A 60,648-nucleotide genomic window follows, 5' to 3' on the forward strand; every position below is an offset into this window, starting at 1 on the left:
ATGTTACTCCTGCATGTTCATCTTAGCTGTTGATTTTAAATAAGGATAATTTAGATATGCTTTCCTCCTGAATTACATAATTTTATTGTAAGTGGATGAGCTGAGCTGGGAACACAGGTGCTCAGCTCAGTTAAGTGCAAAGAGCCCACTAAACTCACAAGTGGGACAAAGCAAAGCATGCTGGGGCAAAAACCAGGCTGCCTTTACCCTCTCCAGAAAAGACTCTTCCTGTAAATTGGGGTGTACTTGACTAACTGTGGGCATGTGAGCTGGAAATCAGTGACCACTACTGCCCGGGGAGCAGGGCAGAAATGTCACCGCAGGGTCACGCTCTCACACTTTACCACCTCCTGGGTGAGTAAGGGGTCATTAAAGTACCACCCGCCACAGGGGTGGTGCAGCTGTATCTCTTCCAAGAGGAGCTGGCTTTCCTCCTGCCAGGGCTAAAAGCAAGTGGTCAGTGCTCACTAGGACAACACTGCCTTTGGTTTGGGGGCCTGAGGGACCTCATTCAGCCAGAGCAGACCAGGCTGAGTCTACGTGGTACGTTGCAGGCAGATGGGAGCTTGCCCTGTCCCGACAGGGAGCCCACCCAGTGTAAGCCGGGTGTGGGTAGTGGCTGTGCAGCTCTCGATAGCACAGTGCTGTGAACTGGGTGGACCAGATCAGGAGCAGCACTGCCAGTAAAGCCTGAGTGCACGTTGGCTTTTCTGGCATCTGCTTCTGCAGAAGTCATAGAATCATAGAATGAATCATAGAACGCTTTGGGTTGGAAGGCACCTTTAGAGGTCATCTAGCCCAATGCCCCTGCAGTGAGCAGGGACAGCTTTAACCAGATCAGGCTGCTCAGAGCCCCGTCCAACCTGACCTGGAATGTTTCTAGGGATGGGAAGTCCTCCCTGGCTTAGAGGTGGCCAGGGTGGGATCAGCTCCCAGCCTCAGTGACACTATCTGCCCGCCTGCCTCCCCTGCCTGCAGCTCAGGAGTGGGAAAAGATGGCAAAGGCAAGCTAGAAACACAGTCGCAACACTTGTTCTCTCTGTGTCCTCATGACGGCCAGCCGCCGCCATCTCCCTCAGCTCGTTGGGATCTCTCAGTGCGTCTGCCTTTGCCAGCCTTGCTCCCACAGGCCTGCTGATATGAAGGGGAGCTGATCAGCAATGGCAGCAGGTAGCCCTCTCACCACCACCCTGTTCCCCAGGGCAGCAGAAAGGACTGAACATCTGAGTGGTGAAATACCTTCTCAGCCCTAACGTCTCCCACTTGGGAATAAAGCAGCAGCCACACTTGCAATGCCACCCATTGCTTACCAGGGAGCACCGTTTCCTGAGCCTTTCTTCATCTTTTACAACTTTGATGTGATCTATTTAAAAAAAATATTAAAAAAAAAGAAAAATCACAATTTTTAAATAGGCTGGCCAATAGGCTTTGCACATGTTAATTGTTCTCAGGCAAGTAAGATCAACTGGATTCTCAGTGGCAATTAGAGAAAAAGCTGAGATGCACGCAAGGTATGCAGGCCTGACTATGCCTGCAGAAGAAAGACATGGCATCTCTTACTGAGCAATGAAGGATGAGCCTGGGAATGGGAAGGCAACGGTACTTCCCAGAGGGCCCTAACAGGAGAGCAAATTCTCCGTTTCTCGTTACTGGGCTGTTCGGTACAATTGCACACCTTGCTCAGCGAGATGTATTATGCCAGTGACATCTGCAAGGAGAGCCTGATACCTGTCACTTCTGTCAGCATGATACAAAATGTCAGAATCCAGACCGGACCAGGAGCACTGGGCGCTGCACCAAAGGGGAACTGAGCGGAGGAGAAGACACATCAGGCCAGAGGGAGAGCTAGAAATAGGGCTCTGATGGCTCACGCAGTCCTGCATCCCGCCGCAGGCACACGAGCCTCCTTCCCGCTGCATGTTCCCAGAAGGGGAGGTAGCGGGAGGCCCAGCCACAGACTGGGTCCCCCAACTTCGCCATCTCTGTACCAGCGTGGGGAAAGCCAGGCACCAGGGCAGGGTGGCCCGGGGCAGGCAAGGAGCGAGACAGGGCATTCCCTATGCAGTGCCAGCAAAGCCCCATGGGAGGCCACAGGGCAATGAGTAGAGTGGGAACCTCCTAAGAATTACAGTAGTTGTTATCAATCCATGCATGGGTTTCCCCGATGCTATCTAGATAATGCTGCAGTCTGTTGGGCTTCCCAGCAAGCAGAAAAAAAAGCAGACAGGGTGAAAAAGCCTCTTGCTTTTTGATTTATTCAACACATTTTCAGTGCCTTCCCTAAATAAGCCCATTGCTTATTAACAGGAAGCAAAAATGCAGCAGCAGCTTTTCCATGCTGGTACCTGGCACATCCAAATGGAGCTGCTGTACCAAACTGTTGCCCAAGCTGCTGCATCTGGGCAACAAGCACTTTGCATTTTAAGCCTTTGACCTTGTATGCAGAGGACTCTCTCTACAGCTGCAAAGGTGAGATAGTCAGGAGAACTGTTTTATTTTTATTTCTTTTTACTGTATCCTACCTGTTCTGGGTTACAAAACCAAAACAAAGAGTGGCTGAAACTTCCTCCTGACCGTACCATGCAATGTAGAGAAGGGACAGAGCCTGATTTGACATGACTATTTTTGAACTCGTATATAGCTGGCTTTACACTGAGCAGAGAGGGATCCCTGGGGCCTTTTGTCCTAATTTGGCTGTGATTTTTTTTGTCTGTTTGGTTTTGGGTTTTGGAGAGCTTTTTTGGTTTTTAATGAAGGCAGCGGCAAGAGTGGGAAAAGTCTGAAAACTCAGTCTTATGATGACAAAAGTTCCTATGTCATTGTATTAAAACAAGCAGATGGAAACTACTCCTCTCTCTAAAGAAACTCTCTTAAGACATTTCAGGAAAACTGAGAACTACTGGTTGACTTTTATTGTTCTTTCTAGAAGCTGCCTGACACAAAAGAGTTCTGCCTTTTTTACAAAACAGAACTCCTTGGTAAAGTATTCCAGAAACACAGTACACGCTAATCTGGAGACAGTGACTAATTGTTACAATTATTATTTCTTTGAAGATAAGGAGCCTTCACTTTCTAATGGCTGGTTTATTTGCTGAATACTGCTAGCCTTAGATATGATGATGAATTATTATTTGAGGTAAATCTAAATGGTACATAGATAATATGAATTCTTGTAAGACCAAGAATTAGGAAGAAAATCAGACCAATGTTGTTTTTTATTTAAATAGCTGGTGTGTCTCATCCTACCTTTCTCGAGCTTTGACATATTAGAGAGCAAAGGAAGCACTGCAATGTGAAATACTGCAAATATAAAGGGAAACAGTCAACAGAGAAATCCAAGACACCCAGCATTGCAGAAAACTAACCAGAATTTGCATCGGATGCTGCCATCTTGACAACATGCTGATGAGAAAATATAGTAACACAGTTCTTATTTAAAAGCACAAAACCCTGGTGGGTTACAACACAGGTGTAAAGGTAGTTAATCAAGCTCTGCGCCTAAAAACCCGCACAGATGGAATGCTGAAATGGATGTTTTGTGTTTTTCACAGAGTACTGTGTTTCATAACTGCCTTTCCCCAGTAGCCACTTCAGAAAGGATTAATAGCAACAGCTACTTGCTTACCCCATACTCTTTTCTTTAACACAAGGCACAGAAAACTCAATAGTGCCAGCATATACTGCTCCCTGGCTATCGCGCAGGATTTAGGCTGTCCCCTTCTCCTCCCACCACGAGCGAAAGGGGCAAGGGCCACAAGCTGTTTAATGGGTGTTGTTCTCTTCCCATGTACAAGTGAAGTTTAAGCCAAAGGATGACAGCAAGATACAATACAAGGTGAGGGTCTGCTTACTTTGTGTTAGAAAGCACTTTGGGTCTTCTACTAATGGTTGGGTTTTTTTGGTTTTGGAGTTTATATGTGAGAATATATATATATATATATATGACTAGGTCCGATAGTCCAAAATTAAAATTTCCATTCCAGATGAGACTATTAAATTATTCTTTGTATCCCTATGGACAGCATGCAGAAGTTCTGTATCGTGCTGGCAGATGTAAATCTGATCGATCTCAGACAAGTGAACAAGCGTACAAAGCTCTTCCATCAAGAGCTCGAGCCTTGCTGTTAACAGGAGCTGGGGGGCTCCATGATTGTGTTAATGTCATATTCGCTTCTACCCGTATTTGCTTTGTGCTGACTCTCTGGAATTAATACATCCACCTAGCTATCATGTATTGTTTCAATTAAAAGCTGAGTGAAACAACCAACAGTACCTAATTTCCATATCCAATGAACATCAGTTCCACAGACTTCAATAAACTCTTACTGAAAGTCATTGAGACTCAAGCTCTAAGTACCAATTAGAAAATGGAGGGTAGCAGCTCCCAGATGTTCATTATACCTATTAACAGAAGAGGGATGGGGGGGAAATACAGTATTAAAAGAAATGCATTGCTGGTGCTGTGATCTGTCTTCAACACAAAATATCAGGTCACACAACACATTCTTCATCTGCGTAACAGTTACGCACAGCTGTGGTCCAGCCTCCAAGGCACCCATAGTAGCTCAATTTGGAGATGAGCTCTGATGGATTTTAGCTGCGAATCCCTGCAGGATGCGGTGACCTTACACCGCAGGCTTGCCGAGTGTCACACGCTACACATGAGACTTGTGCAATCACCACTGGGGGCGAGGTGCATTTGCCCACATGCTGGGCATGGTATCCCAGCGTGAAAATGGGAAATAATATGAAATGGGGCTTGCGCTCAAAGGTGCCCAGGAGAACTGCATTGCCACAGCCCCTGCCAGGGCGGGTGACTCACCCTTAAGCGAAGGATGATGCCAGGAAGAAAAGCAAAGACAAAACCAGTCATAGCGCAGAGCAAAAACCCTGAGCGTTCTTGTTTTGAGTGGCAGGGGTGGAGATCAGTGCACTTGCGGGCTGCTGCTGGGCTGCGCTCTGCACCCTGCTCCTCTGCTCAAAACAGCCACGTGCCAGGTCAGTCAGCACCGACCTGCGAGAGCTCGCCGCCTGCACGTGTACACAGGTGTGCCCTCAGCCGCGGCCTTCACGTGCGGGTCCTTGCCTTCTGCAGGGACATTTCATCTCCTTGCAGCCCTTGGTTTATCCTTTAGCTGCTCCTTTGCCTTCCAGAGTCACGTGAGTCCCCAAGAGGTGTTTTTCCACAAGATTCATACTCTGACCTTGACCTGACTGAGGGAAGGGGATGTGCAGAAGGTCACTGGGTAAAGAAGTGCTGATGTAGGGTATCAAGCAATGACCCACTTCAGCGGTGGAAGAGCCTTTACTTCTAGTTCCTGCAGGACTTTCCAGAACCCCGTGTTGAGAGGTTCACAGTAACTTGTGCAAATACATTGGAAAGAGAGATCTGTTGGCCTCTAAAGCCTTTCAGTTCTCTAGCCATTTTTCTTTCCAGCCTCTGCATCTACAACTATGGACAAATCATGCCCAGCCTGTTTCTTCTCATTTGCAAACTCAACTGAATCATCCTGGCCTTGCTCATACCACATCACCAGGACTGATGGCAGCAGGGACAACCCGTAAGAGTTAAGCCCATAGGGCTTTTCCTTTTCAGATCAAAGCACTTCATACAAAATATTTCAGCAAAGAAAGCTGAAGCAGACTTTGGAGTGTATCAAAATTGGCAGCAACTTCTTATTAGCCTGAGGGTAAAGCAACTGTATTGTATCAGGTTTTTTTTTTTCTTTTTTAAGGAAAGGAACATTTTTGTTCACAGACATTTCTCTATAAAAAGTAAGTTTGCTTTCGAAATTTTGTTAAAAATGCAAGGATTGTTTGAAAGCATGCTACTGGGCTGCATTTCATTGGGATTCCTTCCTGCTATGAAAGATAAAGGATTGCTCTGTTCAACAATGTGTTGCTGACGGGGTTTCAGCGAAATCCCAGCAATGGAGGTAGGAAGCATATGTTTCAGTTTAAAATGCTGAGGACAAGAAACTCAGTATTGCTTCAACTTTTTCCCTATCTGCATTTTTAAAGGCTCCTTAGATTGTCAGTGCTCAGAAGAGAAGCAGGGGACTCGCATGATCACCACAAAAAAGTCTAGCACAGTGTGGGGTGAACTTACGTGGCCTACAAATACCCCTCCCAACAGTTTGAGGGTTCCCAGTTCATCTATAAAACTACACCCTAGTTGACCCATCCCCTTTTTGCTAGGCACACATACATGCTTTGGTTAAAGTTCAGAAAATAAACAGAAGCAAGCGACACCAGGTTTAACCACTAGAAATAAATAGTTCAAATACCAAAGAGAGGAGTGTTGTCTCATTCCTTGTAGCAGGGGTATTCACTCCTTTTTAATGATTTGCGTGTGTCTAACCATTTTGCATTCAAGGTGCAGGCACGCGACAGTGGATTTAGACCTTCCAGCAAGTCTCGTTTCTCTGATCACTTTTCACAGACCCCTTCAAAGCAGTCCACAGACACGCACAGCCTCACAACATAAGCTCAAGAACCGTTGCATGCAGAAAAGGAAACATGAAATGGAATAGAAAAGGAAAATTTGCAGGAAAAGGAACAAAAAGGCCCGAATCGTCTGCCAGATATCACATCTCATGTCACTCCCACACGCCGCAATCCATCATGAGTTCAAGCATTGGAAGAAATTCTGGGTTTCTTCCAGGACAGCAGGCAGGGTGAGGATCACAAGAGCACCCTGCAGCCAGTGAAGATCACTGCCGAGGTCTATCCTGCACTGAGAAAACAGCCAGAGAAAAATATCCCTTGGGGATATTAATTGCCAACATGGCAGTCTCTTCCCATTTAGAAGTGTAACTATTGTTGACGCTTGTGCCAAAACCCCATATAGGATCTGCAAGCAACCCAGTGAAAGCAGTTATCAGTGTCGTCCTCAAAAGATTTTCTTCCTCTGTGAGTAAATGGTTTTGTTTATGCACAGGGACTCACAACACTCAACATCAAAGCTGCTAAAGAGAAGGCAGGGTTGGGCAGAAACCTTTGTCATCAGCAGGAGTATCACAGGGAACAGGTGACCTGCCCTGTCAGCCCCTGCAGGAAAGCCCCGCAAGCTCACAAACTCCAGCATCCCTGCAACTCTTCCATGCCCAGATAAGAGCATCAGCACCAATTCTTGGGACCAGCCCTCATTATCTCAGATGACCTGGCTAAAATAATGGCTTGATGACAGGAAAAAAAAAAAACAAAAAACACACCCCACAAAAAAAGCCCCAACTGCCTTTGGCTCATGCCACCACTTCAGAAACAGTATTACCTCGTGACATGCAGAAATGATCCAATACAGACTCCTGCTACAGATTCAAATTCATTAAAAAATTATGCAGTTTGCTACATACATCAGCAGGCTTCATGCTGAGTAGAGAATCTTCTCTTCACCAACAGCTAGCAAAAAGGCTAGCTGGAGCTTTTTCCTCCTGTCCCATCTAGTTCACAAACAGTGTGAGTCCTGGCCTGTTTTTGGTAAGATCATACTGCTGAATCTGTGCAAGACCAATCTCCTCACCTATACAATCACAGAGCTACACCCTGGGGCTGGAATTTCCTTAATTGCTTCCCCAACTGCCTTCCCTAAAGCCTCCTCCTAAATTTGATGGATACAAGAACTACAAAGTTTTAATAGCCACCATCATACAGCAGGTATCTCAGTCTTCAAGTCACCATTCCCAGCCATAATATCAAGCACTTCAGATGGCAATTTCTCATCCTTTCTTGAGGACCAAGAAAAATGTGCATCACTAGTGGTGTACTGATGCATTTCCTGCTCCAGATACAGTCAAATGGTTTCATCTCACACATGCAACTGTCCTTCAGAAGACTGAAATTACAGGGTTTCGTAATCCTAGCTTTTCTTCAACATGGGATGTAGGCAAAATGCCAGGGAAGTTTGCCTACCTGCTGCTGAGCTTCATTACTGACATTCAACATCTTCCACTGGAGAAGGGGAGGCTACAAATTGTCAGCGAACAAAGCAGCTGGGCCTCATGTCGGCATTTGAGCTCTAAGTTTAAGCCTTTTACCACATTCCCAACCTAAATACAGGAAAGCATTTGCTCCATTTATATGACATCACATATGTACACATATACAATGATGCACTGCAGAAATAATTACTTCTAATACGGCACAGCTAAGGATGGACACCACCTTCCCAGAGCAGAGGGCAACAGACGTATGAGAACATGATCCTCACCAGTCAACAACACAAATAAAGAAACTACTCAAGCCAACTCCTAGGACATGGCAAGGACTCCACGTAGCACAAGAGCCTTCAGACACTTGGGGCACCTGGACAGTAACCCCCTCCTAGGGCTGGGCCTCCAAGCTAGGCCAGCTCTTTGCCATGAAAGCCAGCAAGCCACTCCACCAGGCCAGCCTGGTGGTTCAAGTGCTCTTGAAAGACAGAAAAACACATCAGCTCAAAAGTCTGTGCTCCAGATTATGTGAAGTCAGGTCCATTTATCTCACCAGCCTCTCTAATAAAAGGGTTATTGTAAGCGAGGGGGTAAAACTCCTCATTAAACCCAAACATACCACTTTCTCCTTTGTCCAAGACGCAGTGTAATCCAGGAGCACGCGACTGATTTGGCGATACCCAAACAAGATGCTTCAGATCCCTGGTATGTGGATATTGGACAGAGGGGACTGAACTGCTACAGGAGACCGTAATCTTTGTGACGTGACGCTACATTCTTATGTCATGTAACTGTACACGTAGTAGAAACTACTTCACATTTTATTCACACCAAGACAGCTCCTGCCAGAATTAAGGCTTTTAACCAGAACAGACAATACCACTCTTGACACTTCACAATTTTTGTCCAAAGAGACCTTTGCCAAGGCAGAAGGTTCTTTACTTAAAAGGAATCACTGAAAGAAATCAGACCCTGGAGATGAAGGACTGGCTCTGTACTAATGCATGCAATGCTCTATCCTTAAGAAGGCACTTCCAGACAGAAGGAATATGAAAATCCATGTGACACCCTACAGCAGGAGAAAGACTCATGGCCTCTGGGACACACAACAAGGGCAAGACTGCAATTTTGAGCAGACATAAGCAGCAAGTTCTGCTTCACTGCTGAATACCTGATATTCTCAAAACAAGCTACATCTCAGCAACGTCTTACACCTTAGTGTAAAATTTGAGTGCAAAACTTTTAAGTGTCCGATATTCCAAAGAGGACAGCTCTACAGAGAGACCTAGAGAACTATTCATAATTCATAGGCTAATTCTGAATACTTTTAATGGATTGTACAGATTTCTACACCTGGTTTTATGAAATACATTATATTCCATATAGACACGATGCCATCTGGTAGATGAATGCATATCTTCTGCCCTGTGATGAAGCAACAAGTGAACCCATAAGGCTCTTACTGATAAATTTTCAAAAAGATGTATTTCTTGGCTAATTGCAACATGAAAGAGTTCTTGTTGGAACAAGCAGAATGCACTCCCAAGTTTTGCTCATAGGCCTCTCAAATCATTCTCACAGACACACTGGGATCGTATTGCAATAGAAGGATCTTCCAATAACACAAAGTTGACTGACACATTTTACTTTTACTTTCCAGTGTATAAAAATCTATTTTTGCACTTCTTCCTATAGAAATATGCCACAAGTAAGAAGCAATGGATTGGAAGCTAGGCAGAATTCTTCCCGTACAAACTGAAGGTAAAGGGTAAAAACAAGAGATGGTGAAGTCTCAGCTAAAACCTTTCATATACAGCAAGAATTTTGCTACATTCCCTTTCCCATAGCCAGGTACACTAAGTTAGTTACATTAACTAACAGACCTTTTAAAAAGTTAAAAGCAAACCAAAAGAAGCAAACAAACAAGAAAAATCATGACGACTTTAAATGAGTGGACTTCCACCTGAAGAAGAAAGCCTGAACACAGTAGGCAAAAAGAAAATCCTGTTTCAAGGAAAATACTATCTCCGGTATTCATATATCATGCATTAGAGATTACTAGGACTGAACTGCTAACACCTGTGTGCTGCTAGAAGCTTAGGCATATTGTAAATGCATTATCTGCTGCAAGCAGGATATTGTCATATCAGGCTACCTGAAAACCTGAATCTGAATAAAAGTTTAAACCAATCTTCTTCCATAACTCATTTTACATTTAAAAACAGTCCGCAGTCGGATCAGTTCCTTTCAGCAAGGCAAAAGTTACAAGCTAACAACAGGGTCATAGCGATGATTCTTCAGTCTTCATCTTTTTTGCTTGTCCATTTGAACCACGTTGCAGATCCTGCTTTTTTTTTTTCTGCTTCTGTAACCTTTCCTCTTTCCATGGTAGGTAGGTGTCCACATGATCAAATGAAGCCTTGTAAAGACTGCTGTAGTGGCTGTCTGCGCCAACAAAACCTGCAATTGGGCAAAGCAAGAACACAAGTGTTAATTCTCTTAGCGGTCTCACCAATTACTTCCTGTACTGTAATTCTAGATAGTGGCATTTCAACTCTTTTACTGTGGTCCTATCCACTTCATTAAATATCAGCATTTACACTGTGTAAGCCTGATTTGTGTTGGAGTAAGCATCTGTCCTGCATTCACACAGCCAAGCATAGTCTCCATTTTTAGGCTACAAAATTCACACAGAGACAAGCACCTGACGTTGAAGCAAAGAGGGCACACAGCTCTCTTTACACATTGGACACTTGCAGACTTCAAGGCTTCTGTTTTTAAAATGACTGCTGTTGCAACTTATTGTTAGATATCCCACTGGAGCTGTTCCCTAAGACCTGATCACTACAAAGGGTGGATGCTACCTAACTGTGCTTAGCTGACTTGTGTCCTAGAGTATGAACTTAAGAGAAGCCCAAAGAAGTAGACTTCAGTGATGTCCTCCAGCGCATACACATTTCTAAATATTCACCCCGATAGTTGTTACACCTTCTGTGAATTCAGCATAATATTCATCACATCATCTCCAAGACCGTAAGTTTAGACAAGTTTAACGGGGAACTAACTGCTATGCAAAAAACCCCAATCAGATTGTTTCTGTAGAGAATACAGAATGAGACTAACTGGCTAGGTCCATGTTTCTAAAACTTGTTAGAGTGGTACCTGACAAAGCCAGTCACCTCTAGTTCTCTGCATTCCTACCTTTTCCCACTCCCAAAAATTCTTGATCTTAAAAAGGCAAATGCAAGGAAATCCAGTATTTGCTAGGGTTTGGTCCTGAAGCTAGTGTGCTACTCCACAGTAATGTACATACAGCATCCCCTTGTTTCTTGGTAGACAAAGCAACTTTCCCTTGCTGGTACTCAGCAAAGCTCATGCTTTTACTTTCAACTACTACACATTCACATAGTAACCAACTTCTTGGCCTCTGGCCCTGGAAGAAATTGCTTGCTGTCATTTTGAATATCTATGCTACTCTCTACTTGATCAGTCTGCACTAAATCTTGCTCTATCTTTTTCTGGGATCACTTATAACAATGGCAAACTGTTCAACGTGTACTTCAAGATGGACCTACACGTCTTAAATCCTACAGAATCAGCAATCAGGTGAAACAAATTTATAAAAGGACACTATGCAGTATTAAGACTGGGTTTAAACAATATAATGATCACCTTTTTTAAAAGGAGTAACTACCCTTTCAAGTACTAATTATGCACTGGAATAAGTGCTCATCAAGTGAGCCTCCCCTTACTAATTAACAATAATAGACCCTGTCATCTGAGCAGTCCTCCTTTCCCAGCTGCAGATGCAGCCAGCTACTGTGTATCACAGTAATTTGCTACACTGGCTAATTATGCTCAGAACCTCTTCCCCTGCCTGATCTTTTTACTTCTCTGTTACTCATTTTCACTCAGACCTCATACTTCTAATCATCTGCCTGGCTGTAACTATCAAGTCTGCAACACCTACATGCAAACACTCTCCCTTCCAAAGGAGTACCCGACTTCCTCTTAGACTTCAAAGACTGTACCAACTTAATGACTGCTTGACCTGGTTTCAGCTGGGACAGAGTTAATTTTCTTCCTAGTAGCTGGCATAGTGCTGTGTTTTGGATTTAGTTTGAGAATAATGTTGATAACACACTGATGGTTTAGTTGTTGCTAAGTAGCGCTTAGACTAGTCAAAGACTTTTTCAGCTTCCCATGCTCTGCCAGGTGCACAAGAAGCTGGGAGGGGGCACAGCCAGAATAGTTGATCCAAACTGCCCAAAGGGCTATTCCATACCATGTGATGTCATGGTCAGTATAGAAACTGGGGGGAGTTGGCCAGGAGGCTGCGATGGGTATCGGTCGGCGGGTGGTAAGCAATTACACTGTGCATCACTTACTCTGTATATTATTATTATTTTCCCTTCCTTTTCTGTCCTATTAAACTGTCTTCATCTCAACCCATGATTTTTTTTTTCCGATTCTCTTCCCCATCCCACTGGGGAGGGGGAGAGTGAGCAAACAGCTGTGTGGTGTTTAGCTGCCTGCCCGGTTAAACCACAACACAGCTACACCCTAAACCATCCAATAGATATTAAGCAGACTTTACATTAGGCTGCACATTCCTGCAAGACTTCCGTCTTTATGTATGGCTACCAAGAACAGACCAAAAGACCAGTGGGGACTGTAACACCTTTTTTAAGGAGAGTTCCCAGTCTCCCAGCAAAGTACAGGAAAGAATTTCAATTAGTCAACTCTCAGTACATAATGAGACATCCACTAGCACATGCTGCAACCCTTCTCTACCCTGCAGCCACCACTGCCATAATTTCAGCTTCTGAATAAAGTTGGGTGGTTTTTAAATACAAAAACCCCTGGAAACATAGGGTGCTTCTGAACTAGTACACCATGTATTATTTTTCTGCCAGAGACTGGGGGTGGGGCAGAAGTCAAGAACAAAATGAACAGCCCTGATACCAATCAATTTCATCTGTGATACCACCCAGGGTCACATCCTCCAGCCACAGCAAGCTCCACATAATCTGCCTTGCAAAGGTGGACCCGAATGGCCCACCTTTACAGCAAAGCTGATCCTCCCATGGCTATTCCATTCTTACTATCTCCACTGTACTTCTGACAGTGTCATGCCCAGGTAAGAGACAAGATGACAAACAACAGTATTCAGTACCGCAGAGGTAAGACAGACTCCAGCCGCTCTGCCGTAGGGTGTTTAGATACATCCCTGTCATAAGGCATCGGTGTAAAACAGTTAAAATGCTACAATTCTGATCTAAATACCTATGTCATTTTGTGGTAACAGGAACCTGAACACACTTCATGGTCTACACTAACTTCCATACCAGATGGAGTGATGAAACTGAGAAAACTGAAAGATTAAGCAGCTTCAACAGCCAGCTGAACTGACCTGAACTCTAAACTTGCTCCTAAATCCTATGCTTTAGCTGTAAGAATTGCGTGTCCTGGGCCTTTAGGCCAAATTTCTCACCTTCAAACACTGTCCAGTTGTCTTGAAGATATTTTGACATCTTCTGTAATCCTTTGTCATCAGTTACAGCCTGGGAAAAGAAGGAACACTGCATGATATTTTGGGAATAATAAACAATCTCATGTTTCAGAGCACACTGAAAAACACAAGAGCTCTCAGATGAGTACAGTGAAAGGAGAGCAAGTGTAAGCCCTCCATAATCTCTCCCAGGCTGCTTTTTTCCAGGACAGCTATAGAAACCTGGCCTGAAATGACGTGTTGTGCTGGGGAAGCTTTGCAACTTGAAGGAAAAGAAAATGGATTCCCACTTACTAATCTGTGAGGAAAAGGAGTATCACAAGGAGCACATAAGGATCAAAGAACATACTTAGAAGTTTCATTTAAAACCACTTCACAACTATACCATAATTAGCTGGGGACTCACAAGGATAACCAGTGAGTTTCCAGTTGTTTAAAAGACTATTACAGAGAACATGATAGCGCATCCCTCAAATTTGACTCCCTGTTCTCAGTGAAAAAAATCCCCTTAATACTCCCAGAATGCCTTGTCCCCCAAAGTATCCCTCAGAGGCAGGCACAGGGAAGGCTGTGTGGAAAGTACTCCTGAGCAAACCACAAAGGGATTTTATTGTTCTGGGCTTTTTTTTTTTTTCCAATAATCAAGTGTGGCACACAGAAGGCACAGGCAATGGTTTAAAGTACTGAGTGCAACAGCTGACAACCACTCCACTTGATCCTGCTGTGCCAGATGTTAGCTTTGCCGGAGAAGAGACTGGTGTTCATAACAAGCTCTCAGCAGCTTTGCGTTATACATAGGCGAGAAGTAGAATGAGATGTGTATCTATAACTTTTACTCTGTCCCAAGACATAAATAGAGAAGTGTGCCATTTAGCTTTCATTGAATATAGTTCACTCCATTTTTGTTATGGCCTCAAGACAACACGAAACATTCAGGATGTTAGCATAACAAAAGTATCTACCTTCCACTGTCCATCACATGGTCTGTACAATTGAAGAGGAGCTTCATTGTCTTCCTGCAAAATCCATAGATCTCCTGTGTCCTCAAATGCAATGTCCCAACCTTTATGTTTCAAAGAGATTTGCTCTCTGTAAACTAGCTGCTGGGCAATGGCATCAAGCTGAAAGACGTAGACTGCAGGAATACTTTTGAGAGGAAAAACTTAATTACCATTATTACCAAATCCACCTACAGCCATCACTTGTACAGCAAACTACAAACACCCACTCTTAATTCCAAACAGAGCCAAGGCAAAGTCATTAGAAATTGCAAAAAAATGCTCGAGCACTTCAAGTGCAGTTTGCTTACATGATGTGAAGCAGAAGCTGTAAATACCTAACACATCAATGTGGCTTTTCAAGTGTTGTATGAAGGAAAAAGTAGTCGATGCTGCCTTTTCTTTAAAGGAAAAGGTAGTAAAGGGAATTTCATAAGGATTATATAAGGAGTGTTGCATCATATAGCACATTGGCCTACAGGGCTTGACCTGAAGGAATATGTAAGCAAGCACCAGTCAAAATAAAACAGGAAAGGAATTACATGCTGGGGAGGGGAGGAGGGAATGAGAGGCACAGGAAACCTTGACATGGCTGAAGAACAGGACTCTGGCACTGCACTCATCTCCACCTCTCCCATCAGTACTCACTCCTCTAGCAGCCACAGCCTCTACGTGCAGAGCTTCCTAACCTGCCTTGGACAGGTCCCCAGTGTGCCAGGCAGGACACCTCAGCTCCCTCCCGAGTGGCCTACCAGCTCCAGGTGACAGCACTGTTTAGAAACGCTGGGCTGTGGAACTGGAAATAAAAGCCTGACACAGAGCACGGCGCAGCCCCTGGGCTAAGCACCCTGGGCACAGCCCTCAGCTGACATGGCTTCCCCTTCCAGGGCCAGTTTGGATGCCCATACAGAAGGCGTGATGGAAAGCAGCTAAGGCTCCTCACTCTGGTGAAGAGCAAGTCCACTGAGGGGACAGATTGCCAATTTCACTGTACAGGCAGCTCTGGCAATCTCTCCCCTTCCTGTTGGCAAGCTTTTGTCAGAAAGAACAGCTTCCTGGGCAGGCTTAAGGCACTCTGGAAATAGAGGGGAAGAGAGCTTGTCCATCCCTGCAAGACATTTCCCCACCAGCTGGGTTTGTAAGGCTCCTCAGTGCTTAGGTCCTTCAGCTCCCAAGCACCCTCTCCTTATGCAAACATGTACATTTGAACCTCTCTGTGGTTTTAAACTGAAGCAACACTGTGGTTTTAAACAGAATGGCCAAACCCATGTACAGGAGCAGAATACGGTAACAGAATTTTGGCCGCTCCATCACCACAGCACCCTGAACAAAATGGGATCCAAAACACATGGGTCAGGCACAGTGACTTAGGGAGACATCCTGAGCACCGAGCAGGGCTCTCGTGCATCCTAGCCTTGCGTTTCCTCCCATGAGGAAAAGACATCACAAAGCCTGCAAAATTCAACTAAGTCAGGCAACCCTCGCACTCGTCTCTGCACTCAGACCAAGCACAATCAGGACTCAGAGGCTCCCTGTGAGGCCCCAGGCATGCCTGGGACGCTCGGAGATCCACGATACCAAGTATTGCAGGCTAGGGAAAAGTTAGGACAGCCAACAGGGGAAGCTGCTCTTGCCTTTGCAGGAGCTGTGACGATTTTAGCCATTGTTCCATTTATTCTTACCAGTCACACAGAATGGCAACATAACCACCTTGACAGCAGTAGGTTATTCTTGACACAGGGTATTTCTATCAGGAAAAGAAAAAGAAACATCCTTGTAAGTTAAGACTATGGGCAGAAAATTCACATTCCATTTCATGTCTTAGCCTTTAAAATTTAGCAGATGTCTTAATTTACAGCAAGTTAAGCAACATAATTACCTTTAGACTGCAGTCAAGTACATTTTTGTACCAGTGTTTGCTGTTTACAAAGTTTTCCATATTTCTGCCTTCACAGCCATCCAAACAGAGAGCAAATTTAAAGATGTTAGTGAACAACTTTTAATAGACAAACTAACAGATGAAGGAAAAGTACACCACCTGCAAACATTCTCTCCTGTAATGCTAATGGCAAAAACATCAACATTAAGCCTACTCAGCCAGGATATCACACTAGCAGCTTAGAGATTATAAACACAAGCCATTAGCTGCTGTTATGTTTGTTAAAAAAAGAAGACAGCGATGTATAGCTAATATCCTTGCTGCATTGCCTCTGTTTTCAACATGTGTCTGGGTGAAGCCATACCACTTAACAGAAAATGTGTTCTAAAGAACAAGGCAAGTCTGCCTGAGGCCGTTTTACTCATTAAAAAACAAACAAGCAAGCAAAAAATATCTCACACCCAAAACCAGCAAAAAACCCCACATCACACTCCTAATTTAGAAGATACATAGTTTTATCTGAGAGAGAATCAGAGAAATACCCTTGCTGCACAAACCATACTCCTTAAAGGATATAACAACTGATTTGAGACTCCTTGAGTGGGAAGTAAGAACTTGGGAGGAGCAGAAAAACTGCAAGAAGACGCCCTAGGGTGCTTTTTTCAAAATTATCTGTTATATAACATGAAAGACGAAACTGCAAAGGCAAAAGGCTGGTTCTCAAATATATTTTATAAGTAGCAATGACACCAGCACTTCTGATTAATAAGACCTTCCTACTAGAGAAGTAGCGAGTCATTCCCTTTAGGGCAGGGAAAATACATCTTCTTGACACTCTGCTGGCAGAATTCATATGCATCCTCAAGTCCTTTCTCCTTTTACGCCCTTTCCAGCCTTCACCTCTTTCCCTAACATGACACTGGTCACTAAGACAGAACCTCTGTTTCACCAGGTTAAGCTGAATTTGGGAGTAGCCACAGGATTTACTCTTTGAGCTACCAGCTGATGTATAGGCATTGTCAGGGTGCTCATTTTGGAATTTTGCAATCAATGTAGGAAAGCAAAACAAGCTGTATAGCTTCCAAACATTCAAGTCAGTGAGTTTAATACCAGAAGCTAACAAGTTTGTCAACAGTGCATGATGCAACTACTAAAAGATAAACTAACTGCAGGAAAGAAAGTTAATTAACAGTATAAATATAACTGAAAAACAGGGTTACACGGTGCATCTCCAGCACATGCCGGGGACGGGGAGGGGAAAATCCATTGTGTGATACAGTCTCATGGGGGGAAGCAAGGACAACAGCACGCACACATTTTTCACTCACATACTCAATTGCCTGTTTGGACAGAAGAGGAGCACTTTATAAAAACATTATCAAAAGTATGATATGTTTCAGAGCTCTTGGGAACAGATAGGACTAATCTCTTGCTACTCCGAGAAATACTAAGCTGTTAGTCCATATTTAGCATTGGGACCCAGGACCCCTGTTTAACACGGACATAAAAAATGCTTACAGTTCCAAAAACTGTGTAGGATGAGTGGGCTGAATCAGAAAGGTTCTCTCTAGCTAATATGTCTAAATGTAGTTATCGCAGTACGGAGCCATTTACACCACAGCTTTAGAGTAGAACTGACAGCTCCTACTGTAAACCACCAATGGGTTCTTTAGATGTTTAAAGAGATATATATGTGTATTAAAAAACCCAAACCTGTGATATTTATTTCTAATAACAAAGCTCTGCATCTCTGCCTATCTCATGACAAACATGCGGGGCAAGTGCAGTGATGGGAAGTGCCCACCTACACAGCTGAGTGCTTTGTCAGAGCTACAACGGGTTCTGTGAACTTCAAGTATGCAGCGGCTCTCCCCCACCCTCACTGGGGGAGGGAGGGGGAGGCTTTTTTGATTTGAACCAAGTGTTATTAACAGCTGGACAGAGTCAAGAAAATGCATCTTCTTTGCAAGCTCTTTCCTTTCCATGTGCGGGTAAGTTAACAATCAGCAAAGTGAATGCAAGCCCCAGAGTAGTATCTTGTTCAAGGACAAGCCTATGAAATCAGTTAACTTAAAGAAGAGCTACAAGAGCAGTCTGTGATAAACAGATGTTCTCTTGGTACTCTCTGAACTCATTCAGCATTTATATGACACTGTTATCTGCCTGCCAACACCTTAAAATTAACTTTTGATGTCATCTGTGAGAAGAGGTGACCCTATGAAAAATTAATATACTGGAGCACTGGGGTAGAGTTGTGCAATTCATGTTCTGGACTTTAAACAAGCTTCTGCTGTCAAGAGGATCAGATGAGGTGAAAGCTCTGAAGCAGGAAAAATATGTACATAGCACTACGAAATTAGAGAATTACTCCCATTCTAGTGGGAAAATGAACTCAGGATCTGCAACCCATCAGCTGAAACCAATGCTACGCGGCTCAAAAACACTCCTACATTCCCAAAACAGACACACATTCATCATCTGCCAAGCAAAATAAGCCCACGTTTACGTGCTCCGTGGCCCACCATCACTGAGGATTCCATTACCATTGCGCTTCAAGTTGTGTTTCAGGCTTCAGTGCATTCACAGTGGTTATCAACGGTAAAAATGAAATGCAATGCAAAAGAAAACATACTTATATCCCCATCTGATCTTTGGTTGCCAGAGTCAATTGCAGACAGCATGCTAGTTACAACCTACAAAGTGCTGACTCAAGAGACTGCTCCCTTAAATTCAGACTATAAATGTCACACTAGGTTGTGAAGATGATCTTTGATACTTCTGGATGCACAGCATGACTAAATACTACCACCAGACGTCATCTCTGGCATTTCTAGCATTATGATGCCAGCAAAACACAAGTCTCCTTTCCCCTTTGGTCCTACTGGCCATCAAGACAGTAATTGTTCTGAAAGAAGTACATATTGACAGCTGTGTAGCAATACAGCACAAAGGTGGCAATGGACCGCATTAATTTCAGCCTGGATACGAATTCCACAGTGGACTTGCCTCAAGAGCCATGCATGGCTACAGGCTTCCCACTCACCTAACAACCGGGAGACAGCTGTGGTCTTCAGAGAAGAAAGTGTTTTTAGAGATTCACATGAAAAACACACCCAGCAGGATGGATGGCAAGATGAACTACTCTTAAATGACCCAAGAGATTAGCAGCTGGCTTGATATGATGTACACAGCAGGGACAAGAACAAGCGCTGTTTCACTGCTAATAGGTCGTATGCCAATTCACATGACAAGAAAGAACAGAACCAGAGATCAAGTACTACCAGAACCACTGCTTACATCAGATTACCATCCCGAATGCATACATATGACACCACTCATGTACAGGCTGCAAGCTAATGAGAGCTCCTGGGGTATTCGGTTTTCATGTAGGACTCATACATTTTCATTTTGAATGCTGCCCAGCTTCAGAACAACCCAAAGGAACAAGCCCAGTGTTTTGACTCCACAGGGCAGTGCTATTGCAGGTGACTGGTTACAAATGTTACAAAGCTACTTTTTGCTCAGATAAATTGCAACTTTAACACTTGAAATCCTAAGTATTTTAAAAAATGGGTGAATATTTAGGTCTTTCCAGTGCTACAAGGTATTTTCTGGCTAAAAGACTAAGGCACCTGTGTTTTTGGAAAAATTTTCAAGTGGAGGCTTTGTCCAGTGTGCAGAACTTGTGTTTGGGAAGAATTACAAGCAGCTTCTTTTGGTCACTGCTTGGCACTTTTTAGAAATGCACACAAGACACAGGAGTGGATTTCAGGGACCTTCTTCCTTTCCTGAAATCCCAGGCTACTGTAAAAGTTCCTAGGTCTCACATAACTTCCAAACCCACTGACAGAAGGGAGGCACTCCTATCAAAATGCAACAAACATGTTTGGGAGTTACAAGGATCAGGGGGATAACAAAAGCACTAACACACATGGGCGTACCTGGTCGGTTTTCGTTGTCTCAGGCCCACAGATGCTACTTAGATGACAGCAGTACACTTCTTCCCCGCTTTTGTACTCCCAAAGTCTCAGAGTCGAGTCCTGGATAGATGGAAGCAGACACAAGTCTATTACTAACAGAACCTCAGGCAAAGAGAGGTCACTCGTGGCCTTCAGCTAAATCCTATTTCCCTGAAGAGCTTCCCACAGAAGCTGCTAAATAGTCACTTAGTTAAGACCTCAAATTGCAGATAAAGCATTTTAATTAACATAATCTTTCCCCTCCATTCTAAATTATTCAATCATGCTAACTTTAATTCTCCTTTTGAAGTGGAAATGGGTAGCTGGAGGAGTGCATTTCAACTCTGTCTCAAATAGCACAGTAATACATGTGCTCAGCGTTTTAATGGTAATTCTTTCAGGTTGCCCTTCTCTGCCCCTAGTCTTGTTATCACCCAAATTCCCATTTGATTCAGTCACCTCCTGGAGAGAAGCTAAACACCTCTCTTGAAAAACAGAGTCATCAAAGAGCATTTGCAAAGAATGAAATACAGCCTCACACACCACTAATGCTAGAGTTGCTTAAAGAATTAGAGGAACAAGAGACAAGAGCCTTAGGGAAGCAAGAGCAGCAGCTGAAACCAAATGCTAAGAATTAGTACGATCTTCACATCTTCACAGAAAACATTATTTGTTTTCTATGCAGTTTTGGTAGTCTGGGAAACAAAGAATATTGTTTCCCTTCTTTTAGACCAACTCCATCTACTCATCCTGTACAGGTCTGGCATGACAGCACGATGCCATCAATTTAAGAAAAGGGCTGGGGGGAGGGAAAGGAGGGAACACTCACTTCTTCAGTCCTCATCCAAGTGTTGTGTAGCACTGCACTGCAATGTCTACACAACATGCACTGGACTTACTACCAGGACATACAGACAAAGACATAATTCAGAACAAGTCTCACAGGGGCAAGCAAGTGGGAGGGTGTAGAGGGAACAATTTTCTCATCTTAAAAGCTCTAAAAAAAAAAAAAAAATCGGTGATTCTAAGGCCATTCATTCTCAAGACATTCATTTATCATAGCAAACTGGCATAACACCCATTCACTTCCAAGTTGTTTAATAGTCCAATGATTAAAGTTTGTCTGTGGTCCAAAGCAAGAGTTAATGATTAAAGTATACTGAGGACTTTGTGATTTCTCCATCCCAAAGACCTCAGTAAGAAGCTAGCCTTGCTATAAACACAGTAAACAGCTCATATATGATCTAGCAATAGAATGGCTGAACACTGAACAGAAAGCTAAGAAAGGAGGGGAAGGAGGGAGAGAGAGGGCCTGCTGTAAACCATAAGAGATTATTCCAAGTATCCCAAGGAACTTGGGGGAAACACAAACAAACAATGGTTTTAAAGTTTAAATTTTCAAGAAAAATACTTTTTTTGAAGAAGAAGAAATTGCGATACATACCCCGGAAGCTGACAACAGCAGATCAGGATAGTTGGGTATTACAAGTATTTTGCTTACAAACCTAAAGGGAAAGTAGTCAAAAGTTGAACTCTCTTGCATGACGCTCAGGTCTTTAAACACACACAGTAAGAGAAAACAGCAATTTTAAAGAGAACCTTGTAATAAACAGACAAACAGATTCTCCAGATCAAGCTAATTAGAAGGAAGAAAAAAAATATGTATACAGTACTTAACATAGTATATATACACTACACAAACTACTGACTTTCTACTTAATAGGAAAAAAATATTTCCCCATCTGCACTCAAGGAATTCTATTGACTTCCTCCTGACTGAGACCATTGCCATTTAGACCAAAAAAATGCCAGTGGAGACTGATTTACTCAGGTAGCATGTTCCCCTTTCTCAATTCATGATGCACATTAAAAACATGAATCAACAGATGCTTTTAAAACACAACAACAGTGATGACTCAACTTTCAGAGTACCACATCTCTCCCATCACCGCTGGAGATCATTCAAAAGCAATCTTTAAAAAATTTTAAAACAAGCACATGGCAATTTACCACCAGTGTCTACATTCAGCCAGAAACCTTTTTTTCAGAAGTGTGTAATACTGCTGTGTCTACCATGACTTGTCTTTGCTGAGTAATGAGGACCTGAATTTCTGGAGTTCATTATTATCTTTGAGCTCAGCAATTTAAAACACAGTGACCTGAGCTGAACATTACCTGAGTGGGACAGGATGAACTGAAATTGAATTGAATTGAGATTTTTGAAAATGGGCACAATTTTAAGGCCATTAAAAAAAGAAAGAAAAAAAATAGAAGGAAGAGATTCGGTCACTGTAATACAAACTTTCATGGCAAAGCAGTAATGGCAGGTGCATGCAGGCATAACAGATCCAGCGAGAATCACCATGCACCCCATTGAAAGAGGAAAATCCAGGAGCGTGAAGCAAGACAACAATTACAGCTGCTCTATGTAATCCGTTGCTTATTCATTCCCAATTTAAATTTTGAATTTTTAAATATATTTCAATCAATTTACATGAAGTGCCTTTCCACTCTGCAGCCACTAATGAATTCTTTATGCAGACACAACAGCCCCAGTCTAAATGTGTCTTTCTGACCATCAAGTTCTATTCATAGAATCATCGAAAGCTTTGGGTTGGAAGGAACCTTTAGAGGTCATCTAGCCCAACCCCCCTGCAGTGAGCAGGGACAGCTTTAACTACATCAGGTTGCTCAGAGCTCCATCCAACCTGACCTTGAATCTTTCGAGGGATGGGGCCTCCACTATCTCTCTGGGCAACCCCTTCCAATGCTTGACCACCCTCACTGTAAAAAAATTCTTTCTTATGTCTAGTCTAAATCTATTCTTCTTTAGTTTAAATCCATTATTCCTTGTTCTGTCAAAACAGCCCTTGCTAAAAAGATTCTCCCCATCCTTCCTGTAGGCCCCCTTTAAGTACTGGAAGGTTGCAATAAGGTCCCCCTGCAGCCTTCTCTTCTCCAGGCTGAATAATCCCAACTCTCTCAGCCTGGCCTCGTAGGAGAGGTGCTCCAGCCCTTGGATCATTTTGGTGGCCCTCCTCTGGACCTGCTCCAACAGGTCCATGTCCTTCTTGTATTCATTCTTGTATTCATTAGAAAGTACAACTGCGTACACAGTAGGTGGAAACATCAGACTGGGCTCTGTAAATATGCTACAGAAACTGACCTGATCAAAGACTACTTAGATTTTTAACATGAGTAGTCTCTTGCTTTTATACTATGCCAATTCTACACAGGTTAGACTACCAAATGGCATTATTAAAATTAGACTGACGTTCCAAATTAATCTGTGTGCTAAATGCCCTGTTAAAACACCTTGGTGTGCAAGTTTAGATAGGTTGCTACACATATCTCAGGTTCCCCAGTCACACTGTCTTTCTTTAACTCTTGTTTCTGATACAGTGAGTTGACTGCACCATGTTGCATCATCTTATGGCAGAATGTGCCTGGAAGGGTGGTGTTATCCCCAAGTAACTCAGCGGCCAGACAAGCAGAATTACATTTGTTCTCTGCCCTGTGCAAGGTCATGTCTTCTCCGCTACCTTGTCACTGTGGACTTCAAAATGTAGCAGTGGCCACACAAAAAAAACTTGCACAACCCTCCTACCCTTACTCAAAACCCCCAACAACCGCCAACAACAAAAACCTCCAAAAGGCCACAAAAAACACATAGAGGTGTAAGGCAAAGTCAAGAGACTTTGAAAATACAACTGATAGGCATCTGAAGCAGCAAAATGTGGAGGGAAAAGTCTTTTAAAAGTCTATTTGCCATTTGAGTCTCCTTCATGGGAAAAGGACTACTAAGAAAAGGGAAAGCACAGAGCCTCCTGTAGGTTGAAAAGGAAGTCCTGATAAACTGGCTGGAAGACAACCCAGTCTCCTAGCAAGTAAGAGCACGTCTGAATCGCATCAGTACAGCTAGCAGGTTGCTTTGCTGCCTTCCACTCTTCAGATGACGATAATAATTAGAAGGACCTTCACTTCAGGGTGGAGGAGAAAGGAAAGGAAGGGAAAGATCATAGAATCATACAATCATTTCGGTTGGAAAAGACCTTTAAGATCATCCAGTCCAACCATTAACCTAATGCTACCAAGTCCACCACTAAACCAATTATGGGTAGAGTAGCAATTTCATGTTTCCTGGCTTGGTGGCTGGATTATTTTTTAATGAAAGTAAAAACTAGAATCATTAAGATTGGAAAGGACCTCTAAGATCATCAGTCCAACCATCAACCCAACACCACCATGCCCACTAAACCATGTCCCAAAGTGCCACATCTACCCATTTTTTGAACACTTCCAGGGATGCTGACTCCACCACCTCTCTGGGCAGCCTGTTCCAATGCTTGACCACTCTTTCCATGAAGACATTTTTCCTAATATCCAATCTAAACCTCCCCTGGCACAGCTTGAGGCCATTTCCTCTCATCCTATCACTAACTACTTGGGAGAAGAGACCATCCCCCACCTCACTACAACCTCCTTTCAGGTAGTCATAGAGAGCGAGAAGGTCTCCCCTCAGCCTCCTCTTCTCCAGGCTAAACAACCCCAGTTCCCTCAGTCGCTCCTCATAAGGCCTGTGCTCCACACCCTTCACCAGCTTTGTTGCCCTTCTCTGGACTTGCTCCGGCACCTCAATGTCCTTTTGTAGTGAGGGGCCCAAAACTGGACACAGTATTTGAGGTGCGGCCTCACCAGTGCCGAGTACAGGGGCACAATCACTTCCCTGCTCCTGCTGGCCACACTATTCCTGATACAAGCCAGGATGCTGTTGGCCTTCTTGGCCACCTGGGCACACTGCTGGCTCATGTTCAGCCGGCTGTTGACCAACACCCCCAGGCCCTTTTCCACCAGGCAGCTTTCCAGCCACTCTTCCCCAAGCCTGTAGCATTGCATGGGGTTCTTGTGACCCAAGTGCAGGACCCGGCACTTGGCCTTGTTAAACCTCATACGGTTCACCTTGGCCCATCGGTCCAGCCTGTCCAGGTCCCTCTGCAGGGCCATCCTACCCTCCAGCAGATCGACACTCCCACCCAGTTTGGTGTCATCTGCAAACTGACTGAGGGCACACTCAATCCCCTCATCCAGATCGTTGATGAAGATGTTAAACAAGACTGGCCCCAAAACAGAGCCCTGGGGAACACCGCTCATGACCGGTTGCCAACTGGACTTAACTCCATTCACCACAACTCTCTGGGCTCGGCCATCCAACCAGTTTTTTACCCAGCAAAGAGTACGCCCATCCAAGCCATGAGCCACCAGCTTCCTTAGGAGAATGCTATGGGAGACAGTGTCAAAGGCTTTACTGAAGTCCAGGTAGATGACATCCACAGCCTTTCCCTCATCCACTAGGCGGGTCACCAGGTCATAGAAGGAGATCAGGTTGGTCAAGCAGGACCTGCCTTTCATGAACCCATGCTGGCTGGGCCTGATCCCCTGGTTGACCTGCACATGCCTGTTGAGCACACTCAATATGAACGGCTCCATAATCTCCAGATCATCCTTCCTGTTTTTATGCAGAGCGAAGCCTGAATTTTACTAGACTTAGTAACACAGCAGCACATCATCTTTCTACAGGGATATCCCCCTGTGATCCACCTTCCACGGATCCTTCTACTTGCCTAAGTGTTCTTGCCCATAGCAATAGAACCAATCTCAAGAAAAACACCAAGTCCCTTTTCTCAGCTACTAGAAAGGCCAGGTAACTACATTAAGAAGCACAATTCCTTGAATCTATTTTATGGGACCATTTTGCAGCCTCTCCTCACTGCAGTCTAATGTCCAGGCAGAAAAAGTACTCTATCCTTCCTATAGATACAGCCAGATTTTTTTGTATTACCACAGAACCTATGAGTCTGAGCTCTGCATTGAGATGCCATTAGATTAGCATCTGTTCAGACCACAACGACTTCCCAAGACTTCCCTTCCTAAGACTAAGGTAGGCTCCATCCTGAACTAGCAGTCTCCAGGCTCTGGAGTCTCTTGTGGCCAGCAGGTCGAGGGAGGTGATTCTGCCTCTCTACTCCGCTCTGGTGAGACCCCACCTGGAGCACTGCATCCAGCTCTGGAACCCTCAGCACAGGAAAGACACGGACCTGTTGGAGTGGGTCCAGAGGAGGGCCACAAAAATGATCCGAGGGCTGGAGCACCTCTCCTATGAGGATGAGCTGACAGAGCTGGGGTTATTCAGCCTGGAGAAGAGAAGGCTCCAGTGAGACCTTACTGCAGCCCTTCAATACTTAAAGGGGGCTTATAGGAAAGATGGGGACAGACTTAGGGCCTGTCACAATAGGACAAGGTGTAATGGTTTTAAGCTAAGAGAGGGTAAATTCAGACTGGATATAAGGAAGAAATTTTTTATGATGAGGGTGGTGAAACACTGGAACAGGTTGCCCAGAGAGGTGGTAGATGCCCCATCCCTGGAAACATTCACGGTCAGGTTGGACGGGGCTCTGAGCAACCTGATCTAGTTGAAGATGTCCCTGCTCATTGCAGGGGGATTGGACTACATGACCTTTAAAGGTCCCTTCCAACCCAAACTAGTCTATGATTCTATGATTCTAACATAGACCTAGCTGTTTAATATGATTGGAGGAAATAACCATTTCATCCACTGAGGCACAGTGAAGAGCTGCACACAATAACTGCTGCACACAATAACTTTTGCACACAACAAACTTACTCTCTGTGTCCCAGACAGTAGGATACAATATTATGAGGAGCCTTTGCCAAGCTGACTCTGATCTTCTCATCTCTGTCTGCAGTTAGGATATACCGGTCATCAGGACTCAGCACCTGTTGGTAAAGGGAGAGTTTTAGTGCCCAACAGTTCAACACTTGTTTTAATATAATTCTTCCTAACCAGAAGAAAAAAAGATAAGCAGTAAACTATCTGTTTCTCCTGACTCTGAATGGCAGGTGCAAATATTAAGCCCTGCTTCTCCACCAACAATGGAAGCATAAATCTTTATGACAGGAACTTTCTCACTCACTGAGACAAGCGACACTGACTACCAGGCACAGTGAAAGCCACCGAGCTCCAACGGTACAGGTGGAAGTCCCACTACGTCTTAAAAAGAAAGAAACTTATCCCATTGAAGAGCTCAACTGACATGACAGACTGGGGGAATTCCCATATACATTCCATCATCAAGTCTTCTGTGACTGTGACATGAAGACTTTTTGAACACTCACACTCCCAGAATACATAACCCTTTGGTAAGCTTGTTTCCTTGCCAAACTCTGCAGACACAAACTCAGTAAGAAGAAACCCAGACCATATACTCCATTTAGATAAAAAACCCTCCCAAAGTTGGGACAAGAGCAACAATGAAGGACGCAAACACAAGCAGGAATGCAGGTTTGTACACTAACTACACGGAGGCACATACTTACCACATCCAATAGCAGAGACAAGTGACCCAGCTCAAGCTTTCCATCTGCTTGGGGGTCTGTTATTGAGTAAGAATAGACGTCACCAGACTTGTCTGCAACCAGAATCTTATCCTCTGCAGCTGTAATAATCAGGGAAGTGCATCTCCTGTTCACGGACCTGAAAGAAAAATTGCACAGTTTGAACAGCTCTGGACAGCAGCTTCAGCAAGTCTGGATTCAGACCCAGTTAAACAGACCAAGAGACTGGACAAAAAGCTCTCACATGCAATATTCTTGAAATGGCAGCAATGAGAATAATGTTAAGGGAGGGTATGGGGCCAAAATAGCACTTTTGAGACCTATTAAGTGACTAAACTATGTAATAGCAAACACCTGAGGGGGTAGGAGAAAAAAAAAGGAGAGACCATTAAAGCTGCATGCTTGCACTTTGCTTAGGTACTTTCTCAACCGAGCATTTTGCCTAGGCAGCCTGCCAGTACTCTAAAGAAAGCTGGTAGACTTTCTTGCGCTCTTCATAATAAAATTGCAAGTTAAACACGTAGAAAAGAGAAGACAAGCTAGGAGTTCTCCTAGTAAAAGTCTTTTGCAGCACCACATCTAAAAACTGTGTTGAAACTAATTCTCCAGTTGCCACTTCGTACTGTAAAAGGAAGCCCTTCCTTGTGAGCCTCAAGGACTCTTCCTCCTCACATCCAGAGTCAGAGAGCCACAGTCTCAGGGTACCTTGTCCAGGCAAAGCCCTGAACTTGAACTCTGACTTTCCCTCATCATCTGCCAGTATGTTATAGTTCCAGCTGCCGTTGTAGCAAGTAATGGTTTTCTCACAACTTTTAGGATGAATGTAAGGACCATATATGTCAGAAAACAAGTTTTAAAAAAGGCTTAATCACTTAGTCTGGAGAGTGCTTCTGCAACTTAACAGCTATTGTTATCACTGTTATTCTTTTCTTTTTGTAACACCTCTTTTCCAAACCCCTCTAAGTCCTGTGTGTACACATAGGATGTGGACACCGGGGCTCATAGGGAATGGACGTTTCTGTTCACCTATTCTGAAATTCAGCGACTGTCAGGAGGCAAAAGAACAGTATACTGTACTTCAGGTAGAAAGCCAGAAATTCTAATACTTTTTAGTGACTGTTTAAAGGAACACCGTAACAATGGGAAAACATATAGGGCAAGAATGCCTACTAACACATTGCAGGCTCAGGCAGCACAGTTGCAAAATAGGTTACCTTGCCAACAAGAAAAATTCTTGCTCCAAGTTCATTTTACTGCCTTTGATCTTAAACATGAAGATTCAAAAGTCGTCCTTGTCTGAAATGAGCTGACTACAAAAGCTAGCACTGCGTGAAACCTTTTATACAGCTTGCCACAAAACACCGACGCAAGTCACACAGCTCAACTTAGGTGTTCTTTTTTTCATGCAGAGACCCTTTTGCCTGTATTTCCAGTTTCCAAATAGGAGGTAGTGATGTTCCCAGAAAATCCATCTGTGGTCCTAGCTGATCTTTTAGCAGAAAACTGAAACATTGAACAGTTATCTAATGGCATATTTTGGGCAAGACATACAGGGCAGAGCAGCAGGGAAGACAGAACACAGAATGAACAGAATATCTGGTTTTGTTGGTGATTACCTACTCATTACAACATTGGTTAACCCACCAAAGGTCCATCATGTACCCTACACACACAGCCAAGCTGACAGACTCCATTTTTTTTTTTGCAACCAGGGCCTCACATTTGTCAGAGACCACCAGGAGCAGAGATGTCACATGCTGAGGTACATTCTCAGGAAGTCCTTCATGGTCATCTTTTTCACAGACAATTGTCACAAGCAGCAGCAGAAAACTTGTAACTGGAGGACCTCTGGTGGACAGCTACAGACTGTTTTCTCAAGTGGACCATACTACAGAAGGGAAACAGTTGGCAGCATCTCTAAAGATACGCTTTTCAGAGAGTTCACAAACTCCCCAAAACATCTTCTCCTCCAAATGGACAGAAACGGACAGTGCACTCACTAAACTGCTCAGCATTGCTCTTACAGGCCCAACCCTAGCATTCACTAGGAGTAGGTAAAGTTTCAGTTCTGAAAAATGCAGATACTGTCTTTTGGAATAAGAAAAGAGATTATCCTTTCCTTGGCCAATGACATAAACATCTGCACTCCCATTCCTAGTGTGGGGCATACCAGGCATCACTTCTTGACAAATATCTTTGAATTCCCAAGAACATTAAATTTGTTTGAGCAAGTACAAGCAAGAAAAAAAAAAAAAAGGAAGCTTAGCAATAACAAATGGCAACATCCCAAGTACTACTATTTTATAACTCTAAATTAATCAGCCACAACGCCATAACAAAGTGACACGCAACATCCTGCTTCCTTACCTGACGCTAACACGTTCCCAGGAAGGCTTTGTACGGAACAGAATCAGACGTTTGCTGTCATCTGTCAAGGCAAAATAATCTCCTGATGGAGAGAAGGCAAAAGCTAGGATGTCATCACTTCCTTTATCGGTTGGTTTTCCACCCTGCCTAATAGAGAGAAGGGGGACAACAGTTCACAACCTGAGAGTTACTGAAATCCTTAAGAGAAGGCTGTTCTCACCACCAAGAAGGAGGACCACGAAGAACAAAGTACAACACCAAAAGTTCCATTTGTGCTTAAAATGTTGAGCCAACTTGAAAATTAACACACAGGAAAAAAGCCAAGATAAGGAAACTGGTGTAAGGTCTAAAACTGTATCATTACTTGCTTTAAAAAAAAAAATGCTAGGGTTTGTGCTAGCAGATCTTGATACAAATTTAGGGGAAAACCAAAACTGGCAACAGACAAAACAATGCCTAGTGGTTGAATTTAAACTAAGAAAAATACTTTTTCAGGTTTTGAAATCTAATGACTTAGAGAATAGACCTGAAGGAGGAGTTATATAACTGTTTGTGGGTTTTTTTTTTTTCTTCCATCTTAGATGGTCTAATAAAAAAATGTGGCATTTTTCCGTAAACATCTTGACCGAGAAGAGTCATACAGAATCATTGATTACACTACTGGTGTTTCTCTAAAAAAGAAAAAGTCTCCCCTCTGGGATGAAACAGAAACAATATCCATCAGGGTTAGCAAAAACAACCTGGCCATCACCTGATCAAGGAGTCAAGCCGTGACTTTCTTTTATTATCTTCACTGCCACATAACCTCAGGAGGAGACGCACCCTCTAGGAAAACAGCAGACTGCCTAAGCAGATTTTCTCACCCTTTATTTCCTAAGGTCGTCTTCTCCGTATTGATGCAGTCGTACACGAAGAGGCTATCATCACTGCAAACAAAAAACAACAGACTAAAACCGCTGGAACTAGAAGAACCGTGAGCTTAACTATGAAGAGCATCAACTCTTTTGTAACAGGCTATTATTTCACGGTTATTTTGCGCAACTGACGCCTATCCCGAGGAACCACCCCTGTGAAATCGGCTCCCAAAGTGCTACAGGCGCGGTAAAAGTTTAAAACCTTGGACTGTACGCACGGGCCAAAAAACAGCAACAACAACGACGAAATTGTCGACTGTCGGCAAAGTAACCGTGATATTTTACTTCTGTCGGGCTTAACGTATTTGTCGCTAGCGCCTACCCTCTTGTTCACACACCGGTGACGTGCGCCTCGTGGGGCATAATCGCGTCAGCAAACCCTTGAGACAAAAAAGCGTTACGTTGGGTAACAGAAAAGGCGCCCAAGGAAGGCCTAAGGGCCTGCGCTGGCCCACGCAGGGCTCCCCCGGCGGCAGGAGCAGGCAGGTGGCTCCCACCGCCTCCCCCCGGCTGCCGGCCCCGCAGCCCCGGCGGGGAGGCCCCGCCACTCGCTGGGGAAGCCGCGGGGGACGCGCCCCGGGCCCAGCCAGCCCCGGCGGCGAGCAGCGGGGCGGCCTCTGCCCCTCGGATGCGCGGCCCCGCCAGTCCCGGCCCGCCGGCGGGGCAGGCCCGGCTCCCCCCCCTCCGCGGCACTGACCCGGGCTCCCTGTACCGCGCCGCCAGGAACCGGCTGCCGCCGCCGGCGGCCATCAGCGCCCCGCGGAGCGCCAGCGCCGGCCTGGGACCGGGGCTGCGCCCCCCGCCGCCGCCGCCGCCGCCGCCCTCCATGCGTCAACACCGCCACGTGCGCGCCAGGGCGGGCGCAGGCTACGGGCGTCACCGCACGAAGCAATGACGTAATGCCGGTGCTGCTTGCGGGTGACGGCAGGTGCCCGGAAACAGCGCTTAGGTCCCGCCCCGGCGTAGCGGCCTTCGAGTCGACAGCAAAATGGCGGCTCCCTCGCTGCTGGGCTGCTGCGGGCAGGCGGCGAGCCGCAAGGTAAGGGGTAGGGTGGGCGCTGGATGGCGGGGAGAGGGGCTGCTCCTACCCCCCCTGGGTGCTTGTTCGGCTCTTTTTGGTGGCACGTAGCCGGCCGGTCACCTTCCCTCCCCCGGGGACGCTGCGCAGGTACCTGCGCAGCGTCCCCGGGGGAGGGAAGGTGCTTATGCGCCGTGCAGAACGACATGCACCGGGGGAGTCACCCAGCCACCCTTGTCCCCTGAAAATCGCTTTTATCCCGCTTCGTTCATTTGGTTTTATGCGGTGCCTTGCAGGTGTTGTGGCTGGAGGCCCGGGGGCTGCGAGGGGTGGCCCCCTCAGCGGCGTTCTGCAGCAGGCCAGTGGGCTCCAAGACGCCGGCAGCGAGTAAGATGGTTGTTTTTGTCCTGAGCGGTGGTGGGGTGTGTAAATAAAAGCTAAAGCTGCTCGTAGGAGAGCCTCTTTTTTTTTCTTTTTTTTTTTTTTTTTCTAAAAGCTACCAGCAGTGTAGCCTTCCCCCATGGCCTGCCAGCCTCGGGAGGTTTCTGCGCTCTGCGCAGAGCATACAACTTTATCTGCCCGTCGGACTGTGGAGCGCCCGTCTGAAGTTCAAGTTCCTCTGGTTGTCATTAAATGCGTCGATAAATAAGAGTTTAGAAATGCTCACGGCTGTATCTCTGAACAGCTGCTATGTAAATCAAGAAAGTGAAAGGTCATCACCATGTAAACAAGGATTTCTGTTCAAACGTACTGTGCAGTAAGAAAACTAAAAGTAAAGGCCTGCTAGGAATGGGCCTGCATGGGATATATTTATATTCATAGGCCATACGACAAGCTTGATACTTCTTTCCCATTTACCTTCACCTTAATACGTTAGCTGCTGTGATGCTTGACCAGACTAAAGGAGAGCTATCATTACATTTGTCGTAATATAAAGAAGCTTTGCAAGTTGCCTGAAATTTGATGGAAATGAGTGTAGCAAGTTACTTTTTTTTAATGAGGTGCAAAATCTGGTTTTGAACTTCAGAGGTTCCCCCTTGTCTTTTGAAATGTTTGGATTATGAGGGTCAAAAAGCATCCCATTTTACAGAAAGAGAGAAAGACTTGCAAGATCCAAATATGTGCTCCAGGCAACAGTGTCAAGGAGCTGCAGAAAACTACCACAGCCTCGTTGTGTTAAATTTAGTAATAATGCTTCTTGCCCCATAGGTTTGCAGGCAAGGCAGTACATCAACCTGGGTGTGGATGCTGCAGTGCATTTGATGTTCAGAAATATTTGAACCCCTTCTGTCCCTGACCAAAGTTAAAACATGAATACAAATTTCAAAGAGGGATATCTTGTGCAAAATGCGGTTTGGAAATAGAGGCTCACTGATTCAGTGAGTGGGATTCCTATCCCAAATTAGAGATCCAGGTGCTTAAAACAACAGAGCTCCATGGGAACATATATAGGGGTGATCAGAGTTGTTGATGGCTGTTGAAAAGATCACTGAAAGGGTCATTGAATGCAGACTTCTGGCTTCTGACGTTAGCTTCTTAAATGCCAAGGCAAATAAAAGCTTGGCTGGTCCATTAAAAAAGCCTCTGCTGCATAGATTGATGTAAGTTTGATTGAACAACAAATCACTTTATATTTGGGGTTCTTTGGCATTATGTTAAGCATATCTGAGATGCACTTTAGCATCAGTTTCTAGATTCATTGTCCTGCAGCTCTGATTTCAGAAGGTGTCAGGAGACCTCTTGGGCCACCTGTTTCAGCCAGCTGCTTCCCCTGCAAATCATTAAGGTTAGTTCAGGTGTATAGGATGCAGCTGTCTATTTCAGATTCTAGCTGGAACAGGGTATGCAAATTTTCTTTGCTTTGATAAAATGGTCATGTTTACTTACGAAGTCAGTGGTGGGGAACAGGGCTGTAACTGCTGCATGCCACCTTTCTGAGCGTGAACATGTTTTAAACACATTCCGATAATGATACTGATGTTACAAGCATCAGTAAGAATGCATCCAGGAATAATATTCTTGTTACTGATGTGGATGTATTGTTCTTTTGCCAAAGAGATGCAAATACAGATCAGGTGGTACAAAGTTTGAAGTACCCTAATTAAAGTGTCTGTACCAGTTGTATTAGATTTTATGACTAAAAGCTGAAACACATATCTTTTTCACCTATCCAAATATTACTGTTTAAAGTATTTTTCCAGTAACACCTACTGTTAATGGTCAAATTGAGTGTTACCTGTCTCTTGGTTTCTTAGGATGCCTTAACATTAATACTTCCTCAGCTTTTGCTCAGCTTTCACTTGTCTGTCATCCCTTTGGGCATTGTTGTGTTAGTTTGACCTTCCTGTACACTTCTTTGAAGAACTCTTCAATCCTGAGTGATGTTTCCTCACGTATTAGTTTCTACAGGCTGCTGTTTGGCTGTGTCGGTCTGTGCAGGGAGTCAGGCTTCTTTCAAAGGCGGCTGCCCATCCTCCTGCTTTCCCCTGCCCTCCCCCCCTGTGCTGCACCTTCCGTCTGGCTGAGAGAAGTATGTGTCTGAAATTATTCAAAAGTATTACATGTATAGTAAACTGGTACTTTTTTTTTCATTTGTACTTATGTTAAGAAAGAAATACAGAGTTCGTAAATACTTTGCTTTTAATTTCCTGTGTCTGTCTCTTCTGTGATGTTTTCATTTGGACGTTTCTAAAGACTTGCTTCTATTCAAAACTAATTATAGTAACTCCTCTGAACATACAAGGTACTACTGTAAAATACTAGTAAGGGGGAAAACTGCATCTAGTTTATGGTCTTGTAAAGTAGATCTGGGTTTCCAAACTGTGCAGGTAAATCTGCACAAGAGACTGGACATCTGTTGAATTACACTGCTGGTTGGAAGTGGTGCAACTCATAATGGAGCTGACTTTGCTATAGCAAATTTCAGCGGTGGTGTATCTTCTTAATGTGCTCCCAGTCCTCTTTGTCCTCCATCTTTCTGTAACCACAACAGTATTTGCTGTTGATCAGCCTCTCGAGGATATAATTGGCACAAGCATCCAAGGGGTATTTGGTACTCTTCAACTGTTGGCTCCTTGTCTGGAGAATTTAGCTTAATGAAAGTATCCATGAGGGAGAAGAAATAAAGGCAGGCTAACATGAAGCATTAGGAGATTGTCTAAGACTTTTTTTTCTTTTTTTTTTCTTTTTTTTTTTTTTTTTTGTACATGAAGAGGTCTCAAACCACAAATAGGAAGTGGAGACAGTGAAGACTGGAGGACCGAAAGTCTTGGGGAAATAGTATTAAACTGTGTTAGCCACAATTCTGTTGGTAGGTCACATGGACACACAAACAAGTAATACTTTCATAATACGGCCTGAGGTATCTCTTATTCCACTACTTTGTCTCTTGGGAGTCATCCCTCCCTGCTGCTTTAAAGATAACTATTGCAAGAGGCTGGCTACTGCTGTGTCAGTTTACTGTGTCTTCTGCTTCACTGGCTTGTTCATAGGCGAATATTATCTCTAGCAGCATATTTGAAGGGCTCGGCTAACAAGCTGTCTTAATGTTCATCTGAGATAGGAAGGTGTCTGTAAACCATTTTCAGTGATGCAGAATTGAAGCACAGAGAAAAACAGCTCTTGTGAGGAGTCTGGCAAAGCAAGGAGTAAAAGGCATTATCTCACGAGTTGCAGCATCACAGCAGCAAAAACTGTTGAGTGCTAACTAGAACTCTAGTTTCTTTAACTTAAAGTGTCTTAAAACTTTCTGCTTCATAATGCCTGTGTTTAGTATAACTTCTTTCAATTTGCTTTTTATACCAGATTATCTCAGAAAGTTAAAATTGTATGACTAAGATCACTAATTAACAACGGTGTCGGATATAATGATGACAATCCTTTTTATGCCGTTTCCTAGATGTAGTGGCACCACAGGGAAGCACCAAGCTGCTAGCCATCAAGGCACCACTTGAATTTCCTAAAACGTTGTCTTCTAGCTCTCTCCTAGTATCTGCAAACAAAGGTGAGAGCATATCTAGTACTAACCTCGAGGAAGCTTCAAAACCTGCTGAAGACATAAGGATGTTCATGTCAAGAAAAACTGTGGTTGCATTTCCTCAGCGAGTAGTTGTTTCCTCCCTCGAGGAGGAAGACCTCACTACACCTGCAACAGAAGGAGGCTTGAGGAAAGAGTTAGTTGAGGAAGAAACTTTGTCTTCATCCAGCTCAGATTCAGATTCTAGCTCAGATTCTGAGGAAGCAAATGATGATGATGTTTCAGAAGTTGCTGTTAAAACCAAAGTTGACTTTCCTAGACGAGATTCCATCTCTGAGAACATAGCAGTAAAGGCATCAGTGCTAGCAAAAGAGAACTTGTCCCAGAAATCCCACAAAGAATATGTGGCTAAGAAGAAGCCATGCAAAACAGAAACTGATGTGTCTCCTGTCAAGCAGGTTGCATTTTCTAAAACGTCAGTCAGGCATGAAGCATCAAAATCCAAAGCAAGAGACCCCAAAGTAAAATCCACTCCAAAAGAAGCAGGTCGGCAGAAGCTGGTCTTAGAACCACACATGATTGAAAGCCGAGACCTGACCAATGTCACTCATAAATCTGATTACTTGGAGGAAAAGTCCATTGGAACCCAAGTAGCAGCTATTCAGCTGAAAGCTTCATCAGTGACTCAGGAAGACAAAAAGCAAAAACTGGTATCCAGAGGAGAAGAAAAAAAGGTGAAGGAGGCACAGGAGTCAGAAGCAGAAGAAGTAACTGCTCCTAAACTAGAAGAGACTTCTGAAAGCACAATGTTGGTGGTGGGCACTACAGCAAAGGAGGAGACCATTCAGGAAGCAGGAGTCCAGGCTGGAGAAAGAAGCACAATAGAGGGTACAACTTTAAATTGTTTGAACTGTATTGATTCATCTGGGCTAGGGTTTAACTTTTTTAAAGGGTTTCCAAATCTTCTCTGTTCATGATTCTCTAATCTTTATACTGAAGCTAACTGTGTAGCAGTGACTTTCTGGAAGACAAATCCTTGTTCATTGCTAATTGTTGTAAGCACTCAGTAATATTCAGTTTCCAGTTATGCTGTGAAAGGAAGCAGTCTTCATTTCATTGTATTTATAATTTCATAAACTAGTTACTTATAAAATGAAAACAAGATTGTTTTCACTGTGAGCAAAATCATGGGTTTTATATGGCAAAACTTGTGTTCCCTCTTCTCTTTTCTTGGAAGGATTTGGTCGCTGCCTTTCTCCTGAGCCAAATTTGATGCCATCTGATTTTTGCTTAAATCTTGCTGTCTTTCATTTCTTTTTTTGTTGTTTTAAAAAAAAAAATCTTGCAAAGTTTTAGATTTCAGTAGACTTCAAGAAATCACAGTGTAATGCCAGAAACAGGTATTGGTTCTGAGATTGGTAGGTTGGTAAGTGAGTCGTGTTGAAGTAGCACAGAGTTGACCTTATAACCCAGTTTTTGTAGTGAGCTGGGGAGGAGACAGTGATATGTTTTATGAAAGAGCATCATGCACCATATAATCATCTCCCTAGCTATACTTTCCTATCTAACTTCTTACTACCGGTCCTGTTAACTTACCTACTGATCTCATTCTGTGTATTTCAATAGCAAATGCCCCTCTGTCCTGATCTGCGGTGGCTTACCATTCTTGCCTTTCAATTTAGGCAGCATACCATTCTTCAGCCCCCTCTTCTGGTTGCTGCTTTGAATTAAAGAATTTGCTTTGAAGTAAAAGCAGCATGATTGTAAAGCTGCTTGAATATTGCCCTTCAAGTGATATCCTTGCAGAAAAGGCCCTGGGGGTCCGGGTAGACAGCAGGTTGAACATGAGCCAGCAGCGTACCCTTGCAGCAAAGACCACCAGCAGTAACCTGGGCTGCATCAGGAGCAGTGTTGCGAGCAGGCTGAGGGAGGTGATCCTTCCCTGGTGAGATGCACCTGGAGTGCTGTGTTCAGTTCTGGGCTCCCCAGTACAAGAGAGATGTGGAGCTACTGGAGAGAGTCCAGTGAAGTGCCACTAAGATGATGAAAGGACTGGAGTATCTCTCCTGTGAGGAAGGGCTGAGAGAGCTGGGGCTGTTCAGCCCAGAGAAGAGAAGGCTCAGGGGGGATCTCATCAATGTATGTAAATACCTGAAGGGAGAGTGCAAAGAAGACAGAAGTAAGACTCTTTTTCAGTGGTACCTGGTGACAGGACAAGAGGCAGTGGGTGCAAACTGAAATACAGAGTTTTGCCTGAACATCAAGAAACACTTATTTTTTTACTGTGAGGGTAATGGAGCACTGGCGCAGGTTGCCCAGAGAGGTGGTGGAGTCTCCATCCTTGGAAATTTGGAGACATTCGGACATTTGGCAACATTCAAAAGCTGTCTGGGTATGGTCCTGGGCAGCCTGCTCTAAGATGACCCTGCTTGAGCATTTGGGGCTGGACCAGATGACCTCCAGAGGTGTCTTCCAACCTCAACCATTCTGTGACTCTGTGAAGTGTCTAACCAGGTTAAGTGACAAATAACTGCTTTTGTACATCCATTTCCAGGATACAGTGCTAAGTAAAAAGATCTGCCTTCTGTTTTAAGGGGTTAGTTGGCTCATAATTTGATGTGTTTTAAGAGTTGGAAGCTAAGCTTACCTTCCTCCCTGACCACAGCTCAAATGGTAAAGTGCAGCAGTGTTTGCAAGTGACATTTTCATTTACTTGTTCCTCCTTGCAGTCAGCAGCAGAAGCTTTCTTTTTTTTAAAAAAAAAAAAGAAAAAAAATGGGGAAAGGCTATTAGTAGTTATCTACAGTTAATGCTTTTCTCCCCATTTATCCACAGTGGACTTCTAGGTGCTCAAGCATTTTTTTTTTTTCACGTTGAAGTTGATATGAAGACCTCAAAAAAGAGTTCAGTTAACTTCAAGTATGAGAGGGAGGACTTGGTCTTAAACTGTGCTAGTGATAGATTATGACACATCAAAGATCTATGAAACAGCCTCCCCTACTCTGATGCTGTAAATCCAGATTAAGGTTAAGACCATGTGACAAATGTTTCCTGCAGAGCTGTATCAGTGGGGCAGTAGTATCACTGTGCCTCAGACCCATCATCATCACAACCACATCAGCAAAAACATTTTGGGTAGGACCTGGCTTTGCTGAAAATGGCACTTTTGCCGTTTTGCTCCTCTTGCTCTGTGGAGGTGTTAAGGCTGTGACAGCAGGAAAGTTTCTGCTGGGTACGTGCTGTGCCCCCGCTAGAGGACTGCTGCAATGGCTGTAGGAGAGGGGGTTAGTATAGGCACATTCACACCCCTTTACTGCTGGTGAAATGTCTTTGGGGGCCAGGGGGTAGCAGAGAGTAAAACCTAGCTACGTGTGTTCAACAGCATCACTGGTATCTCCTTGCATCTCTTGTTCTCTCTTCTTTTTGAGGCCACCTTTGAGAACAGCTACCGCTTTTCCATGTTGAATGTTCACAGTTAATGATAATACCTTCTGTAATCTGTACTTCTGTCCTGTTCCTGTGTTCTCTTGTTCATCTGCAAACCTTGCGGCAGGCATGCTGAAGACATAAAAGCAATCTTTCCCATTACAAACCTGGATGTTAAGGTGATGTCATCCACTTTGTAGAGCAGGCATGCTAAGCAGTCAGCAAAAACTGCTGACTTCAACTGCTAAGTAAGTAGTGAAATAGTAGCATGGTAACTAGAAGTATACCTCTGATTCATTTCGGAAGAACATCCTGTGAAATGCTTGCTCTTTAAGAGAGAAAGCATAGATGAAGTCTGAAGCATGGGGAGGATGAACTCAGAGATAAATTTTTCCTTTGAGAAGCCAAGTACAGTGTATTTGGGCAGGAAAAATGACACTCCATCTGCTTTTCTTCCTGAGCATCTGTCTCTTAATTTGGCACAACTCTCTTGCAGGTTGAATGTACACTTGCCTACGCTTGCCTGTTCTTGGGGCTATTTGCAGCAAAGACTGCATCATCTGGCTTTTTGTATCTCTAGTGCCGTCTCCTGTGAGCTGTCTCAGGAACTGAGCAGTAGGCACAGGGATATTTCCTTTCATAGGTTGTGTGTGGTGTTTTGCTGAAACCATGGCTTACTGCATTGCGTTTTATAAGCAAGTCTTGCTGAATGTTATGGATACGTACTCTTAAACTGATAGCATTATGTTGCAATAATTATGTTAGAATTAAAGGGAAATTCTGGTGTTCAGTTGCTTGAGTTCTTGTATTTTTATTTTAGGTGGTTGTATTATAAAAAGAAGCTTAATATGATTTAACCTAAACCACTACATACAAATTTACATGATGAAGCTTTTTACCAGATTATATTTCTGTCTTTTCTATTGTTAAAACTCTGGGTACGTGAGAATAAATTAACATTGGGAGTAAAGCTTTATTTCTTGCAATTGTATTCGTTGTAAAATCAGCCTGTAACAGCAAACTTTTATGTAAATGGTACTGCCTAAATCTGCATAATATTCTAAAAGTGTAAGAATTATTGTTGGCTTTAATGTGAAGTAAGGAGTTCTGAATAACTTTATTAGGTTATCCTTTTAGGAAGAAGAGCTGATACGAAGTTTAGAAGAAAGGAAATTTACATCAAAGGCTTTTGATCTATTACTGTTCAGTATAACCACATTTGAAATTAAACTGTGGAGATCTCAATAATTCCATCACTTCTCCCCATGGAAAAAAATTCAATCTGTAAAGTAGTTCTAATAGCTGTATCTCGTGGTCTGACATGATGATATATCATTTGTACTGCTGCTTTGCCTCTCCTGGCTTGCTAAGAATGTCACCTACTGTTCTGGCTGGAATGAAAACCAAGGCAATTACGAAAAAGCCAGGAAATGCAGACGTACATCTTCAAAATATAAATGAAATGTTCTGCCCTATCCCCACCCAGCATTAGGTGATAGCTTGGATTTGAAAACCTGTGCTGTATTAGATGACTTGTACTGACTCCTGTTCCCCTACTGCATACTAATGTGCTGCTTTAATATCAGACGAGGTACCAGCAGAACTTTGTAAACTTATCCTTTTGTTATAGACTTTTTTTTTTTTTAATGTTGATTGGATGAGGGATCTGCCAGTATGTGAAGGTTGGCTCAGTAATTAACAATATTGCCCTCTGGTGTGACATCCTTATAGTCACCAGTTACTGTTTGTTTTCACAGAGACTACAGCAGCTGCTGAGCCTGCTCCAGAAGAATTTGATAATTCTACCTACAAGAACCTTCAGCATCATGAATATAACATTTATACCTTTGTTGATTCTGTTGTGGTTCTCTCAAAATTCAGGCAGCCTCAGCCATCTTCTGGAAGACCATCACCAAGGCACTGAAAGAACCACATTTAAAACAAATGCCCAGGCAGAATGAGAAATTGCTCTATTTAGCACTGTTGCTTTGTGTGTATTATAAATCAGATAATAAATAAATGCATGATAACTTACGCTTGCGCTTTTGAACGGCTCTTCTTGGTTCTTAGAGTCTCTCACCTCTTGAGGGATATGCATGAGCTGCAAAGGGACCATCACTGAACAAAAATAGCTTTTCTACCTCTCAGTATATATTATTTGATGATAGCGTAAAAAAATCCTGACTTTTCAGTGTCTCCAAACTTTTGATACTGACCGTTCTTTCAGTACCGTGTCAAAGAACATAATGGCCCTTGTGCATGTGTCTGTTTGGTCTGTGCCATGACATTAGTAGGTGGTGTTATCACTGTAATGCAGTGGGCTGTTCTTGCACACAGACATGTTCCTGGCTCTGAAGAGGTTCTGTTTACTCTGGATTTGAAGTTAAAAATCATTGGCTGGAAACAGCATAAGAAGTATTTGTCTCCTGGGGCAAGAGTGTATGTTTTGTGTTAAAAGAGGAATGTAAGTTTATGTAATGTGATTGAAACATCTCAAAACCTCTGCTGTTGTAAAGGGAGAACATACAGCTTCATTTAATCTTCTGTTGGGGGTTCTAGCATCCAGGTTCTGCAGTAATTGAAATCATTTAAAATGTAAGGGAATCTCAGTGGGCAGTTCCTAATGAACTATAGGACGTTGATTCAACTCCGAGAAATAATGTGTTTCTATGGGTAGAATCACTTGAATGTTATTTTTAAATGTGATGAAAGCAGCATTATGGTAAAATCAGCTCCTGGTACTAATTGTTCAGTGGGACTATGTTTCAGTTCCCACCTTCCCCCTGACACACACACACACACACACACACACACCCCCCCCCAAAAAAAAAGTTAGTATTACTGTCCAGCTTCACTCTTATTCTGCAGAAAATGTGAGAAATGAGGCACTTCTCAATTTATGTTATCAGTGGTTACAGTTGGTCTCAGTAAATTTTGTGTTTCCATCCTATTAGTAACAGTCTTCTGCCCTCTGGGAAAACTGCCTTGATGACCACCAGCTGTTGAGGGTTTAGTTCCATTTTGGCTTCTTGTTCATTTGGGGTTTTTTGGTGTTAATTGGTCTTTGAGCAGTTGTACTTGCAATAGCTCCAGCATTTTCCATCACCTGTCTGTATTCTTTCAAGCAACAGAATACACAAGATCAAAGGGAAAACGGAGTCAGCTTTAGTAGTCTATCTGGATATTGGACGCAAATCCCTGGGTGCAATTAGTAGAACAGCTATTTTATACTCCCAACTTGGCAAAAATGTGGTAAGAAGGATCAAGAGGCCTACATCAATGTGCTGTGTAGAATTTTAAGTCAGGAACTCCTGGCAAGCAATTTTATTGTCCCGTAAAAACTAAAAAGCATATTACTAACTCTAACTATGAAATCTAAAAATCAGCAAATGTATAAATCCACATGCTTAGGAATAAAGAGCAGAAAGTCACTTTGAGACACCAGTGGTACCACGTACGCTGTTCTTGTAAAAGGGAAAGAAGTTTGCTGTTAACATTAAAAACATGAAAGAACAAGGAAAAGGGGCTTCCTTTATTAAGGGCCCACCGGAGGGCCTCAGTAAAGCTGCTGTGTTTTGTTATTAGCTGAGACTCCGTGTAGTAACCTGAACCCTGGAGCTTCGATCTGCGTTGGTGCTGAGCTGTGTTCCTAACTGTTGTGCTTACGGAAGGAGGCTGCAAATTGTCAGATAGAATCTAAACAGTAGAAGTTAAATGTAGTCCATTAATATGCTTATGTATTTACTAAATCTACCCACAGTAGCTGTGATTGTTAGCTGTTGGGAGTCAGACTTGTTCACCTAGCGCCCTTTGCATTTCTCAGGAGGGTTGGTGTTATAAACACTGACTTAATCAGCTAAGGAGGAGTGGGTTGAAACAGAAGTGTGTCTTGCTTTCAGTCAACTCCTACGCTCTCCTTAGCTGCATTTTTAGCTAAGGAGATTCTAATCTGTATTTGGGCTAGGCATTTTGCTACCCTTGTTTCACGATTACAGCAAAAATTAATGGTGAATGCCCTTCCTATCTGTGTAATCCTGTTTTAGTGTCTTCTGGTGATCTTTTCTGCACCTCTCAACTCAAGCTGCAAGTCAAGTAACTTCCTAACTCTTCTGGTACATATAGTGCGTGTCTTAACATTTGTTCTGTTCAGTGAACCAGTCTGCTTCGGGAAGGGCAGATAATGCGAGGAAGGGCACCAAGAATTTTTCCCACTGTTGTGATTTCCTGGACTTCAATGAAAAAGGCTTAATTTTTTTTGGACTTGGCTATTATCAGATGTTATTGTGTTTTGAGTCATATGCTAGCATTTAAATTCCAAGCAGGATGTGATACAATATGCTCAAATTCTGTAACGTCACTGAGTAACTTTGTCTTGCTGTGCTAGGCACTTGTCAGATACAGTCAGGGACCTTGTTTTAAAGAATGTATAATCCAGGATATTAGCATAATTCCTGGAAAACCTGAAATGTGAAATAAAGAAATAAAGTCTCGGCTTAGTTTTTGTGAAAACCAGCTCTTCAGAAGCAGCATAAACTTCAAAGTGGGGTTTTCAGTGTAAGTAGCGTGTTACTGTGGGAGTACATAAAAATCTGGAAAGTGGAATCCACTAACTTCTCATTAAAAAGATGAAACAACTACTTTCTTTGTCAAAGGGAGTGGTTTTCAAACTTTAAGTCCTTTGGGGTTTTTTTAGTGTAGCAAACTTAAGTTTCCTGCTAATAAAATTGCTTTTCATAATTTCCTTCCACTTAGATCTCCAAAAGTAACTTAGGAACCCAGAAGGTTCTGGACAGCAGTCGAAAACCCACTAATCCAAGGTCCAGAAGTAGTAATGCAAACAGAATTTGTGATGATCAGTTATTACAAGCTCAAGATTTTTTTTTGGTCCTCCTGGTGCCTCCTTTGGCATCCAGTCATGGTAAGCACTACAATCTATAAGGCTATCTTCAAGATTTATTTTAAATTTGAGAAATGAGACTTTTAACTGGGCGCACTTACAGATCTTCCACAGTACATCCCCAGCTTTCAACAATCAAAATGCATCCAGTGCATCTCGCTCTGTCTGGTTTCCTGTAAACTCATCAACTATAAAAAAATCTGTGCTTAGTCTTTTCTCCCACCACAAGAGATGCCATCATCTAAGCCACTTGTACAGTTATGTTGAGTCTGCTCTTAACGTCATAAATTGTGAGAAGTTTTAAGGCTATTGTATTGGGTTTGCATGGCAAGGTTTTGGGAGCAGCGGGGCTACAGGGGTGGCTTCTGTGAGAAGCTGCTAGAAGCTTCCCCTGTGTCCCACAGGGCCAATGCCAGTCGGCTGCAAGACAGACCCACCGCTGGCCAAGGACGAGCCCATCAGCGACAGTGGTAGCACCTCTGGGATAACATATTTAAGAAAGGGGAAAAGTTGCTGCACAACACCAACTGGAGAGGGGAGTGAGAATATGTGAGAGGAACAGCCCTGCAGACCCCCAGGTCAGTGCAGAAGCAGGGGCAGGAGGTGCTCCAGGCGCCAGAGCAGAGATTCCCCTGCAGCCCCTGGTGCAGCCCATGGTGAGGCAGCTGTGCCCCTGCACCCATGGAGGCCCACGGGGGAGCAGATACCCACCTGCACCCGGGGAGGACCCCACGCTAGAGCAGGGGGATGTGCCCGAAGGAGGCTGTGACCCCGTGGGAAGCCCACACTGGAGCAGGCTCCTGGCAGGACCTGTGGACCCGTGGAGAGAGAGGAGCCCAGGCTGGAGCAGGTTTGCTGGCAGCACTTGTGACCCCGTGGGGGACCCACACCAGAGCAGTCTGCTCCTGAAGGACCGCACCCCATGGAAAGGGCCCATGCTGGAGCAGTTCATGAAGAACTGCAGCCCGTGGGAAGGACTAACGTTGGAGAAGTTTGTGGAGGACTGTCTCCCATGGGAGGGATCCCACACTGGAGCAGGGGAAGAGTGTGAGGAGTCCTCCCCTGAGGAGGAAGGAGCGGCAGAGATAATGTCTGATGAACTGACCCCAACCCCCATTCCCTGTCCCCCTGTGACACTCGGGGGGAGAAGGTAGAGGAAATTGGGATTGAAGTTAAGCCCGGGAAGAAGGGAGGGGTGGGGGGAAGGTGTTTTCAGATTTAGTTTTTATTTCTCATTATCCTACTCTGATTTGATTGGTAATTAAATTAATTTTCCCCAAGTCGAGTCTGTTTTGCCCGTGACCGTAATTGGTGAGTGATCTCTTCCTGTCCTTATCTTGACCCACGAGCCTTTTGTTATATTTTCTCTCCCCTGTCCAGCTGAGGAGGGGAGTGATAGAGCAGCTTTGGTGGGCACCTGGTGTCTAGCCAGGGTCAGCCCACCACAGCTATCTCAGGATGATGTGCAGTTCTTCCTTCAGCTACTCACAGTAGTGAGAACATGAGCTAAGAACAGTCACCAGACTGTCCAAGTCTGCTGAAGATCTGTAGAAAAGCAAGACTTCCAAGCTTTATGCTGATCAGCATCCCAAAGCTCATAAAGTGCTTTGGTGAGATTTTGGGATCTTGTGGCATTTGGAAGGAAGAGTAGGAGAAGCTGGTGAGAGCAGCTACTTGTCTGTTCCAAAAAGTTTTCATTTCAGTTGGTGACTATTGTGCAGTGAGTGAGCAAGTAGAAAGCATGCTCACAGTACCCTGTAGCATTGTAACATTAGAATCATGGAAACTGATGTTGGAAGGGACCTCTTGAGATGATCAGTCCACTGCTCTTGTAGCAGGTAGATCAGGTTGTCCTTGATCTTGTCTGGTTGAGTTTTGAATATCTTCAAGGATGGAGATCCCACAATGTCTCTGGTCACCTTCTGCAGCATTTTAACACCCTTGCAATTTAAAAAACAACAACAACAACAACAAAAAACCAGCAAGCAAAACCTTTACCTGTTATATAATTTGAGGTTTTGGTTTTCTGACATTCATCCTTACTACACACATCAGACAAACCTGGCTTTGTCTTTTCTATAACCTCCTAGGAAGCAGTTGAAGGTAGTAATAAGGTCCCCCTTACTGTCTTCTTCAGAACAGATAACCTCAGTTCTTTCAGGCTCATTGTGTGACATATCCAGGTCTATTTGCATCTTTGTGTGGTCACAGTGCGCCCTTGGTTCATCCTGCTCTGTTCTGTAGCAGTGCAGGTTGCCTAAGTGGTCCCTGACTGTCTTCCTCTCCATAGCTTATGCTGCAAGATATAACATGCTAGAAGGGGGCTTATGTTCATTTTCCTAATTTTTAGCAGGGAATCTTCTGTAGTGAATGGGAAGGAACCTGGGAGACACCCATCCCTCAAGATGCTATGCAGCGAGAGTAGTGCGGGGCAGGTTCAGGTCCCCACTGAGTCCTGCTGTACAAAACAAAAGAAAAAGTCTCGGAATCATTCTTGGCCCCAGTATTTGCTATCTGCCTGTGATTTATAACCCTCCTATGTTATTCTGTATTGTATGCTATTATTTGCACACAGTTAGACAAAAGGAGCTAACACAGTGAGGGTAATATAGATGCTTTAGTACAGGTGCTTTGAATGTTTGAGTGACTGAGTTTACAATCGTCGTGTTCTTGTAATGTGGCTTTGTTTGTTTATTTGTTTTAATTTTGTCCTTTGAAAGAAAATCCTCTAAACTTGGGATGATTTTAGTTAAACTCTTAGGACTCTAAACAAAATATCCTGTCAAGTTTCCAGATCGTCCTTCTCCTCTCATGTGGTTCAATTTCATGGAATTATAAATACTTATTTATCTTTTCTATGATTCTATGGTTTTGATGCTTACATAATATCCTTTGTGTTCATCTCAGGATGATACCACTCCCGATACGATCTGCACATATTTTTGAGCTCCCTTGTATTTTTTTGCCTACACACATTTAATGACATTTGGAAATTCATACCCACCTCTGAAAGTCTTAGGATATGTAGCAGCTTTGGGATAGAAAAGACCGTGTTAATGCATAGTCAGGGACATAAGTTTAAGCATGTGCATTTATGATAATAGAAGCATCCCACAAACTTTGGGTCAGCGTATGGAGTCAGTGGGTCGGCTCTCAAAATTTCTTTTGGGCTCCCCTGTGCTCTCAGCAAACTTTTAACTGCAAAACAGGTGAACAGGGACATGATTCTGTAAATCTGTAGTGTCACAGAATACAGCCTATGTGCATGTTAATTTCTAATACTCATAGAACCCATGCCATGCATCTTCGTTAAAATGAATGCCTAAAATTCTTAGCAGCAGTCGTGTCATCTTTGTTTCTCCGGTCTGACATGCACTTCAAATGGCAGTCCCCCTTTCCAAATCTGAGTGTTTTATCAAGTCTGGATAGATAGCTCCTAAAGCAGTTAATATCCAGTAATGTAAAAAATGAGCTAATTAAGATTATTTATGCTTTCTTCTTTTGTTGGTTGAGTTTTTGATTCATTTTCAGTTTCTGTCTTACCTGTCCCCATGGTTATGAGATGCTCCTGGTATTTCATTGGGCTGCTTGCACAGTGGAGATACACTTGGTTTCTAAAATCTATGACAGCATCTACCTAGCACTGGAGAGGGAACAAGCAAGCCACAACACACCTTGTACTAGGCAAATGCTGATGTCTTGTATCAAAGAAGGGGGCAATAGTTACTTTTCCCTGGAGGCTTGGAAAGGGACTTGAAAGAACCGCCCCTTCACGCTTTCATTTTTCATTTTCATGCACTCTTTTTCCAAAAAGCATCTCCTATGCTTAATTTAGTTTAAAATCATGCCAGACTAGGCCATTCTAAACTGTATCGATGTTTCCCAAACTCTCCTGGGGTATCCCTAAAAGTGAGCTATATTCCATTGTTTGAGGACTGGGAGAAATGTGAGGGGAGCTGGAAAGAAATGCAGAATATAGAAAACAGAAGGATAATGTAGGAGCTGAGAGCAAGGATGGTCCTTATGACTCAGGTGTTGGACTGGCTCTGGATTCATTTGTGAGACCCCTGGCTGCCTGCGTAACCATTGGCAAGTCGCATAATATCTTGGGTTCTCATCCTCACTTTATAGATGAGGAGTTAGTGGTCCCAACTTTCTCTTTGTACATCACATCTATGTACCCAGCAACTCAGAATAAAAACTAGTAAAAAACAGGAAAGATTTTTTTCTTACATCTTCTGTGTCGAGCGTGCACAACGTTTAGAAACTCTGAGCTAGCTGAGGTTCTCCTAGGAGACACAACGCTTGTTAACAGCATGACAAAAATACACTTCAGATAGTCTGTGCAGAAATGCCAGCAATTTTGAAATTGCATTCAGGCAATGGCAAGGCCGTTTAGATACAAAAAAAGCTTTACAACTGTTCCAAATACTTACTAGTGGAAGACTGTTAACAGACGGGAAAAAATGGGGAGGTGTCCAAAACCAGCAATCCACCCTGGTGAGAAATCCAGCTGCTGGGAAGTGGAATGGTGCTGGAATTCATACCAGGTTGTTGTCTCTGGACACCAGTCAATGGCCTCTGTCTTTTATATCACCCTCCCTTTAGCCGTAAGGATTCGGTGTTTTTCGACTCCTTTTCTCTTGGCGGCCAGATAAGGAGAAGGAGCTTTTTCTCTCAAGTCCTTGCTGAAGAACTGTTTCAAAGCTGTTGTCCAGGGGAGGAAGATCACTACTCTCTCCCACTCCTGCCTCCTGAAAGTCACCGCTGGGCAGAGAAAAATCAGCTAGTCTACCCTTCTTCCAGCTGCTTAGCTCCTGTTTTATGGTTGTTTACTGCTGGGCCCTGAGCTGCTTATCGTCATAGTCTTCCTCCCTTGTGAATAACTTTAGGATTTACCTCAAGAATCAATGAGTGCTTTCTTTGGCACAGTCTTGGGAAACCAGCATGTTTGAAAATCTCGAGAAAGACACCCCATTCCCCACCCCCGCAAATTTGAGATGACTATTAAAAGAGAGAACTAAAGAAAAAAATAATTAGGAGTTCTTTTCCTTGATGTTAGTCGTACTTTTATGATTGTGTTTTTTTAGTTTTTCCACATAGCCTCGAGGAATGGGGAAGCTAATTTTTTGGACGTTAAGATTTCAGGTAACAACTACAAGATTCCAGCTGCTCGGGCCTCGGGCTTCGTGATACTCACTGATTTATGTGCGCTAATGTTAAGAGATTTGGCAGCACTTCAAGCAACTGAGTGAAAACAACGTGTTTATTCTAAGCTTCGCTCTTGCCCTTTGACTCGATAGTGGCTGTGCAACTGGCCTGGCTGCTCAGCTCTGCTCTGCCGGAGCATGGGAAAAGTAGGAGCAGCAGCAAAGAGACAGCTGGCTGGCTGCTGACTTAGAAAGACATCATTGCATCACGTCACACTTGGTAAGTTATCTCTGCCATCAGAAGGACCAGGATTTTACCTTTTTTTAAGCGGGAGGTAGGTGCTCCACAAATAGACCATGGGGGTTTGGCTGTGTCAAGTAAAGCATCCCATTCGTCAGTGGCAAGGTGGTTTTTCAGCCCTGAAATGTAATGCTTTTCTGACCCTTAAAAAAAAGTTCTCTGCTTGACACCTTTTGAATCCCCTTTAAATGAACTGTTTGTAACCTTATTAGGATTTTCTTCTTCATTTTTAATATGTGGATTGTCTGAATGGAAATATTAAAGCCAGCACAAGCAATAAAGACGGATTGCCAGTAAAATAAACAGTTTGGCCTCTGGCTGCATGAAGGAAGCAGATCAAGTCAAGAAAACATTTCCTAAAAGACACTTTTCTAACTGTAAGACTATTCTAATAGCTACTTATTTAAAAACTATGCTATTTTGTAGCTTACTAATCCATGCATTTAACTCAGTGTGGAAGTGCAAGTTAATTGACCTTCTGCTTCCAAAGCGATACTGATATTTTGAAGGGCACTGAACTGATACTTGAAATACAGAGTAAAAGTGAATGGGAAGCAATAGAGATGTATTTCTGAGAATCCAAAAAGAGTTTGCAAATGATAGATAATGAACGAACATGAAATAGTATTTACTTGCATATGGGTTGCTAGTAAAATTCTGGCTCTGGATTAATCTCATGGAAAAATCATGATAGATTTCTGTCATGCCAGACTTTCGCCTTGTCTCTTTAAAACTCTTATGGTGAAACTCATAGGGAGGTATGTCTTGCCCAGTTCGCATTTACTGTTGTAAAAGTATACATATGTAGAAGACTCACTGGTAGGGAGGGAATCACATATGGGACTCTATCCTTGAAGTCACTAAGCCGGTGAGTGTATTTTACACCTATTTATGTTGAGCGGGCTCAGCAACTTGCATGAGGAATGTAATGTCCTGAAGGGCTGACTTCATAATTTGCGGCTGTGTATATATTTCCTTCATGAAACCACATTTATGTTTCTTTATTATCATTATTATTTTAAAGGTTTTTAACTACTCGCAACTCCCTTTTCTTTTTCCATAAGCCCTGCTACCCCGTCTTCAGCATTCTGACTTTTTAGATTTCAAATCTTGGCTATGGTGTTGAGGATCAGGTTGCCGTCTGGGGACATCTGGATGGGTTTGAGATCTGTGCATATCATAATCAAATCTCTTAACTATATATTTTGAGTCCGTGTTTTCATTCTTCCTCTGCATTTCTCATTGTTTTGTATCCTCTCTATTTGTAGGAGTGTATGCAGTCTCATGCAATTATATAAAAATGGTTTCCTTATGCATGATATGAATTTTTATAGCTTTACATTCACTTTCTTTCTTTCTTTCCATCATCCCATTTCGTGTTTAAATAGGTAGAATAAGTTAGGTAATATGTACACAGGGACTGCTCCACCACGGACCGGAGCTCTAAGTATCTCTGTTAACACATGCTGTAGCCAAAGAAGTTTACAGCATGCAGAGGGAAAAGGTTATTGTTAGTGTAACTCAATAAGTATTAGGGTTAATATATAATGTATAGGTCTATGTAATGGATAGTTTTTATTCATCATAAAATGTTCAAATGACTTGCAGATGTATGACTGCTGCAGCTGTTGCAGACCTTGTAATGGCATTAGGCTCTGACTCAGAAAGCAGCGCGTTTGCCAAGAGATTCTGGCAGTGGCTATGGCTGTGATATTCCCATTTGAAAAAGTATTGTCAGCAGTGGAGGTGGTGATACAAAACTGAACTGGAGTATGAGAAAGGGGAAAGGCTGGGTCCAGGTATGACAGGAAAATGGGGGCTCTGAAAGCTTTCATTTTTTACCATATCAGTAGTGTCCTACCACTACATGGTCTACTAGGGGAGCAGCTGGAATTTATAGTCACCACAGATTCTGGCTACATGCAGCTTATGTTATACTAATTGGGGAAAAAACACAAAACACCAAACCTTTGATAATGTAAAACTTTCCTCCTGAGTTTTAAAAAGAAAAAGCAAGCCGCAGTCCCCACAAGCCGATAGAATTGAATCTCACTGCACAAACTGCGCAGCATGGGAGCTCGGCTACTTGCTGCCTATGGAGACCGTGGAGTCAGGGAATATGCTTACTTAGCAGTCAAAGGAATGCCATCATCCTATAGATGCATACAGTACTCTGAAATAGTACTGAGGAAGACAAAAATCCTCTGCACGTTTTGTGATTGTTTTCCTAGGTCTGACTGAAGAAAAGAAAATAATGAAGGTTGACATCCGAAATAGGCACACATTTTATACGTGGGATGTCATACTAAGATAAACATGCTGGATTTGATACAGCTTTTTGATTCCTGTGTGACTGGAAAGGCAGAAGCATAATCATTTTTAGAAGAGAATTGGAGAAGGCAGTGCAAAACAAAAGCACAGTTTTGACAGGGTTTGGTGATAATACTCAGAAAGTAGGACTGAAGGAAGCAAACCCCAGAGACAGCCGAACTGTAAATCTCTGAAGTGGTGAGGGAGCATAACAAGAGTCACCTCTCAATGACAAGTGGATTTCGTCGCTGCCTTTTCTGATGCTTTAAACTACTTATGGAGTCTATGGGTTAGTTATGAAATGGGCTGCAACGCTGACTCTTGCTTTCTATGAACAGTTACAAAGCCATAAGCAGTTATTATTTCTGGCACTTTTTGAAAGGCCTCTGCTGATTCCAGTGTGTTCTTTCTGACCCTGTTCAATGCCGTATTTATGAAAGTAAAGCTACCAAAATATACAGATTATTAGAAAAGAAATGCAATCTACATGAACTTCACTTACTGGATTTAAAAAACAAAAATTCCAACCCTTGCCGATGTGTGACTTATGCCTCACATGAGTAACAGGGAATGAGTTGCTAGTAGCTCTCTTCTCCAGGGCTCAAAATTCCTTGGATAAGAGAAAAAAAGCCAGCCAGCATGACTGCATTGGCTGTTGGTTGGGGCTGTGAGCTGGGACCTAGGTCCCCCCCTCCCTCTGGTGAGTGTGCTGCTCACTAGACCAGGGTTACTCATTTAGTCTGGACGAGACTTAGTCAGTAGACTAAGGTCTGCTGGAGAACTTTAGCAAGGTCCCATCAGCGGGAAGCAGTGTGTGACAGCAGTGGGCTGTTGGGCACACCAAGCAATTCACCCTGCCTCAGGGGCTGCACTTCAGCTCCTTCCTAAGAGCACGATGTGAAGTATGGGGCTGTCTGATGGATGCAGGATGTGACTCAGCTTGGACATGGGGCACGAGAGCAATCAGGGCATGGTACAGGGCAAATTTCATTTCCAGTCTGGTTCTGGATCAGATGTGCTTAAATAATCCTACAGAGTATTGTTCCACCGTCGTCTGCACTGGTCAATAAATACTGTGTGCGATGAGGAAGAATCTCAGTAATGGATGGGTGCAGCTCCTGTCCCAGGAGGCCTCATGGCAATGGTATGAGGCATGTGGTCTGCAGATCTGTGGGATTTCATGCACCCCTTCTATAGGAGGAGGCTTAAATTTCCCCCTGGGAATCTGCACCCGCTCTGGCAGACAAACAGGGTGTTGCAAACTGAAAAGAACGAAAAAGACACTGCACTGTAGCTTCCGGGTTAGATGGTCCATGAGGGAGGTGGGTCTGTATCCTCAGGCATTGCAAAGATTTGGGAGCACGCCTCTCGGGATGTGCCAGCGTGGCACAGTGCATCTCTGTGCTGCAGATCACCAACCCAGGTCTGAATGGGCCAGTCTTTCTTGGAGGAAGGAGCAGACCTTGGCAGGGATACAAGCTCAGATCCCAGAAGCAGTATTGCTCTGCTAGCATAGCGCTCAGTCTCAAGCTAATTTGCCTCGCCTCTCAGCCCACCAACTAACCTGGGCACAGCATGAGGTTGGTATTTCTTCTACTGCTTCCAGATCCAAAGCTATTTCATGCAGAGCCAGTATAGGGATCTCTGTACCCTGTTGCTCTGCAAGCTGTTGACATATCCTTTCTTTCCTAGAACATTTTCTCATCAATAAATCTTAGAAAAAATGTCCAGAAAGGCTGCTGTATCTCCTCTTTCTTGTGAGGAAAGGCTGACTTAGGTAGTCTAATTCCAGGAGACACTCACTGGTGGGCAAAAGGACATTATAGAACTGCAATCTGTAAATGGGTTCAAAAAAGGGAATAGAAGAATTAATGGAGAAGTCTGATGGTCTGATTGCAACCTCTGATGCAGAAAGGTGCTAAACTGTCAACCCCAGCAGCTGCTAAGATACACCAGAGGAAGACTGACCCAGTTTTTTTCATGTTTCTTACACTCTTTCACTAAGCACTTTCTACTGGCCACTGTTGGAATAAAGGTCGTTTGACCCACATGTACATGTGGAAGGAAGGATTGCCCTGCATTTAAGAACTGGGTGCCAGCTAGGTCTATCCAGGCTGTCATACATGCACATGTTAGCCTTGTACTCAGTTGACAACAGCCCTTCATGTTGAGGAAGAGCCTGAAAGCATTAATCGGAATGCTGCCCCAAACATCAGCCATCAGCTGATCCAGAGCCTGGTCCAGATGCCTGACTGCTCCAAAGAGGAAGGGCTTCAGCTAGATACGGTGGTAGGAATGTGTGTCAAATCTGGAATGATATTGTGGATGTGGGCCTGGAGGATATGGTGTAAGTACTGCAGTGTGGACCATCACACTGCACCTGGGTCACAACAACCCCATGCAATGCTACAGGCTTGGGGAAGAGTAGCTGGAAAGCTGCCTGGCCGAAAAGGACCTGGGGGTGTTGGTCGACAGCCGGATGAACATGAGCCAGCAGTGTGCCCAAGAGGCCAAGAAGGCCAAGAGCATCCTGGCTTGTATCAGGAATAGTGTGGCCAGCAGGAACAGGGAAGTGATTGTCCCCCAATGTACTCAGCATTGGTGAGGCCGCACCTCAAATACTGTGTCCAGGTTTGGGCCCCTCAAGACAAGAAAGACATTGAGGTGCTGGAGCGTGTTCAGAGAAGGGCAACGAAGCTGGTGAAGGGTCTGGAGCACAGGCCTTATGAGGAGCGGCTGAGGGAACTGGGGTTGTTTAGTCTGGAGAAGAGGAGGCTGAGGGGAGACCTTCTCGCTCTCTACAACTACCTGAAAGGAGGTTGTAGTGAGGTGGGGGATGGTCTCTTCTCCCAAGTAACAAGTGATAGGACAAGAGGAAATGGGCTCAAGCTGTGCCAGGGGAGGTTTAGATTGGATATTAGGAAAAAATTCTTCACAGAAAGGGTAGTCAAGCATTGGAACAGGCTGCCCAGAGAGGTGGTGGAGTCACCATCCCTGGAGGTATTCAAAAAAATGGGTAGATGTGGCACTTTGGGACATGGTTTAGTGGGCATGGTGGTGTTGGGTTGATGGTTGGACTGATGATCTTAGAGGTCCTTTCCAATCTTAATGATTCCTAGTTTTTACTTTCATTAAAAAATAACCCAGCCACCAAGCCAGGAAACATGAAATTACTTCTCTACCCTTAATTGGTTTAGTGGTGGAGTTGGTCATGTTAGGTTAATGGTTGGACTGGATGACCTTAAAGGTCTTTTCCAACCAAAATGATTCTGTGATTCTATGATTCTATGATCAGAGATGGGCTTGTCTACTTTCAGCCCAGGGGTGGGTGTGCGTGCATGGTAGTTTGCACAAATCCCAACTTGGCGGAGACGAGAAGGGGAATGTTTGTGGAAAGCTTCTGCCCTTGGCATTTCCTATTTGCTTTTAGCTCAGCGCAGACGTCTGTGTGGAGCTCAGCTTTTCTTCTGCTTTGTGCTAGGAGCTCAGGTGCCTGGCTAGACAGTTGCATTAGGCAGCAATGCACCTAATCCTGTCTGAAGGCCACCTGATCCTCTCAGCCTAATGGCCTTCTACTCCTTCAGATAGTCCCTTCTTTATTTTTTCTCTATTTGCTCAGCAATGGAATTATTTCCTCTTCCATTTGCAAAACAGTGTCGGGAGCAGGCTGGCTGGCCAGCCATTCCCACTCCCTGTTACCAACACCTCTTGGTTCTTCTAGGCTCCAAAATGGAGAAACCCGTAAAAGCAGCTGGAAGTAAATGAGTAATGGAGAGGAAAGACAGGTCTCTATGGACTGAAGAAAGTGCTCTATAGACCAGTGTTTGAGAACCTCTCATTAATGCTTCCTGGTTATTTTTTCTGCATTTCACTTTGCGGAATCCAAATCCCGTTCAAGCCGGTGGGAATTGTTCCACTGACTTCTGTGAGAGTTGGATCTAGCCCCTGGTCTGGAAAGCAAAACTAGTCTCACTGGCTTTCTTTTATTTCAGTTGGTTTCACTTTCTGCTTCTCAGCTCTCAGAATAACGTGAATGCATTCATGGTCCTCCATGGTGGGATTCATACAAAATGCTCTCTTTTTATGTCTTTTGTAAAACAAAAAATCAAGATCTGTATCAGAAATTCCACCTCTGTCCTTTTGACTCTGCTTTTCTGCCCCTCTGTTTTTTGCCCCCGCCCCTGCCCTTCCACAATGAGGTAAATGAAAATGTCTTTTTAAGTACAACACATTTTTGAAGAAACTTTGCAGCCAAACAACAAGATACTCTCAACTTTTGGCATCATTAAAAGTGGACAGTTTGCCCTCACAAGATAATCTGCTTCTAGTATCTCAAGTGGAAAAAAGATACGGTGGGTTGTGAAAGATGTTTGTTCCATCATCATGGAACTCCTTATGCAGTTCCCAGGGCAAGGCATTGCACGCAGGGAGGTGACAGTGGATTTCTACATCCCAGCTCAGTCTTCAGCTTTTAAGTGGAAGCTGTTCTTTTATGATAAGCTCTTTTTCCTAAAATAGCAGTTTGTTCAAATTAACATCTCCAATAGCAGAAAGCAAGCGATGTAGAGTATGGTACTACAGAACACACAGAAGGGAACATTATCTTATAGACGTTTGGGGTTTTATCCTCCAGATCGCCTAAAATTCTTTCCAAGTAATGTGTTAAGATATTGGTAATGCAGTGACTCAACCATATAAACAGATGGAGTGAGTAGTATGCAGCCAGTGATTCAGCTAATGTACAGCTCTGGAAATTCAAATTTGATTTAACGAGAGGAGAAATGTTGAATTTATAATTTTTCCTTTTTTGAAGGAGGCTTTAAGTACGCTGTTTTTTCTACTGAACAGAAAGGGTGGAAAACACAGGACAATAATAGTTCATCAAAAGGATGGCATCTTGATCCCCACACAGAAACTCCTTGCAGTAGTACTGCACTGCAGTGCCAGCTCTTGGTCCGAGCCCAAGTCCTGCTGTGGGACATGAGATCTTAATTTCTCCAGGGGGGAGTGTTCCCAGCTAAGTTACACGGATCTCCATGATCTAGCTCAAGCAAAGCTTGACATTTATTTAGACTGAGTTAACTCATTAATTTCAGCGTTAAAATCTTAAAAGCCATATCCATTATAAAATAAGTCACACATTTTTCCCAGGCTCCTCCTGTACCACGTAAAGTTGTGGCTGCAGATGTGAATGTGCTGTGCCTGCAAACAGGGTGCGTGGAGGTTGCCTTTTGGGGTGCTCTCCAAACAGCCAGAGGACATCTAAGTCATTGACGTGTCTTATTACATACTTTTTTTTCCCTTGGAGTGATGAAAGAAGAAACTGGTTTGCTGCAGAGGCCTCCCATTGTTAGGAGATCAGCACTTAAAAACTGGAAATCTGGGAAAACCCTGCTCTGTTTAGATTATTCCAGTCTTATCACTGCAATTACAGTCTTTATTTGATACGTTATGAGTACAGATTACTGCCACCTGCATGGAAGCCCATCCCTTCACCTCTACGTAAATGTTTCCTTTGAAAGCTTAATTATGAAAGAGTTGCAAAGAACATGGTCAAGAGCCATGAGAAGTCTCCTTTTTCTGAAAAGGTTAAATGCGTATGAAAGTTGTATTATGCACACAGGTGTAATATTTAGAACTTGGAAACTACTAAAGGATGTCAGAGTAAGCCTAATTCATGTAGCAACTGTACTTAGGATCCCGTTTTTCCCTCCAATACATTTACGCAATCCTAATATCATTACATTGCAACTGAAAGTGTGTTTCAGAGCACAGATCTAGGAGAGCGCTTTTCTCATTTGGTGAGACGGCACCTTCACAGCTTAGCGTTTGCAAATATTTGGTCTAACTGTGAGGAATGCACTTATATATCTGGGACTGTTCTCAGTAACCGAGTAAGGCCCTGACCCTAGAAACATATCTGTGCATGCTTTAAGTAATGAGCTGTACTTAATGAGCGTATTTAATACGTACAATGTAAAGAAAGTAACAGAAGTTTGAGAATCTGAGTATTCTGTTATTTGCAGTTGTAAGCCTAAATATTACAGATCCTCATTTTTACTACTTGTAATTTGCAATTACAAAATATTAAAATGGCATTCACCCTGGCATGTAGCTTTTGCTTTTTTAGAAAAAAACAGCAGCACTCTCACCGTTGCATTGAAGTGAGTACACTCATACCAATGGAAGTTCATAGCATAAAATGACCTCAGTTGTGTAATAAGCCTTATAAAATGTGTAGTATAGAGAATTTCCTCATGATTGCTGTCTTCCATGTTATGTATCAGACCCTTGTCCTTTTGCAGAACGGATGAGGGACAACACAGTTTGTTTGGACAATTAGAAACAAAGAAAGAAAAGGGTACCTATCCTTTCCCCTTTCGTTTGGCGTTTGGGGATTTTTTTTGTCTTTGAATCAGCCATCTCAGTTACTTCTTCATTCTTTTCCCCTGCTGCTCCTCTCCTCCCAGTTCTTTCAATTTTCCAAACGTTGCAGGCTTCTCTCAAAAGCCTTGTAAGTTTTAGTGCTTTTCTTCAATCTTCATCTCCTGGAGTCATTTCAGCTATGGTATTTCAAAAATTAGGCTTAGCTTTTGAGCCTGCAGAGGCTGTGTCAGAGAGAACTGAAGATAAAATGAAAAGCAGCGACCTGACAGTGGTTGGGAACAGTGCATTCAGCAAGTTTAGAGATGGGCAGCTGGAAGGCACAAGTTAGATCAAGGGCGATTTTTAGGTTACTTTCTTACAGGAACAAGGTTTATATGGTCATATCATGCAGGTACAGGTATATTTGGGGGTGTATCCATGTCATTTAATAACATTTGAACCTAGTGACTTACTCTAGCACTGTAGGAGATGGCATTAAAGCTGCCAGAATAATTTAGTTCCTGTAACTTTCATGAAAATAAGTTGTGGAGCAGGGAAGATATATCATGTACTTCCTGAATGATGGAGAAGTCTGCAGCGGGAGCTTTTAGGCAGCAGCATCCACTAAAGACAGACCTTATGTACACCACAACTTTGGAAGAGATTTGAGTCAAAGCTTGCACCTTAGAGCCTGAAGTTAACAAACCATGAGGCGCAAACGTGTAGGGAACCAGGCTTTCTTAATTCTGGTGCTTGGGGAGTCACGTGCTTTAAGATCAAGGGAGTTAGAACTTTTACTGATATCATGAAAAGCCCAAGAGGCTGAGGAGAGTAAAGGATGGAGTAACCTTGATTACAGAGGAGACCAAAAGATGGGATTACTGGGGTGAGGGGAAGACAGCAGATGACGAATTTCTACACCTGTCATGCGTGAGCAGGGGAGCTGGGGAAGGGCAAGTGGCAGGCAGGAAGGGAAGGAAAAGCAAAGGGAAGCAGGAGGAGAAAGGAAAATTCAAGTTGGGAAAGGCATCAAGAAAGGCTTTGAAGATCACTGGGAGAAGAGATTAAACAGCAACTAAATTAGTTTGAATTTAGTCTGTACTTTCTCAGAAGAAATTGGTGAACTCCTATCCAAAGAGGTGCAGGCAAGGCAGAAGGAGAACAAAGGGTTTGCAGGGAGAATCAAACTTGAAGAAGAGGCAGGTCTGGGCATGGAAACCAGTTAATTTTAAGCACTGTTTAGTGAATGTGTCACTAATGAATGTGTCAGGGATGATGAGAGATGAAACTTGTGATAGAGATGAAACTTGTGATAGAAGAAGCCAGCCTGGCCACAGGAACTCGATTAGAGGTGTTGTTACACGGCGCAAGAGCAGAAATGGAGAAAGAGGATCTTACTTGTAAGACAAACTAAGAGCTGTATTTTTCTGTATTTTAAATCTTGTTCATCTAAGTCATTCACATGAACTTTGAGACCTGATTCACACACCCGAGCACTCTGGATTAGCACGGTTCGTTTTCTTCCCCGCTCTGTCTGCTAGGCATACAAGTTCTTTCTCTGTTCACAAGCCCGACATCCGCATGGTTCTGACTGTACAGGGAAACATGGCTCGAAAACGAACTCCTGTAAAGGCTCCAAGCGCTCTAGCGAGAGGATGAAACGACTGTTTTGTTAGCGGACAAATGGTGGCAGTGTGCGCAGAGCGACTAGATTCCTGAGGACCAAGAGCAACTGTGTTGGCTGAGCAGGGCCTTGACGCAGCAGTTGTGCTCAGAGGACTGAGGGCAGACCCGGCTTGCAGGAACGTTTCAGTCGCCGTTTCTATTACCAGTCCATTAGCTGGATCTTCCTGCAGTGGCCTGTCCCAGGAAAGTGTTCCGTAAACCAAACTGGGCGGCTTGCTACTGTTAAACCAACAGGAAGAGTGGCATGGACCCCGGAAAAAAATGTTGGGCATTCCCAGTTTACCGGGCTACAGGATAATCGAGTAGATTCCCAGCTGCTGTTCTGCAGAGGGACTACAAAACCTGAAACTAAACCCGCTTTGGTTTTGAGCTGCGCTTCCTAGGATGAGATTTGCTCTGTGCGTATCAGCTTCTCCCTCCCCCGTGGTAACTTTTGCCCTCGAAGAGAGAGGGAGAGGTTGCTAAGATCATCTCTCAGATCTCCTAAGAATGAGGAGCGAGGTAGAGATGAGAGATCACCCCAGTGACCCGACTGAAAGGTGTGC

General features: G+C 43.7%; 2 protein-coding genes across 5 annotated transcripts; one reads left to right on the top strand and one right to left on the bottom strand.

Moving 5' to 3' along the window:
- Positions 1-9,560: 9,560 nt before the first annotated feature.
- WDR4 (WDR4 tRNA N7-guanosine methyltransferase non-catalytic subunit) lies at positions 9,561-31,801 on the bottom strand. 2 transcript variants are annotated; one of them, XM_075717605.1, is made up of 11 exons: positions 31,671-31,801; positions 30,923-30,985; positions 30,060-30,206; positions 27,675-27,831; positions 26,962-27,074; positions 21,724-21,784; positions 20,262-20,360; positions 16,124-16,188; positions 14,406-14,589; positions 13,426-13,495; positions 9,561-10,391 (listed from the first exon to the last, which is right to left on the bottom strand). In XM_075717605.1, exons 1-11 carry the CDS (start codon positions 31,799-31,801, stop codon positions 10,213-10,215), a joined length of 1,269 nt encoding a protein of 422 aa, XP_075573720.1. In that variant the 3' UTR covers positions 9,561-10,212. The 2 variants fall into 2 exon arrangements, with proteins under 2 accessions (XP_075573720.1, XP_075573725.1); XM_075717610.1 differs by lacking the exons at positions 30,060-30,206; positions 30,923-30,985; positions 31,671-31,801 and adding an exon at positions 29,309-29,335.
- A 160-nt stretch (positions 31,802-31,961) lies between these two features.
- NDUFV3 (NADH:ubiquinone oxidoreductase subunit V3) lies at positions 31,962-41,427 on the top strand. 3 transcript variants are annotated; one of them, XM_075714886.1, is made up of 4 exons: positions 31,962-32,012; positions 32,288-32,378; positions 35,890-36,855; positions 41,151-41,427. In XM_075714886.1, exons 1-4 carry the CDS (start codon positions 31,962-31,964, stop codon positions 41,315-41,317), a joined length of 1,275 nt encoding a protein of 424 aa, XP_075571001.1. In that variant the 3' UTR covers positions 41,318-41,427. The 3 variants fall into 3 exon arrangements, with proteins under 3 accessions (XP_075571001.1, XP_075571008.1, XP_075571016.1); XM_075714893.1 differs by having other exon boundaries at positions 35,980-36,855; XM_075714901.1 differs by lacking the exon at positions 35,890-36,855 and having other exon boundaries at positions 32,288-32,386; positions 41,153-41,427.
- The last annotated feature ends 19,221 nt before the right edge of the window (positions 41,428-60,648 follow it).

This window comes from Pelecanus crispus, chromosome 1 (genome assembly GCF_030463565.1).
Source record: "Pelecanus crispus isolate bPelCri1 chromosome 1, bPelCri1.pri, whole genome shotgun sequence".
NCBI classification, from domain to species: Eukaryota; Metazoa; Chordata; class Aves; order Pelecaniformes; family Pelecanidae; genus Pelecanus; species Pelecanus crispus.

Bases quoted from the DNA above. Each gene is read 5' to 3' on its own strand.
- NDUFV3 (XM_075714886.1), top strand. From the start codon at position 31,962: ATGGCGGCTCCCTCGCTGCTGGGCTGCTGCGGGCAGGCGGCGAGCCGC. The intron at 32,013-32,287 runs GTAAGGGGTAGG...GGTGCCTTGCAG, and splicing joins GGCAGGCGGCGAGCCGCAAG to GTGTTGTGGCTGGAGGCCCG. The intron at 32,379-35,889 runs GTAAGATGGTTG...GCCGTTTCCTAG, and splicing joins CTCCAAGACGCCGGCAGCGA to ATGTAGTGGCACCACAGGGA.
- WDR4 (XM_075717605.1), bottom strand. From the start codon at position 31,801: ATGGAGGGCGGCGGCGGCGGCGGCGGCGGGGGGCGCAGCCCCGGTCCC. The intron at 27,832-30,059 runs GTAAGGAAGCAG...TTTTTCTTTCAG, and splicing joins TGGGAACGTGTTAGCGTCAG to GTCCGTGAACAGGAGATGCA. The intron at 13,496-14,405 runs GTAGATACTTTT...TTCTTTTCCCAG, and splicing joins CATGTGATGGACAGTGGAAG to GCTGTAACTGATGACAAAGG.